The following is a 71,669-nucleotide window of genomic DNA, read 5'->3' on the forward strand; positions in this document are numbered from 1 at the left end:
CAGTTTCCACTGGGGAGATGCAATAGTGCTGTGTGGACCATGATGAAGACCACGTGGCACTTAATGCCCTTTAAAAGTAGGAAATCTTGTGCATATTTTCCAACACTTAAAATTTTTAAAAGGATGAATCCCATTTAAAAAAAATCATGTTAAATGGAGGAGGCTGCATGTGAAACACGGGAGCAGGGAGCAGCTCACTCTACTGTTGGAGCCAGGCTCATGGCTGGGCAGGGCTCGCCTTGCCTTGTGTCTCCCATACTTAGGGGTGAGAGAGTAAGGTTGGGACAGGGTCTCACTATGTAGCTCTGGCTGGCCTTGAACTCACAGAGATCACCCTGCCTCTGCCTCCTGAGTACTGGGATTAAAAGTATTTGCCACTCTGCCCAGTAAAATGTTCTTAAAAACAGCCCAGCTCCGTTTAGATCCTGCTCTTCCCAGGGGCACATTCCCCTCTGAGGCTTCTTCGTCTGTGACTCACCACCTGGACTTCAGCCCTCACTCATCACAATGTGGCTCCTGAGAATTTCTTCATGGGCCCCATGTGGTCTGCAGACTGATGCCGGAAGTTGCTCCGGGGGCAGCCCAGCCAAGCTATGCTACAAGTGTGAGCACACGCACTATCGCGCCAGAAGACTGGGGGGGGGGGGCACACATTCTCTTTAAAGCGTTCTTGAGATGCGGTCTCCAGAGAGTCCACATCTGCGGGCTGAAGAGATGGAACCCAGATGTTCCCATGGGCCACGGCGACCTGGAAACTATTAATTGGAGGGCAGATGAGACAGGAGGCTGCGTGAGCTTGCCTCTAGCAGCAGCTGTTTTTATGTTCCGCTGACAGTCTAAGCAGTCCACACTGAGATGTGGGGCGGGGGCAGCCAGCAGCACCTGGAGGGGAACCAGACCCGGCATGCTTGCGGCTGAGTGAGCAAGACCCCAGCCACCAGCCTGGTCTACACAAATGCACAGGATCTCCAGGACAGGGAGGAAAATGTGTCTTTAGGGACATCTGAGTTGGTTCCAGTAACCAGTGTGAACTCTGAAGCCATAAGGGTTACTGTGGCCATTAATGTTCCTGGGGCACACTGATGGGGGAGGGAGGCGATACCAGAAGCTTTAAGGTCCTGTGATGGAGTTCTACATCTCTGACAAGGCTGGAGAAGGCATGAGTCTTTTTGCTCCCGTTGGAGTGTCATGGGGAGGCGATGACAGATGTGCCAGTTGACTGGCTGGGCTGGAGCCTGGAGCTCTGGTCTCCAAATCGGTTCACCCTTATACCCGTATACAAATAAAGACATGTGTCCTGTTACTTCCTCACTTCCTCACATGGCTTCCCAGGACCCTGGTGGAGAGGGAAGTGTCCTGGCAGGGACTGGCTTCTTTCCTGCATCTGGTTGCATGGAGAGGAGCTGAGGAAGTTGCAGGCAAAGGGCAGAGAACCCAAACAAGGGGTCAGAAGGCAGGGAGAGCCAGAGCCTCAGATCATCCCCACTGGCTCGGGCCGGAAGGTGACATCCAGAATCTAGAAAACGGAGACCAGAGGAAGTAAAACAGAATCTCAGAAAATCAGGGGCCTCCCTTGGAAATGCTTAGAAGTGAGGTCACCTGGGCCTCAGCATACGGGCCCCTCCATATGCTCCCCCCAACCCCCTAGGCAGCCCAGTATAGCAGTGGGCAACCCCTCTGGGACTCAGCAGCAACCAAACTGCTTAGCACACAGAGGGCGCACCAGCCACCATGGGGTCTGTATCCTTAACGTATCCAGGGTAGGTGGGCACGTACAAGATGAGACTACAAAGACCTCAACATGATCCTGAGAACATGGGACGTCTCACCCACACTTGATAGGCGGGGAACACCGTGGGAGGCATTTCTGGAGAAGTCAGGGGGGACCAGAGCAGGGCCTCCTTCTGAGGAGAGACCTCCAAAGCCCTGCACGTCATACCATAATGGGGTCTACACTGAGTTGTGTCTGGGAAACAGGCAATACCCACACGGCTTTCATGTCTGTGTGTGATTGACAGAGTCTGCACTGAGAGCCGTGCTCAGGAGGCCTGCATGCAGGACTGCTCTCTGCTGGAGGGGACGAATCAGATGTGACCAAGGATCCAGAGGTAAGAGTGGCCTTCTCTTTTCCCCTGGTGTTGATTCGACTGTGGTTTCCTGTCAGTTTCACTCGTGGTCTGTCTCGGATTCTGCCACACAGTCACGGTGGCTTCCGTCACTACCGGGATGACAATAGTGCCTGAGCTCTGTCCACTCCGTGCTGAAGCAGGTGGCTGGGCCGTCAGTGTGAGGCTGACTGATGTCCGTCTACTGGTCGGCTCTGTGGTGAAGCCGGTTGCGTAGGCAGTCACCGTTGTGCCGGTAGGCTGTAGAAAAGTGCTTTCACGGTGTGTGGTTACTATTGATCCCACTGGGCTGTAGAGAATTGCTTCCGTGGTGTGTCCTAGTTGATTTTGGAAGGGGCTCATTCTTCAAATGTCACATGCCAGCTGAAGGCGTCCCCGGGGCCTCTGGGACTGATGTGCCCAGAGGAAGCATCTGTAAGTGGAGGGGGCCATTGCTATTGGGCAGGACACCTGCACAGTCCTCCACGCGGTCGTGACACCAAGAGTTCAGGTGGAACTCAAAGCCGCTTCTTGTCTTGTGATTGTGGCCTGCGGGATGTGATCGCTGCTGTGAGACAGAGCTACACCAGGAACCTGGGGACAGGTCTGGCCATCATGGGCGTTCCCCATCACTAGCCTCAGCAGCATCTGAAGCTCCTCGGTGGGCTGCGTGACATGTGTCACATCTATAAAATGCCCTCTCCACAGAGCCTTCTCGACTCGTTTCTTTAGGGAGGCCTAAGAAGGGAGGCTGTCATGGGAGCATGGCTGCTCTGGGAGCACAACGGACCTGACAGCTTTCAACTCTGAGTGGATGTGCTCTGTCCCAGAGGCCTTGGTGGTCACCTGAGGGTGAAGGGACAATGCAGATCCATCAGCAGAACAACTGTCACAGAGCCCTGACATTTGCCAGCCTAGATGGCTGTGTGTGTCCCCCAAGGGCTCAGGGCATTGCTGTGCAAACTCTGCTTTAGTTGTCGATTTTTATTCATCAGAACCACTCAGGGCGGGGAGGTCTTCTGGAAAGGGTATCAGGAACCTTCTCCCTTGGGAGTGTCAGAGCCACCCAGGGCCACTGCTGGGAAATTCATCTACTCGGGGCCCTGACACAGTTCTCCGGTAAATGACCTAGCAGACAGCGCATGCTGAGCTTCCACTAATGTCCCTGGTGACAGAGGCTGCAAGTGGCACAAGTCTGCCATTCACTCTGAGACAATGGCTGTCAAAGATGACAGAGAGACAGCAGGATGGAGAGGCAGCTGCCTGTCAAAGGAAGGGGCGGAGCTACCTTGGGTGGGCATGTGACTATGGGGGAAGGTGGGTTTTGCCACACTCTCTGCGTCTTCTGTTTGGATGTTTTCCTGGTTACGTAACTGGAGAACAGTCCCAGTGGCCTGTGGTACCTGCCAGGTGACTTTCCAGGCCTCTCTGGCACGGTGGAGTGGGTGAAACTGAAAGCCTAGAGCTCCAAGATGAAAGTTGAGTCTGTAATGGGGGAGAAGGGGTCAGAAAGAGCCCAAAGGTAGAGGTGCAGAAGGGCGGAGACTCTGGACTCTGAGTTCATGTGGAAGAAGGTTTGCTTCTAGAGATGGCTCAGATGTCTTTGGCTGAGTGGTGTGATCCGGCCTGGAGGGAAGAGGGTTCCCCTCGGTTTGCTGAGCTGCCTCAGAGCTCCCAGGCTAGGCCCAGAGCTCAACAGGGAGGATGAGTGGGGAGCCCTCTTGAGAGCTGGTTCTGTCCCCAGGGCACCAGGGGCAGCTGGGCTTCTCTTCCAGGGGACAGAGTGGGCCCAAGCTGTCTGCTCAGGTCACACAGACACGCAGATGTAATGCCTCATCTCAGAGACTTTAACCATTCAGTGTAGTCTCAGGGCGGATCCCACTGTGTAGCAGGTCTTTCTAGGCCATCACCTGCAGGGGCTGGGGCAGCAACAGCGGCAGCACCCTCAGCCTGATTTTAAAAGTGATGCTAACCAAGATCACTTGGGTGTGCCTAGCGCAACCCACTTCGAACTGTTTTCTCCTCTGGCCTCACCACTCAGGCCACTGACTTACAAGCCGGCCATGTGGCTCTCCTCCCTCTGAACTGTGAGGCAGGGCTTTGCCACCAGGGGGCAGTGTCGGGGTCTGGGGAGTGCCTGTAACTGGGAACCAGGTAGGTGACCCTCTCTCAGGTGACCTTGGACTCCTCTAGCGGTTGCAGTGAGCTCTGCTCCTGCCCTTCTGAGCTCAGTCACCTGTGAGGGGGCAGTGACAGAGAGGACCGTCTTTTCTGATCACTTTGAAACCTGTCCATGCTTTGCTGCCCCAGGTGGGGCTTGCTCTGAACAGCATGCGTGGGGCCATGAGGAGACGCACGCACGAGTCACTTCCTGTGACCTTTTGAAGCCCCATCTTCCCTTTTGCAGGTTTTCCCCCTCAGGCTGTCTTGGACATGAAAATTCAGGGAAGAACAGGAGTGGGGGAGAGGGGCAAAAGCCTCGGATGGAGCAGCTGCCCTCTCTGTGGTACCCTTCATTTCTGAGCAGCACGCCCCAGACTTAGTTACGTTTTCTACCCCTCTTCTTTGCTTTGGTTCCCCTTCCCCAAATCCAAGATGTTTGCACGAACCCAGGAAACCATCTAGTTAACATAGAGTTAGGAGGGGCGGCCATTGGTTATTACCCTGTTGTGAATAGTCTGGAGACTGGCTGCAATGTTACCAGAACCAAACAACTTGGTCCAGAGCCCAGAACTTCTGCCTTCACACTCATGAGGTTAGCTCTGGCGACTGTGAGCCCCACTGAGCGGCATTTGGCTGAAAAGGAGCACCTGCCCAGAGACTCACATGACTCCAGAGCTTAAGGGCTGAGGAATCAACCGATACCTTCACGATTCCTTTCCCCTTCTCTCTCCCACCTCATCCTTATGTTTGGGATCCACAGGGCCCAGGCACCACCATATACCAGCCCTGGGGACATGTGGTGTGGCCTGTGCTCTCATGCATGTAGGGGTCCATTTCACAAGCCACAGAGGCCCAGGGCTGGTCGGAAGTGTTCTCATCCCACTGGGCAAAGTCACAACTAGTTTTCAGCCAAGTCACACAGCGGCATCTCTCCTGGGAGGTTCATACATCAGCCCCTGGAGATAGCGGGTCCCATCCTGTTCTGATAAGTTCCCTCCAGGGTCTTGCCTACAAAACCCCACAGAATTCTCGATGGCTTAAGGCCCTTGTGATGGAGTGGCCGGATTGCCCACTATAGTTCCAAGATCCTATCTGCTTGCCTACGTCTGTGTCAGAGGCTCAACACCCAGGTGCCCTTGGGGCTCTCTGCACCTGCTTCGGCCACGTGCTCACAGCCATGTTCCTCCCCTGCTTCCCTGCTCCCTCTGTGGGAGAGCCAGACATCGGCAGCCTGCTGTCTGTCTGCAGGAGCCAGTGCTGGGCCGTCCCCTGGCCACAGATCTGAGATGTTTGCTATCAGGAGAGGACATGTCCTGTCCTCTCCTCCTGGCCCTTCACGTGGCCTGGGCTCCTGCCAGGGCGCTGTCAGACAGGTATGAGAGGGAAAAGGGGACCCATCAAATGGGGTTGTCTGTGCCGAGGCCGTCACTCAGCTGGGTGAAGCCGGGAGAGGCCCAGGTGAGCAGCTGAACATTTGAGTGGAGGTATCGGTGCGCCCTCAGTTCTGTGTGTGGAAGGATGGCAGGTGCTGCCCAGGCCCCCCACAGTCTGACCTGCACAGCCACCTCTGCATGTGGTCAGTAACATGTGTTATGTGGGCCTGGCTACCCCCTGCCTGCCTCCTGCCCATGTCATGCCTGCTCCCAAATTGTGTCCTCTTTGTTGTCGCTGTGCTTTGAGTGGCACCTCTCTTTTGGTCTCTGCATCTGCAATGCTGCTTCCGTTGGGGTCCATGGCTCCTGGAAGTCGAGCTCTGGGGAAGCAAAGGAACTGTGGGAAGGTGACATCTGACTAGGCTGTGTTCCAGCAATTAAGGGGAGGCACCGTTTTCGTTTTCCTCCGGACTGCCTTTTGGTTTTCTTGTCGTTTACTTTTTAACCTGTTCCCACTACACAATGTACAGTGTATTCACACGGAGCCGGGGATCCCACACAGCCGTGAGGCATAAGAACAGAATCCAGCAGCAAAACCCACTGCGTTTCCCTGAGGCCACCGGGCCCTGTGCTTGGCATTCTGCTTTTCTTTCACAGCCTAATGCTAAGTGCAGAGAGCCCAAACACGCCATTTCCTCTGTGGTTAGACTTTATCCACGATGACTCCGGGGAGGCAGCCTACTTTACCCCCGAACGTTCCCTTCTCTAGAATTCATCCGGGCTGCTGTCTAAGACCCTAGAGCCGTTTGTCTGTCCTTCTGGGTGGCAGTCCATCCTGTGAGTTCTCTCTGCCCACAGTCTTTCATCCTGGGTCACGGGAGTACGGGAGTCTCTGTGTAAGTGTCCAGAGGTTTCTCCGAGGCCTGTGTGTGTGTGTGTGTGTGTGTGTGTGTGTGTGTGTGTGTGTGTGTGTGTGTGACTTCTGTGGGTGGGGGGTCTGTGTGTGTCCACAGAAGCCACTGCAGAAACTGGTTCAGGGCACCTGTGGCTCCAGGTGTTCTAATTGGCTGTCATTAATGTCTCTGCTTTCTTTTTCTGTCTAGTGGCATCAAAATGGTACTTGTTTTTAAGGTTGACTTCTTGGCTGCGGTTGTAAGCAGACATCTCAAACCGTTCTGTACAGCTTGTGATGGGAAACCCTTTCAGATCCGCTGCCCTTGTTCTTCCTGTCCCTCAGTGTCACTGTGCTCAGCCTGGCTCAGGAGGAACTTCCTGCACCTGTGCTCAGGTGGCCACAGTCTCCGCAACTTGATGATGCTCAGGCCTCTGTGATATGAGGCCTGTCAGGTCCCGTAATATCCTTTTCCCTTGCTGCAGGTACTGCTGTGTGTGTGTCCTGCGGCACATGCCCTAGCTTCCTAAGCGGGGGCAGGAGGGACGTCTGCTGAGGCGACCTGTGTCTCCCTGAGTGTTGGTCCTCCTCTGTCACAGTTGGCTTGCCCACTAGGAGGTCCTTGTGTATTTGTCCACTCTGTCTTCTTGCCTGGAACATGATCTCCTCCCATCCTCCTGCTCAACTCTTGGTCATAAGGCTGACCTGAGATCACACCTCCTCCAGGAGGTCTCCCTGATATGCTGACTCCTCACTCTAGCTTATAGGACACTTATATCGCCCCTCACTGACTGAGCCTCCATTTTGTGAGCATCTAACTGTGTGTGCCAAGACTTACTGAGTGGCAGGCGAGCTCTGGCATCAGGGAGAGCTCTGGGATGCTGGAGCCCAGGGCCATCCTGCCTGAGCCCCGCCATGAAGATGAAGACATTGAAACCCTCTTACCTAGGACAGATGCAGTGCCAGACTCCTGACCGCCAGGTCCTTGCACGCACTATGATAAACGCTGTGCAGAAAGGTGCTTTCACAGAAGGACGATGACAGAGTTTTCACAGAGGGAGAGAATGATCACAGTAAAAACATCCCGGACACACAGGGTCATCTAGTCGTTTCAGGAAAAGGAGCCATGAGACTAAAGTCCGGGAGTCAGTGTTCTTAGCAGTTCTGTGGTGATGTGGTGAGGAGAGGAGCCTGGTCACGGCGGTGATGGTGGTGGTGGTGATGGTGATAGTAATTAAGGTGATGATAACTGTGATGACGGTGATCGGAGTGGTGGTGATGGTGGTGGTGATGATGGTGGTGGTGGTGATGATGGTGGTGATGGTGATGATGGTGATGGTGGTGATGGTGATGGTGGTAGTGGTGGAGGCATTATGATGATGGCGTGGCTGTACTAATGGTGGTAATAATGACAGAGAAGAATAACTGGGCAGCCCCAGTGGGTGGGCACCTGAGCACCTGTGGTGTATCCAGCACTGCGCCTGTGCCAGTCAAAAATGCTCTCCCCTGAGTCTCCACTTCTGGTCTGTGAAGAAACTAAGCCAGGCACATGGCCGCTGATGAGCAGCTCTTGCCCCAGACATCAGACCCCAGGGAGAACATTCCTGAGCTCTCTCACACTATGGGTCTAACGACCCAGTAACTGGTGTCAGAAACCCACAGACCGGCAAGCACATGTGGTCGGATTCATGGACTAGACCGGAGGTTCTCAAGCATGCCTCTGCTGCGTGAGCTATGCCGGAGGCGGAGGGGGCCCCTTGCAACACCACTTAGCCAGGGGTGGCCGTCACTGTCACCGTGGACAATGGCATTCCTAAGTGTCTGGAGCCTGGGCTGGGTCACAGTCTACGGAAGACAGTCTCTTCCCAGATGATGCTCCTTAGGAAAGCTGACTGTTCCCCAGTCACGTAGCTCCAACAGACCAAAGAGCTGCCCACAGGGCAGCCCAGCTGAGGTGGTCACAGCCCCGTGCTGACTCCCCAGCTCCAGCTCTGTACTGAAGGGAGTCGCCTCTTGGACTTCCCACTTGCTTGAAAGCTGTGCCCATTAAGGACGTGAGGAGACATACTATGTGCAGGACATGAGGAGACATACTATGTGGAGGACATGACGAGACACACTGTGTGCAGGATATGAGGAGACATACTATGTGCAGGACATCAGGAGACACACTGTGTGCAGGATATGATGAGACACACTACGTGCAGGACATGAGGAGACAGACACTATATGCAGGACATGATGAGACACACTGTGTACAGGATATGAGGAGACACACTATGTGCAGGACATGAGGTGACAGACACACTATGTGCAGGACATAAGGAGACACACTGGGCAGGATATGAGGAGACACACTGTGTGCAGGACATAAGGAGACAGACACACTATGTGCAGGACATGAGGAGACACACTATGTGCAGAAGAGAGTGGGCCTTCAGAATTCTTAGAGCAGCTCATTCCCAGCCCTTTCCCGAAGCCTGTGTGTTATATCTGCTGTCTTCATGGTGGTGGTGTCTCAGGGCCACATTTGGTTCTGTGGGAACAGTGAGGAGGCTCAGTGAGCCCTGCACTCAGTCACATGTTTGTTACCAGATTCTTACAGGCTCCTTAAAGTCCAGGACTCCAGGACTCTGCAGTGCTATGTAAATTAATATTGAGAAGCTATGTGGCCCTGACTCCAGGCCTCTCTACACCACATGGCTGGGCTGTTTTCCTCATCTACCCCAACTCTAGGCAATGCCTCTACCAGGCCGGGTGTTACTCAACCATACACTCACCCCTGCTTCCCATACTGTAGACTTCCACGTCAAGCCTTCTGAATGTATGAATGAAGCAGTGAATGAATGAATGAACGAACAAACGAACGAACGAATTAATGAATGAATGAGTGAACTCACATCTCACAGGCTCTCACTCACTCATGACCCTGTTGAACAAAGCCAACTGTGTTTTCAGGGCCATGTCCCCCTTGGCTTCTGTACCCAGATGCTGTGCCTGCAACCCCTGGGGTGGGCACTTGGTTATGTTTCCCCAGTGCACTGGACACTGCCTGGACCTGATTTCTTCAATCTTGGTCACCGTGTCATGCCCACAATGGCTCCTGCCATGGTGGAGACCTGAGTCACTTGGTGGCTGTCGGTGGGCCGTGATGTGCTACCTGCATATGGGTGGCCGGCTCGCCCTTCTCAGCCCTGGCCAGCTGAGCTCCCAGCTTTAGGGTTAGATTCCCCTTGGGAGTCTGATGTGTCCCTGCTACTGTCCCCTTGAGGTCCTGTCATGCATGCACCTTGACCCACGGCTTCAGTGTAGGTTTGATCTGTAAGAGGACCAGAACCCTGGGCTGTCAGGTTTGGGAGCCATTTCTCACTCAGTAAGAAGCCAGTGTGTAAGCTATAGTAAAAAAACTATCAAATATCCTGGTGCGGGGTTTGTACCCATCTGGTTGAAAGGCACACTGAGTCTTTGAATCTTAAATGTCTTATGCAGCACAGTAGCTGAGCAGCCGTCTACCCTCCATGTTGTCAGAATCTGCCTTCCCATTGATAACTCCAAACCCTAATTCATTATTTACTCTGTTCTGTCTGGGCTGCTCTCAACTCCAATTAGACAGCCCTCTGGGCAATGTTCTCTTGGGCCCTAACCCTTGGCGTCACATCCCCTTCCCTGCTCTCTCTCGCCTGTACATTCTTCTTCTATCCCATGGTGGCTTCTTCTTCTCTTCCTGTGGTTCTCAGTCCCAGGAACCTAAACCCCACCTGTCTTTTCTCCTCAGCTATTGGCTGTCCACGTCTTTATCACCAGTCAGAATTAACCTGGGTCTCAGGAGCTCCGAGAAGACTCTAGGTTTTGCCCACACTTAGCATTACAGTAGACAGTAAAAGAAAAGGTAGAACTCCAGCAGCAGTCCAGCTAGCGGGCTGGCGAGATGTTCACTGAGTGTGAAGAGAAGCGTGAGGACCTGACTTTGAGACCCCAGCACCACATAAGAAGCCAGGCATGGCTGCTCATGTGTCTGAAGCCTCGGGGCTGAGGAGCAGAATAGAGACCTAAGGTCACTGGAGCTTCCTGGCTGCTAGCCTTCCTCCAGGTTCAGTGAGACACCACGTCTCAGGGGAATAGTGTGGGGGATGAGAGAGCAGGATGACTAGTGTCTTCCTCTAGGTTCCACATACACCACAGGACCATGCACATGCACGCACGTGCACACACAAACATGCACACACATACACACATGCACACGTATGCACACACGTACACACTCACATATATGCACACATACACATATATGTGCACACACACACACATGCTCACACACATGCATATACACACATTCACATGCACACACACATGTGCACACACATACATACAAATGTTCTCCAAGTTGCTCCCCATCCACACATGTGCTTGTCTTGTCTCATCGTTGTGCCGGAGCCCACAGCAGCCTTCCAGACAACCATCTTCTTCTTATTTGAGAGATGAGAAGACCAAGCCCAGCTGTATAAAGTAACTCCCCTGGAGGGTCCCCAGTAATAAGGAATGGAGTCAGGGTTAAACTTGCCTTCCTAGCTAGCCTGCCACCTCTCAAGTGGTCCTTCCCACAGCAGGCAGAGGCCTGAACGGCCGGCGTGAGACATTCACCCTGCCTCTGGCTCATCTAGTTGTGCAATAGGCAGGCAGGTGAGCAGAATTATCATGGGGCTCCCAGACCTAGTGACTGGAAAGGACTGAGCCACACCTCTAAGGCAGAAGATTTCTCCTTCAGTAGCTGGTGCAGGTAGCTAAGATTTGCTCATCAGTGCATCCCGGGGCTGGTTTCCATGTGTGTGGACATGCTCAGGTGAGAAGTCAGCACCAAGGGCCAGAGGCTCCCATCCTGACGCAAGTCATACTAGAGTACCAAGGCTTGGCAGCCGATGCTGGGTCTGGCGAACAGGAAGTATAGGGTCAGCGTTCACAGCTGAGAACAGGGTGCTGTGGGAGGATCTAAGGGTCAGAGCGAGGAGACTTGGGGCCAGTGATAAAGCTGGGGGCCTCCAGATGAGCCTTTGTGGGTCTGAGCACGGTGAGCACAAAACAGTTGTGGCTCAGAGACCACAGTACTGGATGTTTTAGGCCTGGCCAGGAGCAGAGGGCCACACAGGCCCAAGGGGCAGGCAGTAGGACACCGGATAGAAGGCCTAACTGTACATCCAGCTGTAATCCCAGAATGGTGCCTTTGTGTCTGCAGACCTCTACCATCCCTTCCATGACGGCAGACTGGCCAGGGCTACAGTGGGAGACGGGGATGAACACTCACGGAAACACTTCCCCGAGATGCTCGGCGTCAGGAGAGATGCACAGGAAGGAGCCCAAATGGACCGTGTTGCAGAGTGGACACAAGGGGAGAGTAGAGTGTGGGTGTGGGTGGCGCAAGGTGACAGCTCGGCGCATGTGGCTGAGGCTGGGCCACTGCTGCCCCTCCTGCGGTGGCGACAGGCAGACTGAGTCTGCCACTTGCCAGTGGCTCTTCCAGCACATCACAAGTCACCTTTTCCATAGATTAACTGCTTCCAGCCCAGGTTATAAAGTTCCTTCCAGTGAAGTTAACTTGTGTACAACTCACTCTAAATCTTACGTCCTGGAACCCTGCCTGACACTAGTCCTCTGGACTGTCCCTGGAGGGAGGCTATCCCAAGAGAGTTTAAAGACATTTTCTCATCCTCTGCACAGAGAGATAGAGAGATGAGGTGAATGCTCCCCCCAACCCCTACTGCAGCACAAATCGACTTCCCTTCCATTCTCCTGAGTCAACAAAGATGGTTGATGGGGGGACGGAGAGCGAATGGGTGCCTGCTCAGGTGGATGGGTCATTCGCTCCATAAATGGATCAACTGACTGATGAATCAGTAGGGGAATTGTTATATTAGTGTGTAGGGGTGTGGCAGTGTGGGTGGGCAGAGTGACAAGTCTGTAAAGGAGGAGCCACTGATTGACAGGTAAAGTAGTCAATCAAGTGAGTGGATGGGTGGATGGTCAAGGAGTAGGTGGATGGGTGAGTGAAGGGGTGGATGGATGGATGGATGGATGGATGGATGGATGGATGGACAGATGGGTAGATGGACAGACATAGATAAATGGATGATGGATAGATGAAGGAGTGAAGGGGTGGGTAGATGAATGGGTGAATGGATGGACAGACAGACAGGTGGATAGATGGACAGACATATGGGTGGGTGGATGGTCGATGAAAAGATAGATGGGTGGATGGATGGACAGACAGACAGGTGAATGGATGAATGGACACAGTGGATAAAAGAGTGAAGGGGTGTGTGGACAGGTGGATGGACTGATGGGTAGACAGATGGGTGGATGGGTGAGTGGATGGATGGATGGGTGAATGTGTGGATGGAAGGATGGATGGATGGATGGATGGATGGATGGATGGATGATGGGTGGATGGATGAGTGGATGGGTGGGTAGATGGGTGGATGGGTGGTTAATAGAGAGATGGATGAATGAATGACTGGTGATGGATGGACTTATTCGCTGATGGGCAATGATGGTCCGTTATCCATGTATGTTGAGGATCTTTCTCCTTGGCCCTCTGTGCTGACCACATCTTTTTCCTTTAAAGCATCAAGAGGATGTGCCCTGTATTTCCCAACCTAAATACTTCCTCCTCTTTAAGTCCCTTGATTCTCCAAAGAGACCAGTGCAAAATAATCAGCCTTAAAGGAAGACCACAGTATCACGTCAATGTGGGTGCATGAAGTCAATGTGGGTGCGTGAATTCCTGGAGTCTAGAGGCTGAGGGTCACAAGGCAGGAAGGGCCATGGGTTTGTGACTAAGGATGGCTACTTTGAATTTTGGTTTTCGTCCTGAAGCAGTTGGACTGAGGGGACAGGTGGCCCAGGCCGAGGAGGAGACTTGGGAGGAGGAGCTCATCGACATCAGGGAAGTCCCAGGTTCCTTCCCACGTTTCCCAGGAAGCTCTAACACACATCCCTCCATGAACTAAAGCTTCTCAGTGCTGAATCCTACTGGACCATGGGCTAGAAATTGTCTGACTGAGACACCACTCAGAATGACCGGTTGGCCCTGGGTGCCATTCAGACGTTGCTAGAGGCAGCTTCATGATTCGGCCCTGCCCTTTTGGCTCCCGAGATGAAATCCATACTTTCTTCCCTCCCTCCCTGTATCTCTCCTTTAGCCCCTCCCCTTTCTTCCTAGTATTCCTTCCTGGTGCTGCCTCCTTGTCTCACGTAGGGTCTGGGGCTTCTAAACTGTCTTCTGCATAGTTTTGCAACCACTCAACATTTCTGCCCAGCACTTGGCTAGGTTTGATCCCCACCCTCTTAGTTCACAGTCTGCTCAAGGATGCATGCAAGACAACGTGATGGGGATATTTGTGACCCCAACCCTTGGTAGGCTTAGGTTAGACGACTGTGAGTTCAGGGCCAGCCTGGACTACATAGTGAGATTCTGGCTCAAAATGAGAGAGAGAGACTCTTGCTCTCTTGCTCTTGCCCTCTTCCCCTTTATCCCTTCTCTCCCCATTCCCCTTCCCCCTTCCTTCCATGGCTGCCCTGTACTCCTCTCCTCTTCTACTCTTCTTCTCTCATTAAACCTTTCCACATGGAAAAAATGAGAGAGAGAGAGAGAGAGAGAGAGAGAGAGAGAGAGAGAGAGAGAGAGAGAGAGAACATTCAGAACTTGTTGCTTTCCCCCTGGCTGCCCCTGCATCTAGCCACTGAAAGCTGATACGCCATCCTCCTAATGCCCATGGCCATTCACCCCACAGCCTGGCCCCTGCTCTCTCTGTGACCCGGTGTGTCTAGCAAACACCCTGCCCAATGCTGCACCAGGGCCTGTACACATACACTCACGACTGGGACTTTCACCTCTGAAGGTTCTGCGGCTCTAGGGGCTGAAGAGTGGCATCTGGGACCCATATGAAGGTTTTCACAGTAACGGAAGAACCGTCAGGAATGACCTGTGGGCTTTTGACCTCTACACAGTCAAGGGTAGCAGTGAGACACCCGCAGTAGACTGGAAGGCCCTGGGTCTTCAGCATACCCCTCTAACTATGGGGGGGATGAGGTGGCAACATTAGCCTGCTTGTGAGGGACGTAGCTGTTCACTTCTAGAAATGACATGTCCATTTCTGCACACACAGAAACACCAAGGAGATAGGGGAGAAGCTTCTGCTTGTTAGCATTTAGTATGGTGCAGGACTCAGACCCTAGTTTCTAACAGAATTCTTTCTCCAATAGAGGTCTGACAAGGGTGTTCTGAAAGCCTACTTGGAGTCCCTGCATGCTCGGGACAACAGACTTTGTCCTGTGATGTACAGGTGGCACCCGGTGGGAGCCTCAGAGCCTGCACTCAGCCAGCCCAGAGGCCCCTGAGAGGAAGCCATAGCGCTCTGAGCACAGGACGCATCTAACTGTGAGAGGAAGACAGCCCCGGCAGGGTCTGGTTTTGATGAGCCGCAGCCTCGGGCTGTCCACTTCACAGGGAAGGCCCCTTCCTGCACAGATCTCTCCCTGCGACAGCAATTTCCCTTCCACTGCAGTTCTGGAAACTCTGATGAGGTTCATCAGCTTGGAGGCCACTGGTGATCTCCTGCCAGCTACGCCAGACCCCAGATGTGGGTGGGGGTGTCCCGGCCTCACAGGCACGTGTTCCCGACCACGTAGTTGCATAGGTGCTGATGGTCCACACACTCAGAGGAAAGGAAGGGGACAGTTCACACAAGATGGGAAAACGATGACTATGGTGTGGCTCACTGTTGGGGCTATTTACCGCAAGGGTCATGTCTGATGGACTGAGGTGACCAGGATGGACCCGGAGCCCGAGTGGCATGTCCAGCTTTATCTCTCAGCATCTCATGCTCCCCGACACTAGAGCATCATCTCTCCAAAAGAGGCCCGGCTCCATGGCCACCAGTAAGCAGCCAGCCCTGTTAGCCGCCATCCCGTCAGCCCAGGTATCTAGACCGCAGGCATCAGTTGAAGGGAGCAGGCATGAATAGCTGTGGACTGTTGACACAGCCCTGAGTGGGTAGACGGGGGACAAGGCATTAGTCACCCGGAATGACTGGTGTGTTTTCAGTTCCACTCAGACCCCAGCTCCCCACTGCTGAGTCAGGGAACCTAAGAGGCGTGAGTCACGGATTGGTGGACAGTGAGGCTGGTCCCGCCCACCTGGCCACACCTACTTCCCACCAGCATGTTCCATGTCTGTCCATCTGTCTGTCTGTTTACCCTGGAGGCAACAGATGTGGCCTGTCAAGGCATGTGGCTTGCCTGGCTGCCTAACCTGTCTGTGGAAACCTCTCTGAGGGACTGGGGCTCTGAGGAAGGAACGGAGAAAGAAAAGAAGATGAAGCTGATCTGCCCAGAATTTCTAACGCCCGCCCTGCCCACAGCTGCCAGGACAGTCTAAACCTCAGCCACTTGGCAAGTCCTGTCTCTGGAGAGGATTTCGCATACAGCACGCTGTGAGTCTGAGGTGCCCCCAGTGTGTTGCAAGCTCAGTCCTCAGTTGGTGATGCTGGTGACAGGTGACTAGATAGGATCCACTGAGAGCTCACAGTTGATTGACAAGTGTGGGGGTGGGGCCTATTTGAAGAAATAGGTCACTGTAGGTCCTCCCTCCCTCCCTCTCCCTTCTTCCCACCAAGAGGCCAACAGCCCTGCTCCACTGTGGATACCTTGCCAGGATACTCTGCCTCATCCATGCCTAAAGGGGTGGAGCAAAGCAACATGAACTGAACCCTCTGAACGTGTGAACCAAAACAAATCTTTCTTCTTTCTTACGTTGGCTTCTCTCAGTGACAAACACTAAGATAAGGGGCAGCCATTCTGTGAGGAGAAACCAAGAGCCTGCTCAGTCAGAAGCCTTGGTTTGAGATGTCCCAGAGGTACATGTAAAAATAGATTGCCTCTGTAAATCTCTGTGTCCCCACAGTCCATTCCAGAACTTTCTGGTGGAGTTTACACATGTGTGTGTGTGTCTGTGTGTGTGTGTGTGTGTGTGTGTGTGTGTGTGTGTGTGTGTACACATGCGTGCATGCATGTGAGACCCATCGTAGGATTGCCAAGGACAAGCTCTGGGCTGTCTCCATGTATATATCTCAGGGCTGGTTGGGAGGTACACGCGTGACCAGCCTCTCCTCAGGCTTCAAGCCACACCTTGCCTCTAACACCCATGGCTTGCAGGAACACGTTGTTTTGCCAGCCTCGGTCACAGGTAGATGGAAATCTGAGTGCATGGCTCCAGTGTTTTCCTGTGACTCATGCAGCACTGAGCAGAGCTGCAGCTGAATGCTTCTGGCCCCATGACTAATGAGAAGCGCTTTCACAGCACTGCCAGCAGTGGACACCAACAGGCCTTTGAGCATCCTGAGCCCACAGCCCAGGTGGGACCTAGAGAAAGCCCATGTGCCAACCCAGGAGCACTATGCGGGTGGGAGGAAGGTTGATTTCCCCTAGCTCCCATCCCAGCTGTCCTGGGTGCGTGACAGACACTGGAGACTAAGCAGCTTGGACACCTGGGCTGTAGTCATTCTCGGGGCCTCTTCGGGATGGCAATGTCCTTCACTCCATGGCTGCAGATGTGGGAGAGGAGGCTGTCCTATGGGTCCCTTCCATACGTCACAGTCCCCTTGATGGGGCTCTGCTCCATGGCTCTGTCACCTTCTAGGGACCCATTTTCTCACACCACCCCCTTGGGATCAGGCTTCACCATGCACACTTGGGGGACACAATGGTCCAATGTGAACCACATTCTCCTGCTTATTCCCACATCCATTCATTTGTCTGTCTGTTTACTCATTCATTCATGGATTCCTAGCTTATAGACAGCATTCATTTGTCATTCATTCATTCATTCATGTATTTCTAGCTCACGGATCAACACTGCTCTGGGACACAGGTTCCCAAAACAAGCTCCCAGCAGGCCCCATGCACCCACCATCAGGAGCCGAGCAGTCCGTGCACACTCGCTAGCACACACTTGTGGGTAGATGAAAGTCAGGCAGAGAATACTGAAAGATTCCCCAAGATAGAAGTCAGAGCACAGAGGGAGGCCTCCATAGCTGGGGTGGGCCTTCAAAGTCTGCATTGAGAACTAGAATACTGACAGGCTTCGAAGTGAGCATTTTGGATTGGGGGGTATAGATAAAGGGCAGGAAGTTGGGATGAGACGGGGGAGCTTGCATAGGCAGCAGAGCGCCTGATAGTGGGGAGGGTGCATGCTATAGTTTTGAGGGGTTCACAACTCTCTGGACACACTGGGCTCCATGTAGAGGAGCACTGGGTTCGAAACCCCAGGGTTCCCTCCCTGATCCCTGTCACCACCTTGAAGAAAGGGCCTCTGGGGTCCTAAGAGAGCAGCTGCCTCAAAGGTCCTGTTCTCCTCTTGTGTCCATGGCGAGACAAGGCCCAAGCATGGTTTCCACTGGGAGACACTGTGGTATGCTAATAGACACCACAGATAGCCAATTGTCCCAGGTTTCTTAGGGAAGGTGGGGGTCTACCCTGGAAGAGCCTTGGAAAGAATATAAGATCCCATCTACGGTCGTCACCTAACCTCCACGTCCCGAGGACCTCTTTGTTTCCCTACTAGGAGTTCCTGTGGGCAAGGCTGGCAGCTGCAGCTCCCCTGAGCCAGGCTGAGTGGAGGAAGGCAAGACCCGGACACCCTTGTTTGTTCAGCTTTCCACACTAGGAAAATGTAACGAGCCATAGACAGGGCGTGGACACACTCATTCAGATGGACCTATTCCCATGCTGGTCCTGGGCAGGAGAGAGAGACTCAGACTGACACTCGAGGGAGGTGACCTCTGGAAGGTCGCAGAGCCCACCCCACCCTCCTCAGTTGGCTCCAGCCTGCAGAAAGTGTTCCCTCGACCTGACTAGGAGTGTAGTGTTCCTGCAGGCCAGCGCCAGCGTATGTGAACCGCTGCGTCCAGATCTCTCTGTTCTCAAAGCCAAAGCCCCAGCCCACCAGCCTTACCTGCTCCTCGGGGCAAGCCCTGCTGTGTCATGACAGCCTCCGGCAAACACGACCTGGAGAGGGGCACTTGCTCTGTCTCCCGGGATTGGGGAGGGCACACTAGCTTTCTAGTACACGGGAAATTGTCAGAGGAGAAGAGAGGCAGGTCAGGAACTGAAATGGGGATGGGGGCAGGAGGAGGAGGCAGACAACTTGGACCAAGGACAGAGGCCTGGTTCAATGGGCCCAGATTGTTCCTAGGGAAGGGGAGCTGGGGAGCTGGGGAGCAGTGGGTGGAGACCATGAACGCATGGGGACCTCTTGAGATTGTGACCCTTAGAGCCAGAAGCCAACCCCCCCCCATGGGACTGGGACTGTGAAGTGCGTGTGATGGAGGCCTCTGGCTTCTTAGGCAGACTTTGCAGACAAGATCTCAGGACTCCCTCCCCACCCCCCTAACTGCGTGCCAACCCTGTTACACCCAGACCTTACTCTTTGAGAGGTCATAGGGTTAACGGGGCCTTTGCTGGAGCCTCGAGGTTCCTAGAACTCATTCAGTTTCCCTTTGCCTTCTTTACGGAGCCCACAGTGTGAGAGAGGAGGGGACCCCAGGGCCAGGCCTGTTCTTGGCAGCATCAGCTAATGAAGGAGCTAGGTCTGAAAGCTCAGGGGATAAACCCCACTCCAACCTGTCTGCCTGACCCCATTAGACTTGAGTTGCCTGACCTGGGAAGGAAATTAGGACCTCCCCCATCACCAATGCCCCCTCCTGGTATTGGCACCTTGCCCTCGTGGCGGTCACTTCTTCTTCATCAAAGCTTCTACTCTAGAAGCCTCCAGAATTCTGTACTGCTGGCTGGACACTGGACTTGTGGTTGGAAAAACCAGGTTCAGACTTTGCCTGCCTGGTCGTGACAGCCTGTCTGTCCAATCATGCTGTGTGGACTGTCAGAGATACCACCCCTCATCCTCTTTCTTGGAAGCTTCTAGAACAGGCACATACAGCCATGATGTGCTCTAATGGGGTCCTCCCTCCACACCGACACTGGCTGCCAACAGAAAGCTCTCTGAAGCTGCAGGAGTGGCTCTGAGTTGTAGTGTATCCCCTCCCCCACGTGTAGCTTCATCTTCTGCAGGGTAGCGTACAGTCCCTGGTGTGGTGAGATCACAGCCCAGCTTGTTCTCTGGTCGTGCTCTTACCAGGGGGTAAGGTATGCCTTCTGGCCTAGCTCAGAGCCCAGTAGGAGGCGGGTTGGACACACACTCCCAGGCCCCAAGCAGCCACGCTCACAGCAAACACCCTCTCGGGAAACGCTGCTGCTACTGCTGCCTGGTACTGCCCACTGCCTCTGCAGATGCTTAGCAAGGACAAGTAGGGAGCTGCTGGCCCCCGCAGGAGCTCCCTAAGGACCCAGGTTGCTCTGGGTCTCCAGAGCTGATTCTCATGTGCTCAGATTCTCTTTCTAATGACTTTTGGGAGCCGTTTAAGAGTTTCCTGAAGAATCCTTGGAGAAAGTCATCCTGGGGTGTGAGCAGAGGCCTGGACGGGAGTAAAGCCATCTATTTATGGCCACTTATCTTATCTGAGGCCGGCTATGACAGTAAACCTAAAGGAATCCATACTGTCTCTATGCGCAGCAGTGCCTCCCACACCATGACCGAGTTCACAGGGTCAGTGCCAGCAGCCACAAACATCTGCAGAAGGGAACTGACAAGAGGGGAATGGAGGGGCCAGCAAGGGTGTGCTAGGGGCCATTTTGACTCACGGCGACTGAGTCACTGATCACCCCAGGGAGCCATGAGCCGCCGTGACCAGCATGTTCCCACACTCCTCCATGAAGCTCTGGGATGTGCAGAGCGAGGTTCAGATATTGTTTCTGGTCTCTGTGGCATCTTCAGCATCAGGAGTATAGAGACCAGGCCGTGGAGATGGCTCTCTGTGTAAGGCGCTTGCTGTGAAAGCCGGAGACCTGACTGAGTCTGATCCCCAGAGCTCATTTAAGACTCAGGTATGGCAGTGTGCATCTGTGGTTGGAAAACAGGCAGATGATGTGGGCTTGCTGGCCAGCCAGCCTAGCCAAAACAACAACCCCAGGTTAGTGAGACATGTGTGTTTGAGATGTGTGTTTCAAAATGTCCACCCAGACAACAAACAACCAAACAAAACACAGAGATGGCTAAAGCAGGGCATCTGAAGGCAACCTCTGTCTGTCACATATTCACATGTGGGCGCACATGCAGTGTACATGTGGATGCACACACATGGGCACACATGCAGGCACACATGCATGCACACACACAGAATGTGGGAGTCAAGCAACCAGTAGGAAGGTGGCAGCCTAAAGCACTCTCACTGCTGGCACCTTGTCCCTCCCCAGAAGCATCCGTAGCTAGAGGCTGTAAACTAAGGACTGGTTCCCAGACTCTGCCCCTCTAAGATGAAAACCACAAGTTACCGAGGACCGGAAGGCTCCCCATCCCAGCATGTGCCCTAGTCAGGATTTGAGTGTTAGCTCTGTTCCTCTGCCTCAGATTCTGAGTTCTGGGCCCCTGAAACCACACTCATGGTCCACGACAGAGCCAGATGGTTTAGAAGCCCCCAGCACTCCTCACACTGGAAGGTAGCGGGAGCCATGTTGAGCACAGAGCTGTCCGTGACAGCATTGCTGAGTGAACGCAACTGGGCACCGGTGCCTCCTGGTCCTTCTCTGGTTCAGGGCATGCCTGGCACCCAGGCAGGCCTCACTGGAGGATATCTGCATGTCTAGGAAATGGGAGGGCATGCACACACTCACACGTGCACACAGGCTTGCATGCCGTGCCCATCCTCACATGTATACAACACCTATGCTCACACATGCGGTAGACCCCTTACACTCCCATATACACTTGTTTCCCATACACACATGTACAAACTCCTATAGCCAGCTTCCCTGCAGAACCCCAACACATAGAACCTGGATCCTGTCATGGCCTTAAGGAGGCATCTGAGGACATGCAGTGTGAGCCTCCTGCCCAGTCGCTGGCATTACTAGTTGCTGTGTCCCACGCATGCGCTCTGCATTTGGTGTGCCCCACCCTGCCCGGGAGGCACTGCTGACTGGGGGCTTAAGAGACTCACAGATCTGCCCATACCCCTGCCTGTACCCTCAGTGGAGCCAACTACCACATGCCCCATTCACCAGGTCTGTAGACAATGGGTGTCTCTAGGGCGTGACACCCAGCGTTGCTCAGCGGCTGTGAGCCCCAACACCACCACGCCACGTAGACAGAGACACCCAGGGTTGGCTTTTCTAAGTAGAGTTGAGTGGGTTCTGCTTTAAGACACTTCCATTCCATCTCTACCTCAACCAGAGCTCAGGGAGGTGAGGCAGTGAACACTGGAACATCTGTATTTAGCTGTGACTCTCGGAGCGTAAAACCCTCCTTCCAAAAGCATACAACCCAGTGGATATATTCAGAGCTGTCTAGCCACCCTACCGTCTCGTTCCAGAGTGCCCCTCCATCCTGAGGAAGGATCCCTGTAGCCCTCCCTGCACCCATGGACTCTCCCCACCCAGCAGCTGCTAAGCTCCCCTGGGTCTCCATACATTTGTCTCTTGTGACATCTTATGTAACAGAACCAGGCAGCATGTGGTCTTGTGGGCCTGGCTTCTTTCACTCAGCGAGCTTCAAAGTGTTGTGGCATGAGTCAGCTCCGTGTCTGCTCTCATGGCTGAGCGATGGCGTTGTGTGAGAGACCACACTGTGGAAGTTCTGACCAGTTCCCACTGTTGTTATTAGGAGTAGGACTCTTGTGTGGGAGTTTCGGTGTGGGTGGAAGTTTCCATTTTTCCTGGGTGCAGTCACTGGCCCCATGGCTACTCTAGTTCCACATGCTGAGGGACGGCCAGAGTGGTACAGTAAGTGACCCAGAAGTTGGCTACTCCTGCCGGCAGCACCGAGTCCCGGCAGCGCCCACCAGGCGCCCCCTAAGGAGAAGTGTCCACTCGGGTCTGTATTGACTACGTTTCTGGTTGCTGTGACAAAATCCCTGGAATAGCCTCCCTCGGAAGCAAAGGTTTATTCTGGCTCGTGGTTCAAGGAAGGGTAGGGTCGGCTGCGGTAAGGAAGTCATGGAGCAGCGCGTGGCAGCCGGCCACGTAGCATCTGCAGTCAGGAAGCTGGAGCAGACAGGGAATACAGCCAAATAGAAAACCTCAAGGCCCATGGGGGCTGGAGACTTGGCTGGGTGGTTAAGAGCAGTTTCTATGGCAGAGGACCCAGGTTCGATTCCCAGCATCCACAAGGTGGCTCACAACTGTCTGCAACTCGGGTCCCTCCTTGGATGCCCTCCTGACCTCTGAGAGCACCAGGCACATATGTGGTGTACACACATACATGCAGGCCAAACACTCTTGCAAGCAAGCAAGTAAATAGACAGACAGATAGACAAGTAAATATAAGAAACCAAAACTTCCAAGGCCCACTCCTGGTGACCCTCTACCTCCAGCAAGGGTCTACCTCCTGAAGGTTCTCTAACTTCCCAAAACTACACCACCAACTGGGGACCAAATATTCACACACACAAGCCTGCGGGGTTCATTCCGTGTTCACACCACAGCAGTGAGATCCTCTGCCAGGCTTCTAAGGAGGCAGAGGCAGGTAGGTCTCTGTAAGATTGTGGCCAGCCTGGTCTGCGTGATGGTTCCAACTACTAGAGCTACATAGCAAAACTCTGTCTAAATAAAAGAAAGGGGGGGAGAGGAGGGGGAAGGGAGGAGAGGAGGAAGAGGAGAAAGGGAAGAGGAGGAGGAAGAAGAGAAGGAGGAGGAAGAAGAGGAGGAGGAGGAAGAAGAGGAGGAGGAAAGGGTTAGTTATGTATTCTAGGCTCAACCCTTGTCAGACAATTTGCAGTGTTTCTTCCCGTTCTGTGCACTTCTCGTCCACTTTCCTGATGTCATCATTTGACCCAAAGGATTTTGCTCTGGGAAGCCATATTTGTCTTGTTGCCATGTGTGGCATTGAGCCCATAAAGAAAAGACTGTTGCTAAATCAAGGTCACAAAGATTCACTCCTGATTTCTTTCTAAGTCCGTTAGGGTTTAGCCCTTGAATTCAGGCCTTCAGCCCGTTCTGAATTACCTTCTGTGAATGTCGTGAGGTAGGAGCCCCGCTTCATTCTGCCACCCATGGAGCCCCAGTTGACCTTCTGCTGGGGCTTTGCCCTCTGTCTTCTCAAACCACCATACTGCACATGAGGGTTGATTTCTGGACTCTCGATCCCCTTCCACACCCTCTCCCAAACCAACACACACAAACACAACACACACAACACACAAACACAACACAAACACAAACACAACACACACACAACACACACACAAACACAACACACACAAACACAACACATATACACACACAAACAACACACACACATAAAAACAACACATACACACACACACACACACACACACACGCACACACACACTTCTTTTGTATATTTACAGCTAACTTTGAGGTTGGGGCGGGGGGTGTGTCTCCAGCTCTGTGCATCTTTGTCAATACTGTTTTGGCTTCCCCAGTTCCCTTTCATTTCTGTAGAATTCCAGACCAAACCAGCAATTTGGGCAAGAAGGCCAGCAGGATTGTGACAGGGAAGCTGTATAGCCCTGGGTGCTTTAGGAGTTCTTAGGGACCTAGAGACGTCTACCAAAAATGAGTTCAAATTCCAAGACCAGGTCTTAGATCTTCCAGGCCCAACCACCGGAACATACCAGTAAAGCCTGAGAATATGCGAACAGTCTGCCCGCCCTGTCCTAGCAGACTCTGTGAGGTGTAGAGTTCACAGTGAATTTAGGAGCCCCGGACACAGACCCTCTTCCCCTCAGCTCTTCAGACACTGTCTCAAGTGCCACCTCTAAAGTCTGTAGGCTGCACCTCTCAGATCTCCTACCTTGGGGCCGGGGCCCCTCCCTGAACCCATGTCACATCCACGTCCGAGCCAGGCTGGTGCCAAGGCACTCCTTGGCTGTGACAACTTTGACATCAATGATGCAAGAAAGGGGTGTCCCACCTTGCCCCCCACACCCTGCAGACACACATCCAGTCCCTCTTTGGTCCCCTTTTCATCGTTCTGCTGCTGGGGTCCTCTGGAGTCTCTCAGGTTTCCTGTCCTTGTAGGAACTTTGCAGAGACCCAGACTGGCCTCCACCTATCAGAAGGAGGGAATTCTGCTAAATGCAGTAGAGGGGGAGGGCTATATAGCAGGTGTTGGCAGTTAGAGTGGCAGGACATGGTGTAGACCTCGGTGCCCACCTCCTGGGCCATAGCCCTGAATATGTCCTGAGGCTCCCACCGTACTCCAGGCCTTGGGAGAAGCAGCCTTTCAGAAACCAGCCCTGCCTTGGATTGTTTGCCCTCTTGGAATATTCCCTGAAGAGCTTATCATTGGGGTGACCACCCTCTCCCCTGGAGTCACCTCTTGGTCACCTCTGTAGCTACAGTGTGAGGCATGGACTCCAGGCCATCCTCAGGGGCTAGAATAGAACCCAGAAGCCCTTGCACTATGATCCTCCCTCCTCTCAGCCAGTACCTGAACTCAGGGGCGTCACAGGTAACTGGAGCCCCCAAGGGGGCAGCATCCCAAGGAGCCCCAAGGTGGGATTCAAGAACAAGTGGTGGTATATACTGGAACCAGTCTGAGCCTGCCTCCCCCAGACACCTGAAGCGCTCGATAGGAGTTCCTAGCCCAGGAGCACTGCCACAGTCTCAGGGCCGTCACTGTGTCACCGCACCCACTCACCTCACCGCACACCACTGCGTGTCTCTATGCAACACTGGCCAGCCCCTTGCTGGAGGTGGCCGGGGATTGATGTACTGACTTAGGAATCCACCATCGGCCTCAGGGAGGGGACCGTGGGATGAGGCCCAGCCTGTGGGGAGCCCTCAGCCGGCCCCTTGATTTGCGGCCATTCTCCATCTTGTCTCTAACCATAATTTCTGCCCTCCTTCCCAGCCCCCAGGCAAAGTCGGCCAAACCAGAGAGGGGGCAGGAGTCACAGCAGCGTTCAACCTTGGCACTCCCCGCTGACTAACTCCTCTCTCAACAGTCCTCAGAGACAGAGACAAGGCTTTCTAGAGGGGAAACTGAGTCTGTGGCAAGCCACAAGGCCAGGACAGGAAGAAGCCTGTGGTGCTTTCCTTTCTCAGGGTCCTTTGGTCCACCCCATCCCACAGTGGTGTAGTTTCTGTCAGGCTCGGGCTCAGGCCGGAGAGGCAACAGGTAGGACAGAAGGAGAGCCAGAGATACAGAAGCGCCCGAGGAGAATCACTCCTGGTTTCATTCAGTGTCCCTTTGCTGATGGTGGTGGCAGAGGCGGTGTTGGTGGCCTGAGGTGGCCTCCACTTACTGAGTAGTGGGGCTGAAATAAAAGTCCTTTCATTTGGCCACTTCTAGGGACAGAGCTGAGGCTCACAAACCACCCCCTAGAAGGGCAAGGCTTGCATGCGGCCTGACTGGTAGGCCAGCCACACTTCCGTGCCTCCTGTTGACTGCTCTGTGACCAGGATCACCGTTTCACCACAGAAAGGCGCGGTGTTCTCCATGTCACGAAGGGCTTAGAAATATGCGGGTCAGGCCTGCGGAAGTACCCGGCATACAGGAGATGCCTTTTAAATGTGAGGCAGCAGCTACGTCACCATCATCATCACCATCACCACCATCACCACCACCATCACTATCACCATCATCATCATCACTCCCATTTCTCATTGTCCCCTGTGGACACACTGAGTCCTGGAAACTGGCTTCAAGGATGGCTGCCTCTTTTGGTACAGGAAGAAAGAGGCCCAGAGCATCAGCAGCTGACCGGTGGCCACTGAGCTGTGAGCCGAGGTAGGCTAGCCTGGCCCCTCGCGTGGGTCTCTGGAGCTCCAGCATCCCCAGTCCCTCCCAGCCGGAGGAAGGCTCAGGGGTGGGGTGTGGGAGGAGGGGCTCACTGTCTTCTTGGCATTCTGCTACCATCAGTAAAACCACGGAGAGAATCTCAGGAATAAACAAGTTGCATTTCTGACGGAGGATGGGAAGTGACTCATGGGAAAGAGAGGCTCCAAGTGCGCTGTCCCGTTAGGTACGAAGCGAGTCAGGTTTCTGCAGCACAGCCAAGAATGCTGTGGCTTGGTACGAGGGGATGACACCATCTTCGGGGAAGCTGGCGTGGGGGCCCGAGGCCTGGGAGCGCTCTGTGGGAACTCTGACCCTCCCTCCCTCCCTCCCTCAGCGTGTGCCCAGTGCCAAGCTCCACCCCACTGGCACCCACAGCTGTGCTGGGCACCTCTGCAAATGGGCACAGCCTGGCAGCTGGTGCTGGCCGTGAGCAAGGTGGCTGCAGGTGCTTCTGGGAATTGGGTCCTAGTTTGGTTCTGAATCTGAGGTCATTTCATTGAGGCAGGCCTTCCTGTGTCCTTATGATGGTCAGGGACCATGTTTGCTAGGACTTGACAGCACTGTTTGAAGGAGTAGGGTAAGTCCTGATGCACGGGCCCAGGCTGAGGTAGGACTGACTAGAGCATGCTGGGAGCACAACTGGATCACCTCGGTGTAAGCTCAGCACCACCCAGCCCTCTATGAGCTGCAAAGCACAGCCATCAAGGCCATGTAGAAGCCTGGAGGTTTGCCTCTCGTCTAACCTCAGGGGAGGAAGGTAAAGGCCCCAGGGTGCCCCTGAACCTGGGGTCTAGCCTGTACCTATAGCCCTTTCTGCCTGTACTCAGAGACACTGAGCTGCATTTCCAGCCAATATCATCCTGACTGCAGCCACCTGTGGTACCTGCAATTCATGTCCCTGGTGTGGGATACACCCCATCAGTCAGGTCATACACCCAGTCAGGCCATACCCCCAGTCAGGCCCTACACCCAGTCAGGCCATACAGTCAGTCAGTCAGGCCATACACCCCGTCAGTTAGGCCATACACCTCATCAGGCCATATAGCCCGTCAGTCAGGTCCTACATTCCATCAGTCAGGCCATACCCCCAGTCAGGCCATACACCCAGTCAGGCCATACACCCCATCAGTCAGGCCATACACCCCATCAGTCAGGTCATACACACCCCATCAGTGAGGCCATACACCTCATCAGGCCATACACCCTGTCAGTCAGGTCCTACACCCCGTCAGTCAGGCCATACATCCCGTCAGTCAGGCCATACACCCCATCAGTCAGGTCATACACACCCCGTCAGTGAGGCCATACACCTCATCAGGCCATACACCCTGTCAGTCAGGTCCTACACCTCGTCAGTCAGGCAATACACCCCATCAGTCAGGCCATACATCCCGTCAGTCAGGCCATACATCCCGTCAGTCAGGCCATACACCCCGTCAGTCAGGCCATACACCCCGTCAGTCAGGCCATACACCCCGTCAGTCAGGCCATACATCCCGTCAATCAGGCCATACACCTCATCAGGCCATATACCCCGTCAGTCAGGTCCTACATCCCGTCAGTCAGGCCATACACCCCGTCAGTCAGGCCATATACCCCGTCAGTCAGGTCCTACATCCCGTCAGTCAGGCCATACACCCCGTCAGTCAGGCCATATACCCAGTCAGTCAGGTCATACACCCTGTCAGTCAGGTCATACACCCCGTCAGTTAGGCCATACACCCCGTCAGTCAGGTCCTACACCCCGTCAGTCAAGTCATACACCCCATCAGTCAGGTCATACACCCCGTCAGTCAAGTCATACACCCCATCAGTCAGGTCATACACCCCATCAGTCAGGTCATACACCCCGTCAGTCAAGTCATACACCCCATCAGTCAGGTCATACACCCTGTCAGTCAGGCCATACACCCCATCAGTCAGGCCATACACCCAATCAGTCAGGCCATACACCCAGTCAGTCAGGTCATACACCCCATCAGTCAAGCCATCACCCTGTCAGTCAGGCCATACACCCTGTCAGGCCAATGGCTGCTGCTTGGCCTTTGGTGTGAACTTGGCAACAAGGTCTCAGCTGAGCACCTGTCTGCACCGGCCATAGTGCTGACTTTGTGGGTAAAACAACCATCCCATGTCCAGCCCACCCCCACTCTTAGCCTCCAGGAAACCCATTCTTAGCACCCACCCCAGAGCTCCAACACCCTCTCAGAGCATCACTAGTCCTGGGGACCTGCACTCCACCTCTGAGCCTAGCAGACCCACAGCTGAGAGAATGCTCTAGAGCTGTGGGCCGTGGAGGAAGCAGGTCCCCACTGAGTCTCAGTAAACATAAGAGGCATTCCTTCCACTCGATGGATGCAGAGAGAGCAAGACATCAAAGGACCCAGCCTGTGTCCCATCTGTGAGGGAGGATCATCTGTCTGTCCTCTGAGGTGGGCATCACAACCTCTCAACAAGTCTGTCTTGTTTCGGAGGATCTCGGGAGAAGAGAAAGACTGGCGAGGACACTGAGTGCTTCCTACACTGAGCATGAGCTAGAATACGATGTTGGAGGAGCAGGATGAGAAAGGAGACACCATAGTGAGTGTGTGTGTGTGTGTGTGTGTGTGTGTGTGTGTGTGCCTGCGTGTGTGTACGTATGTGAGTGTGTTCGTGTGCATATGTGTGTGCATGTGCATGTGTGCATGCGTGTATGTGTATGAGAGAGAGAGTGGGCACATGCATGTGTATGTGTGTGTGAATGGGCACTCGTGTGCATGTGTGTGAGTGTGTACATACCTGTGTGAGTTGGAGCATGCCTGTGCGTGCACATATATAAAGGGAGGCAGGTAGAAATCTTGAGAAATGTAGCCCTGTGTAACAAATGTCACCCCCTTTCTAAAGACGACGAAGCTCTAAGCTGGCCCTGAGCTTGTCTACATGTGAGGTTTCCTTCCATGCCTGTGACCCCAGCTTCATGTCAGAGGCACGCAAGCTAATTAACCGTGACCCCAGACGTGAGCCGGTGTGCCCTACACTCCCATCACTGAAAGGTGCAGACCATGCCTTCTGCAGTCAGCTGCCTAGTGCACACGGACCGCCACTTCCTCAGCATGGCTAGGTGCAGCCTTCTAGAAAACTCCATTTGGTCTTACACTGTTACAAGGCCTCCTTCTGCCCGAGTTTGCTGCTCTTCACACGCCCCTGCAGGGTTACTTTCTACCAGTGGACCCGTGTGGAGACATCTAATACCCAAGATAGAAACCATATCTGAGGCCTCCAGGAGCAAGGAAGGCCGGGGACAGGCTCCCCTAGGTGTCACCATGAGTAACCACCAGTATGAGGTGCCCGCACCATGATGACAGTCCAGTACGTGGTTCTCAGCCATCAGACTGAACAGAGTCAGAGAACGCTCCAATCCTCGGCTTCCGATGAGCAGACTGAAGGGCTGCAGAGACCGAGGTGCCAATGGTCTGTACCAGCTGGGACTTGGCTGCAGCCCAGGCAGGCCTGCCACCCGACCCTGGGCCAGCACCTTCTGACACTCACTCCGGAAGGTAAAAGGCTCAAAGTGTAGAGTCATGGGAATATAGACCGTTGGCTGCTCACCCATTATAAAGCCCGTGTCCCAGGAAGAGCTGTTGATGTGACCAACCAGTAGACCACCCCTCAACTTCAACCCCTCAGAAAAAGATCCAGGAGTCCAGCCATGGATATAGTCACCAAGGAGGGTGGCAGCCTTGAATGCAGCATCAGACCAGCATGTGTGTGCCTCACAGGCTGCAACAGTGGTCTGGGGGTGTTGGGTGAGTTCTGGGGGTCGGCCCCGAGAATTCGCCTCCCAGGGGCCGATGGATGGAGCCTCGTGGAATAACATCCTTGGCCTTAGCCCTTGCAGTCAAAGCAAAGATCTCGAGATGAGATCATCCTGATTAGAGCAGACTTTCATCCAGTGATAAATGTCCTTATAGAGAACAAGAGAGATTGTGGGCCATCTGCTCCCCTCTGCCTGTGCTCAGGATCTTTCCCTTCAGTAAGAGCAGTGTTGCCACTCGGAGTCAGTAGAAAGTGCTCTCCGCATCCAGGGATGCCAACAGCACCAGGTGGACCCAAGGAACACTGTGTATGCATCCTCGAGACCTGCCCTTTGGTCTGCTCTCCTGAAGCCGAGTATTGGAGCATTCTCTGGCTACATCCAGTGACTACGGTCTGATGGCTGAAAACTGCTTACTAGATTGTCAGCCTGGTGTGGGCACCTCATACGGGTGGCTACTCCATAGCTAGTATATGCCTTTCCAGGGTCAGCCCATCCTTCCCTTTGGTGTTGTTACCAGGCTTCCTTGGACAGAGGCACCTAAAGCCATCAGAGCGAGAGACAGACAGACAGACAGAGAGTGTGACTGTCTGGAACACAGTTGCCTTTCCATGTAGCTGGTCTGATGTGTGTGTGTGTGTGTGTGTGTGTGTGTGTGAGAGAGAGAGAGAGAGAGAGAGAGAGAGAGAGAGAGAGAGAGAGAGGGAGGGAGGAGGGGGAGTATGTCTGGAACACAGTTGCCATCACTGTGTCTCTGACAGATTCTGAAGCCTCAGGGTCTAGACTCAGGTTGTTTCTGAGTGGTGCAGATCCCGCCTGACTCTGTGCTCTGCAGCTCAGTCACGATGCTCCAAGCCCCCAGCCTCTCCTCTCCCTGTCTGTGGCTTAGATGTGTCATCTGTCTCCACCCCTGGTGTGGAGACAATGCTGAAGTCAAATGGGCCTGTGTCCCCTCCGGCAGCTCTAGCAAACGTCCTTCCTGCCTCTGCTTCCTGCTGGCTGCTGGCTGCCCCAGCTGGTCTCATCACTCCATCTGCCTTCATGCTCACATGACCATATCCTCTGCATGGATGCCTCTGATCCTCTAACGAGTAGGGCAGATGTGGTGGATTTGAGCTAACCCTCGTGGAACATGATCTCAATTGAAACTGATCACTCCTGGGCCTTGAGTTTGAGGGGCAAATTCTACAGGTTTGGAGACAAGTCGCAGGTCGTCACCCACAGCCCAGACCTAGGTTCCTCTCCAAATCAGGAGGAAGCAGAACTCCAGCAACAGGCCTAGGCTTAGACCTTCTGATTCCGGCTTTGTCTCCTTCGTGTTGGCCAGCGTCCCAGGCCTGAGACGCACGTGGGCTTCAGTAAGGCACAGGGTATGGCAGATGACGCCGGTCTCACGGTGTGCCATGCCCTGCTGGCATCACAGCCTGCTGCTTTGCCAGTTCCCTGCATCTCCCACCACCCAAGCCGCTCCAGTGAGTTCATCTGGGGCAGCCATCAGGACAGTCCTGGCAAAGCTGTCAAGTGGTCTCCACCACCTCTGCTAATCACAATACCTGCTGTGGGCGAGGGGCTTCCCAAAGCGTTTTCCCAGCCATGGCCTGTGTGGACCATTCTCATCGAGAGAGCGCCGGGGCCCTTACTAGAGAGGGAGGAGACCACTCTCAAGAGCACTTCCTCCTAGGCCTCCCGCCCCCTTACTGGCCCAGACCCACAGAGTTCCTCCCACACCTGGACCAGTTGGCCAGGCTGCAGCCTCCCATTCCTGCCTCCCCCAGGGCAAAAGCAGCTGGGCACTGGCCGCCGTACGTTGGGCATTGCATTCACTGGCCACTGAGGTCAATAATCCTCCAGACTGTGCCCTTCCAGGGTAGGCTGGGTGGACACCTTCCTTCTCATAGGAACCTCAAAAAAGGAAAGTGGAGGACTGGATCTCATGGGCCATGGACAGACGCCCTTTCAAGGCTCTAAGTGGCCCATTGGTTACCTCAGAGTAGTCAGAGTAGTCCCCCCTCCAAGCAGGCAGGGGCTCTAGGGTTGGGCAGTGATGTTCTACCCACAAAGATCTGCCCTGTGTTGGATCCAGTCTGGGGGCAGGGGTGCTCTGATTGACTGGTGATATTTTACCCCCAGCAGCCTGGGGTCTCACCTTGCTCCCGACTCTCCTGTCAGACAGGCTACCACTCTGCCCCATCTGGATGGACAAGGAAAGGCTGTCTCGCTAATAGCAGTGTCTCTAACCCCATCCGGGACATTTTTCTACTCTTCTTAGGACTTGGCAATCTCAAAGGAGCTATAGAGTGCCCAAGTACAATTTAGCTATCATAGAAGGACCCCAGGGGCCCAAGGAGAGGCAAGTGTGGGCTGACCTTTGAACTAGAGGAACCTGCGTCTGCCTGGAACCCACCAGTGCACCTTGACTTGGAGACAAGTGTTTTGCGGATACAAGCAGTGACGAGCAGATGGTGATGTTGTCCCACACAGAGATCGAGGCAGAGCTGGAACGGTATTGTCACAAGTCAGTGACTTCAGGGGGGCATCCTGCCCTGGAACCTCAGGAGGGAACATAGAAGCCACTTCTGGGTTGCAGGCTGTGCTCGTGTGTCTGCTCCACACCCCCAGCTGCCCCAGTGATTCCATTATTTCAGTCAGAACAGAGGTGTGCAGTGAGACACTCCACCTCAGAGACACCACACAGCAGAGGATTGAGAGTATCACCCAGGGTCACGGGTCTCCACTACAGGGTGTCATCTAGCTTGGCTCTGAGCAGCCTGCGTTGCAGCCTGTTTGTGGGGATGGAGCCTCCCCTGTGTGGACTCTGTCTCCACAGCCTCAGTTGGTCCTGGGCATTGGCTCTGGGCATTGGCCCCATATCTCCACTCTCCGAATCAGAGGGGATGTTCTCCCACCCTTAAACACAGTGCGCCTTGTGGGGACAGGCACTGTGTGGGTGCATCAGCGTCTTCACGTGTCACTCTGCCACTCTCTACAAACTGGGGCCCCTCTTTTTATGGGACATTCAAACAACAAAGACATCGAGGCTAAAAATGGCTGTCTGTCTGTTACCCAGCAGATGCAGGATGCACCCTGCATCCTGATCCCCTCTTACAAACCAACCTAGGGACTCCCCTGGAATTCTGTCCAGCAAGTGGAGCTAAGAACCTGGCCCTGGCCTCTATCTCTGTGAAGGAGTTGGGGGTGGGGGGCTAAGACATGAGAGGACCCGACCTTGAAATGGCAGCCACCAGGGAGCCTCAGAGAGCAGTGAGGTACCCTTACATACTACAGGATGATCCCCCGTTCTTCCAATACTGAGGTTGTCTGTAGAAGAGCAGTGTTAGCCAGGGTTGCCATGGAAGGAGGGGTGACCTTCTGTCGTCCCCTCCCCTGGACAGAGCAGGCTCGTGGGCATACAGACATGAGCTGCAGTGAGATAGACCCCAGATGTATGGTCATGTGGGTGGGGGCTGGCAGTGCAGAGGGAGCCGGGGTTCTGGGCCCCAAGACAAGAACTTGGACTCTCTTCTGAGGGTATGGCGGTCTGTGTGGTGTTTAGCAGGAGAATACTGGGATCAGAGCCCAGGACACTGGCCCTGGGGGCAGTCAGCCCTCTCTCCACCCTCAGCCTCGAATACCCACCAGGAAGCCCCTTCCCAGCGTGCAGTCCAGGCCTGTGTGCTAGCAGGGTGACAGTATTCAGGAGGGGTGTGGAACAACGGTGATAAGAGTGAGCCAAGTATAATAAACCAGGCGTCACAGGCCACACCCATGGGGTCCCGTAGGTGCCATCCACCATCAGCAAACTCTGGGTGGTCCACGAGATTTGTGGGGGTGGGCAGCGCTGGAATCTGGATCCAGAGGCCCCAGGGAGTTGGATCTGGACTGCTTACTGAGCACATAAGGAAACTGAGGCCAGGGGCAGGGCACTGGGCTCCAGGCCACAGAGCTCAGAGCGGGTAGATGAGAAGGTGGGGTCTCACAGGGCACAGAATCTGATGGGGGCAGAGCTCTGAGGGGCCATGGAGAGCAAGGGCTTCTGGGGAGGGAACAGTCCTAGGTGAGCCAGGCTGAGCACTCATCCGCAGAGTCCCTTTGTCCCCGCGTGCTGCCTGGTGCCTGTCTCTCAGGACCCAAGGATTGGCTTTGCGTGTAAGACCCAGATAGCAAGCCTCACAGCTCGGCTGGTCACATATGGTCTCTGTTACGTGGTCCATTTTATTATTTTTTTTATAATCTTTTAAAAAGACGTGGAAGTCATGCTGAGCTCTATAGACCAGGCAGGCCTGGCTGAGTCTGTTAACTCTCCCCACCCCACTGCCAACAGCTCTGTGCCTAGTAGGTGTGAGGCAAGGAAGGGAGCCTGCCTGAGGGGCTATGGAAGTCCTGCATATGCTGATGAAGCCCCCACTTGGTGCTGGACACTCTGGGCTGGGGCTTCTCAGCAGCTAGCTAGGACACCCTAGAGACACACCAAGTCCTTGGGCTCCAAATCCAAGACCCCAGGAAAGAGACCACCAAGAGTCCACGACAACCAAGGGCCACATATCAGAAAGCTAAGTCACCGTGAACACAAATAAGCCCTTCCTGTCCCAGGATTAACCATAGGCTGTGTCACAGGACCTAAAATGTCCCTTCCCCGAGGATGAGCTGATAGGTCAGCCTCCCTCAAGCTAGATTAACCACAGCCAGGGAGCATGAGCTTCCAGAGGACGGGAGAGTGAGATTGCTCTGGTCCAGCCTCCTCCTCTGACCTTGAGATGGCTCCAGAAGCCGCAGAGGTCACCCTGTCTCTGCCCAAGAGGGAATGGACGATGCAGAGCCTCCAGTGTATTGCTTCCAGCATCAAGAGCAGCTTACGGGACCTGGGAGCATCAGTTGGGCCAGGATCACGCTGGGGCAGTGTTCTGTCTGCTTCCGTAGCCCGGCTCAGCAGAAGACCCGCGTGGCCCGCCTAGGAGGTTAATGTGTTTAAGGAGGAAATGCTATTTTTTCCTAATGGACTCTGGAGGAGAAAGAGATGGGCTGTGGGAGGGGCCCCTGCTTCTCTCCTCTCCTCTCCTTGGAGACTTACTCTGGGCCTCACTCCAGGACATTCAGCTCTGGTCCCCTGACATCATCTCCTCTCCCACTTCCTTCCACATGCACTTGAATTCCTCACCCAAAGGCAGATGCTCTCGGCCCAAGTCATCTATCGCCGTGTTGGGCCGTAGATGAGCAGTCCGTGAGGTAGGACCAGCCTGGCCCATCTGGGGATAGACTCTGTGTTTTAAGTTTGCCTCGGCAAAGCAGGGCAGATGCCTACTCTGTGTGGAGAGATGAGAAGAGACAGGAGCAGCCAATGGCTTCTGGGTGCACAGGAAGCAAGGATGGGGTTGAGGAGGGGAGGCAGGTGGGAAGGCTGTCTCGTTGGGGCAGGTGACTCAGAGGACACTTGGCAGGGGCAGGGACAACTCAGGTATGCCGGCAGGATAGGAAGGGTGGAAAATTACTTGGGTTTCAGATTCTTGGTGCACCCTCGTCCTCAAACCCCAAATCCCATCCCCCAACCCATGAGTAGGAAGAGCAAATGTTCTACCAACCTTACACTCTACTCAGGCATTACTAATCAACCATGAGCACACTCCACTGAAGCCATGTTCTACCAACCTTACACTCTATGCAGGCATTACTAATCAACCATGAGCACACTCCACTGAAACCATGTTCTAGCAACCCTACACTCTATGCAGACATTACTAATCGACCATGAGCACACTCCACTGAAGCCACTAGTAGAGCGTAGGGATGGACATTCCTGTGGTAGGCCTCCTCCTCCAGCTCCTGGGAGTCAGTGAGGCAAGGATGAGGCAAGAGCTTCCTACACCCTGAAGCGCTGCCTTCGAAATCACTGCCCAGAGCGGAAGCGACACCTGTGTTGACTCCATCAGTCTCCACACCTGACGCTCCTACCTTCCTCTCCAGAGGACAGTGGTTTTCTGTGTTTCTCTTCTGCAGTTTCTGGTAGTCTTGAGGAAGACCGAGGCAGGACCCTGTATACGTACTAAGGGCCAGACCTAGGTAGGATCAGGGCGGCGAATAGGAGTGCAGCCTGCTTCTCTTTACACTGGTGTCTGTATTGGATACGAGCAATTAAATGTGTATAAGGAACGATTCCACTGAACAGCTTAGGGCACGCGTTGCCAGCAGAATCCAAACGTTTGCCCACTCGGCTGAAGAATATGTGGATAGGTAGCAGGCCTGAGGCAGGCTGTCCCTCAGCCCCCTGGAGGGCTGAGAGTGACGGTGACATCAAGGCTAGGCTCAGCAGGCAGCTTCTGTATCTTTACACACCCTGCCATCCTGTGTGCATCCTCTCTCTGGTACACTCTGAGCAACTGGCACGGCCACAGACTCAGCAAGGTGGTGTTCTGTCTTAGGGTCCTCAAAGTCCTGGGTTCTTGATGGTACTCGATCTATCCTCCCTCAGGCCTCCATCCACGCCTCCAGGGGGTGCACAGGACAACCCAGTGACACCTTCATGAGTTTCGCTTCAGTGGCTGGGTGAGCCCTGGTGCTGAGCACACACAGAGGCTCACAGGAGAGCCCCATGCTCCACCCAGAGGGCAGAGGGCAGAGGGTAGAGGAGGGATGGAATCTTAGTTACGTTTTTCTTTCTTTTTTTTTTATTTCTTTTTAAAAAAAACTATCAAGACCAAAAGCAACCTGGAGGAGGAAAGGATTTTGTTTCATCTTAAAACTCTGAGGTCACGCTCCGTCCCTGAGAGAAGTCGGGGCAGAAGCCATGGAGTGCTGCTTGGCGCCTTGGTCCCCCTGGATTGGTCAGTTTACTCTCTTAAACACCTCATGACCACATGCCAAGGGAAAATAACACTGTAGTGGCCTGGGGCCTTCTAAATCAATCACGAATCAAGAAAATACTCCCAGGGACTGGAGAGATGGCTCAGTGGTTAAGAGGCCCTGAGTCCAACTCCCAGCAACCACATGGTGGCTCACAACCTTGTGTGATGGGATCCGATGGCCTCTTCTGGTGTGTCTGAAGATAGGACAGCGTGTGTGTGTGTGTGTGTGTGTGTGTGTGTGTGTGTGTGTGTGTGTGTGTTTGTGTGTGTGTGTATTTTCAATAAATAAAAGACCCCCACAGTTTTGCCTACAGGCCAGTCTGAGAGACCATTTTCTCAGCTGATGTTTCTTCTTCTCAAACAACTCTAGCTCATGAAAAGTTAACAGAAAGGTAACCAACGTAAATGGGGTGGACACCACATGGGCAGCTCTCTGCCCACCCATCCACATGTGCCCTCTAGAGCTCTCTTCGTAAGTGAAGGCTCTGGCTAGAGGTTTGCCACAGCAGGGTTGGCTCCCACAGACCCACTATGGGGTGGAGACCAAGGGAGGACACTGTGCCTGGAAAGCTGGGGCTCCCATCAGTGCGAGAGAGCAGGAGGGCCTCAGTCTTATCCTCAAAGAGGGTCCTGGATGGGGGAGACGGTCTGACCCGAGACTGGCTCAGCTCACTCCTGAGAGTCTACAGGATCCAGAGGGCAGAGTGTGCAGCTGCATGCTTTGCTGCATGGTGACGTCACTCCCCTGCACTCGCAGACTCTGAGCCCACCTCACCTGCTGCAGGTTGAACAGAAGGCAGGTGGAAATATGTCCTGAAATAGGGGAGGGGCCGGACAACCCCACCATGGTCCCTCACAAACTGACGACACCATCAAAGTCACGCCCAGCTAGGCACATGGGTACCTGCCCGCGTGCCTGTGTACAACCACACAAAGCACCTTCACCCTTGGCTGCATCTCTGCTGAGGACACCTGGAGGCCCCCACTCTCTAGAAGCCACGGGCATAGTCCCAGCTCTGGCCTGGAGTCCTTAAGTGTCTCCAAGCAATTCCTAGGGAACTTCCCCATTGTAGGATGCCCAGGTGACAAGCCACAGGATCATCTATCAGTGTCAAAAGCAGGGAAATGGTTCAAGTATGCACTCATGCACACACATATGCACACACGTGCACACATGCACACACACACACACACACACACGTGTGTGTGTGTGTGTGCAGATATTGGTACTATGGTGTCAGAGGGGCACAGGTGCCAACTGAATGACTTCCAGTACCCAAGGCTGGAGCCGTGGGAGCAAGAAAATGACTAACAGTTCAGGGTTATAACCCAAAAGTATAAAATAAATACCCCCAAGTCCATAATGGTCTAAACAAACTCCCGGGTAAATAAATAATAAACTCGGGGCTATAAGTGGTTCCAGACTCTATGAGGAAGCTCATCCCACCAGAAGGGAAGGAGGCTCCTGTGCTGAGTTGGGGCCATGCTGGACAGTAGTGAATGGGAGGGCAGAAGGGTGACTTCAGGCAGTGACAGACTTGGGGTGGGGAGCTTGGCCAGGGCACCAAGACCAGGATCATGGAAGGGCACACTGCTCGTCTGGGCTTGCTATTGTGTGCAGAAGGGCACTCACTCTAGGGTCATCCTCTGGTTAAACCCTGAGAAACGTGAGGGATACACTCCTAACCCTGATTATGAACACCAAGCCACAAGAGAAGGCTAAGAGGTTGTCATGGCGGAGGAGTTCATGACAGGAGGTACGGCTAGGACTCCTCACATCTTCATAGGCCATAGACGGGAAGCAGACAAGAAGTGAGGCCAGACTACAAAACCACAAGGTCCTCCCACAGTGACCCACACTTCCTCAGATGAAGACCGGCCCCACCCCCACCCCACCAAGGTTCTACAATCTCACAAAACGCCGTCACCCTCTGGGGACCAAGTGTTCAAACACATGAGCTGTCTGGAGACAGTTCGTGTCCGTTTTACAATGAATTAAATGTAAAGTGTATCCCTCGCCTCCCCTCCCTCTGCCATCATTTGCTCTCTGTAGTTCACCCAGATTTCAGACTGTATCAGTCAGCTACTGCTGAGTAACAAACAACCACAGAATTCGCAGCAGCACATGGGGAAGGCGTTTGTTTCTCTCACCTTTGGGACAGGCGGTATTGTTGGTTGCACCCAGCTGAGCAGAGGACAGGGATGGCTTGCTTCAGCTTCTCCTCATGAACCTCATTCTTCTCAGTCTAGGGGGATTCAGGGCTTGCTTCTCTCATGGCCGGCTCAGGAGCTCCCAAGGACAATTGTAAACGCAGCCACTGCCCAAGTGAATTCTTGCTGAAAACTCCTTTCTTCCATGCAGGCCTGTGTTGGTGGAGGATACGGGGTGTCCATGGAAGAAACAAGGTGTCCTTGAAGGACATGGGGCATCCTGTCCACTCTGGTGGAACTAAGGTACCTCATGTCCCCTTGACTTCAGGCCCTGTTACACAGCAAGATGGGTTCTTGGGGCTGACCATGCAGTGTCTTAGGCCTGGGTCACCTGCCTGCTTCAGCCACACGGGGACACTCCAGTGTCATGCGCATCCCACAGGGGACCTCACGGATTATGACGGCCTTCTAACACCTTTCTCCTGGCTGGATGCTGGCCAGGCAGCCTTTCACGCTGCTGACGCTGAGCTCTGGAAGGACAGAGGACTGGCTGCACAGGATGACAGACAGTAGAGTTCATCAGCCCGCAGGACCCCTGGGGCCCAATACTTGTTCCACTAGATTCCACATCTGTGTCACAGAGGTGTCTGCCACTGTTTCTCCTGACCTTACCCTTGGCCCGCTCGCCCACTGATCTGCCCCTTGTCCAGCATCGCCCCGATGACTGGCACCTCATTGCCCTGGAAGGAGCACAGGAAAACGGCTCCATCCGTTCCCATTATTCTTGGATTGAAACTCGGTGTGTGAGGTGGAGTTTTGGAAGGCTGAGCTGTGGGCTCTCCACTCAGATTTCTGGCTGCAGTGCCGAACTTAGCAGCCGAGACCGTTAAAAAGGAATTTTTATTCCATTTCTACTTTTCTTTGTTGGTGCCCAGGCTGACATCTTCAGGGCCTAGAAATCTTGGCCCATCCAGTTGGCCTCAGGAAAGCCAGAACAGGCCAGCTTCAGGAGCTGGGCAGAGGGCAGGACATGGGTTCTGGTTTCATCACTTACAGGGTGCCTCCAGAGAGGCTGCGGCCGTGGAGGGTGGGACCCCATTGTGCTTGCCCACTGATCTCTAGGTCAGAGATGTTGAGCTCTGGCAGACCTCTCTGGGACACAGTGCCCCTCCCTGCAGACTTTAGCTTGAACCCTCACATGGGGTCACTTGAAGCCCCGTCTGCTTTTAAGAAGTGACAAGGTAGGTAGCTATATGCCAAGGCCCCATGGCCTCCTGACAGACTCAAGCCGGTCTCAAGCCAGAGCCCACCTTCCTGTCTCCTCTCTGGTGTTTTCCTGCTACCTCAGGAAAATTGATCAGACTGTGACAGGCAGACCAGGCAGGTCCATGGAACCACGGGTGGGTCACAACAGTAGAGGGTAAGCACCATGAGGGTGGCATGGAGTTCCCACCACTGTGGCCGCCAAGCTGCTTCTTAGGGGAGCATCCTGGTTCTCTGAAGGGTGAGTGAGCTCACGAGCTGAGAAACATTGTGATTTTTCCGGGTTCTATGAAAGTAAAACACATTCATCGGAAAATGCAAACGTGTCCACATGTGAACAGGCAGTTTGGCCAAGCTCCGTCCAGATTCGGGGTGTTCTCATCGGGTCTGGCTTATATATCTGTGGAGCAAGCCCCGCTCCCACCCTGGCTACCAGGGGCCTGATCCCCACCCCAGCTTCCAAAGCAGCGTCCAGGGACTCATGGTTCCCATAGCAGTTGTTGGGTTGTGATGTCAGCGGCATAGATGTCCCTCTTGTGTACCTGTGAGGAATAGTTCCTTGCAGAAGAGCCAGCTAGGATGAGGTCATGCGGTTGGGCCCAAGGCCAGTGCCTGGTGTCCTTTTAAAGGGGAAAAGCAGACTGGATACAAGCCCATTCAGAGGGAGTCACGTGAAGACAGGATAAGAGGAAGCCCAGTCCTCCAGTTTCAGAGGAGCTGGCTCTGTCCCTTCCTTACCCTCAGCCCTGCCCCTCTGACCTTTAGCCTGGCCATGGCTTGGGAAGCCCAGAGTAACCTCTGAGCTCAGAATGGGGCTAGAAGCTCATTTTCAATACTTCCTGTGCAGGAGTTCCTGAGTGGCCCAGACACAGAACCCCAGTCTCAGAGGTGCCTTGTGTTTGCTCCGTTCTGTTTTGAGGCAGGATTCCATGTCCCATGCTAGCCTCAAACTTACTATGTAGCTGAGAATGACCTTGAACTCCTGATCTTCCCACCTCCACTTCTAGAGTGTTCCGACATCACTATGTTGTTTTATGTGGTGCTGAGAGTGGAACCCAGGGCTTTGTGCATATTAAACAAGTACGCTGTCAATTCAGGTCAACCCCAGCGTGGCAGAGGGACTTTCTGTCATGTTACAGGCCACGCTGGTGGCTGGCTGGCCTCTGGGGACCCTGAGAATAGTCTTCTCAAGCCTTTCTCCAGCTCCTGGGGACCCAGCAGGGCTCAGTGGTCCCTAACTAAGCCACATCATTCTATCTGTATTCTGCCTTCCCATGGCTTTACCCTGGGTTTTAATCCAAGTCTCTGTTTTCTCCTTAAGTTGCATGACTTGGGGCCACCTGCTCCATCATGACCTCCGTCCTGGTCCCACCTTCACAGACTCTGTTTCCTGAACAGGGTGTGCAAGTCTGCTTGTGTGTGTGTGTGTGTGTGTGTGTGTGTGTGTGTGTGTGTGTGTGTGTGCATACACAAGCAGCGCTCACACACCTCAAGGGCTTTGTGTAGCCCCACACAGAGCATCAAGTACATCTGTAGCCCCGTTTGCAGTATGGGGCAGGCGCGAGCATATGCGGTTCTCTAACCCCATTTTCCATAGCTTCACTTGGAAAGATCTGCAGGCCAGCACAGCTCTAGCCAGGAGGCAGAGGGTTCCAGCAGTGTGGAAAAGCAGTGAGCAGCCATATCTCCCGTTGCCAGAAAATAGAGTCAGATTCCCAGGCCACAAGCAGTGGAGCTTAGCTCCAGGGGAGGAGACTGAAGCCCACAGGACAGCTGGTAGGACACACACATGCACACTGTGCCCGTCAATGCATCACACAAACATATCATATGATACCTATACTATGTGTGCTCTTAACACACAGCATACATGTGTGTGTGAGGTACACACATACACAGTATACACACTGCATACTACACCACACACACACACACATACACACACACACGAATATCCTCCACCATGTTAGAGACGCACAGAGGCACATTCGCATACACAACCCACACAGCTCACACAGTACACACCATGAACACAAACACACATCCATCCACTTTGACTATGACCACAGCCTGTCCCAGCAACCAACAGCCTATCCTAGGCAGCCGTACCACAGGCAAGCCCCACGTCTGCAACAACCCATCTTGCCCAGCGCCATCCTTGAAACAGCGCCACTGTAATTACTGAAGCAGCAGCATCCAGCAGGGTCTCTCCACCCTGACCTTCGAAGCTGTCCCTGGCTGCTCACTGGCAGGCCCTCCGTTCTCTTGCCCCTGTCTTCCACTGAGCGCTCTCATTTCCAACAGGGAAGGAGCTGCCCAGATCCAGTTTTGGCTCAGCCTGCCCATATCCCAGCACTGCCACCAGCTGACCAAGAACATCAGGGAGGGCTTAGTCTTACTATGCCCCTTGTCAGCTCCCCTCTCTGAGCCTGCTCTCCTTTCTGTAAGACAGGAGTTAGGAACTGAGTAGCTTCTGCTCAGAGCTACATAATGAAACCCTGTCTCGAAAAAGAAAGAAAAAAGGAAGGAAGGGAGGGAGGGAGGGGGGAGGGAGGGAGGGAGGGAGGGAGGGAGGGAGGAAGAAAAGTCACTTTGACAGTCCCTGTTGTGACATAAAGGAATCCATGGTTATTCCTAAGGTACCTAGGTCCGGGTCCTGTGACATCCTGCTGAGACAGAGGGAACCCAGTATGTTCGAATGAGAATGACCCCTACAGACTCATACTTGATCAGGAGGTATGGTCTTGTTGGAGGGGATGGATGCCAGCCCCAGTTCGCTCTCCCTCTCTGCTTGGAGCCAATGAGATGTGAGCTCTCAGCTTCTGCTTCAGTGCCTGCTACAATGTCCCCTGCCATGATTTTAGCCCCTGGAACTGTAAGCTCCAAATTAAATGCATATATATATATATATATATATATATCACATCACCTTGGTGTCTCCTTGGTGTCTTGTCACAATAGAAAAATCACTAAAATCACTGTGAAGCTGGGCATGGTGGCTCACACCTTTAATCCCAGTTCTTGGGAGGCAGAGGCAGGTGGATCTCTGTGAGTTTGAGGCCAGCCTGATCTGAGTTCCTGGATAATCAGAGCTACATAATGAAACCCTGTCTTGAAAAAGAAAGAAAAAGGAAGGAAGGAAGAAGAAAGAAAAGTCACTTGGACGTCCCCCTTGTGACATAAAGGAATCCATAGTTGTTCCCATCATCCCCACCGTGATGAAAGGGACTCTGGTGATGGCTCAGGCCTGGGTTTTGACACAGGATCAAGTCCAAGATCATTCAGGCAACCAAAAGTCATCACAGGGTCCTTTGAGCCTAGTGCGCAGTTCCTCCGTTAGACGGAGCCCTAAGGATGCACGTGGGGCCCCCCAGACACTGTAACACTAACTCTGAGGGTGGAGGGAAGGCTCCAAGTCCAGGGATGGGTTAGCCACCAGAAGCCAGGGAGCTGCAACCAGGATCCATTAAGGAGCATCTGAGAGGAAGTGGCTCCCCACGCCTGGAAGGTAGAAGGTCAGTGAACAACCTTGGACCTCCGCGTCCAGCACACTCGTGGAGCAAGTCAGCAGCACCTTCTTCGTTTGTTCCTCTTTTGCAGGAATTCTGGAGACAGAACCAGGGCCTCGTGCATGCCAGGCAAGCCCTTAACTCTCCCCCCCCCCCCGCCCCATACACACATCATATCCCAGGCCTAATGTGTTTCAAGCCCCTGAGTGTGGCAGATTGCTAGAGCAGTCACAGGCACCTGAGGCCATGTGACCTTATAGAAGTGGTGTGAGCCTGCCAGGGTATGGCCTTGCCATTGGTAGATGGAGGCTGGAGATACTGCTCACCACTCACTCTGGGGCCACAGTGGTAAGCGATGGGGAGTGCAGCTTGTCCTTGATGGGACATTGTTGTGGGACAGTCAAAGACTTGGATGACATCTACCTGCTGTGTGTGACGCAGGGCACCTGTTAGTTGTCAGACTACTCTGGGCCATAGTCACTCACCCATAAAAGATGGGTGCTGGGCATGGTGAGCTTTCCACATCCAGCCCCTCCCGGCTTTGGGACGGTTGTAAGGGACTCTGACCACAAAGAGCTAGAATTCCTGGGGTCCCCACATGGCAAAAGTGCCTATAATGTCCCCACTGCTCCCGAGAAAGTCCCTGGAGCTGGTGGCACATGCTTCTGTTTACAGAGCCCAGTGAATTCTGGTGGCCTCACTGGGGTGTAGGGTTGGGATCCAAGCAGCTCTTAGATCCATCCATAGCCCCTCCCAGGACACTCCGCGTGAGTTATCGGGAGCTTCGAGGACCTTCTGCGTGCTCGGGATGACTCTGTGACTGTCTCAGGTCACAGTGGATTCCTGGCTCAGATCTCCCCACTCTGCCTCCCCCCGCCCTCCTCCCCAGATGCACTGGGATGCACATGACCAGGTAATGCAGCTGTCTCCTTTGAGCATGCTCAGTGGGTTCCACAATCGAGAGAACAGACCACCGTTTCTGGGGCTGGAGATGGAACAAGCAGCTGCCAATGGGGACTAAAACTCCCCAGAGGTGGCAGACGTCCATGGCTGCATGTGTAGCTTGTGTATTCGGATCTTAACCTAGACCCGTGGTAAATCTCAGGTAATTTACAAGTTCACAGAAACCTATCCCTGGACCTCCTTATCGTGCACCTTTAGCAAGCAATGAGCAAATGAAAAACTTTGAGACATGGCCGCACTGTATAGCCTAGGCTGACGTCAGTTTCCCTGGTTTGGCTTCTGAGCTCTGGAATGGTAGATAGATGTGTGCCACCTTCTCTAGAAGCAATTTAGTGGGTTGTGGATGTAGCTCAGCTGGAGGAGTGTTTGCCTGGCACACAAAAAGCAAACACACACACACACACACACACACACACACACACACTCACACACACTCTACCACCACCACCACCACAACAACAACAACGACAAGAATCAGGTTTGATTCCAGCACTGTATAAATTGGTCATGGTGACCTGAAATCCCAGAATTCAGAAAGTATAGGCAGGAAGATCAGGAGTTCAAAGCCATCCCCAATACTTAGCATATTTGGGACCAGCTATGGGGCTACGTGAGACCCTGTTTTAAAAGCAGGCAAACAAATAAATTAGTGAAGGTGGCTGCGGAGGGCCCCAGGGAGCAGTGAGGGGTGGCCAGGTCCTCATGTTCCCCTGTATACCTACATCGTGTTGGCAGGCCAGACAGTGTGGCTAAATGCCATTCCAAGGTAGCCCGGTTTCAGAGATGAGTACCTTACCCAGCCTCAGTTTCTCTGAGTGTTCAGTGCCGGCAAGCATCTGGCTGACTTTATATGTGATGTTGTGGAGAGAGACGAGGGCTGCCATGTTCTGTGAGACTCTACCACGGGATGGTTGGCATAGCTCCTCCCGTGGGAAAGGGCTCAGCCACTCCCTATCTGGTGGCAATTCTAGGGGACAGTAACAGCCTCTAAGCATCTTCCCGCCTACCCCTCTTCTTTCTTTGGGTCAGCTTCATATCACAGGGAGCTGTCAAACTCAGCCTGGGCCAACCCACTGTATGCCAGTCCCCGGGCACCTTCCACAGAGAGCCGTTCCCGTCGGCTCTTGCCCACAGCAGGCTTTGTCTAAGGGAAGGGGGCTAGCCCAGCTCCAGTGGGCACTGAGGCAGACGCAGGTTGGCAGGCAGCAGGTCAGGGCAGCAGTCCTGACCGGAGGAAGACCCAACCATTCAGCCCACACTAGGCTCAGTCACAGTCCCTTGAAAGAATTCAGTGAAGGTGGCTGGCTCCCTGTGGTGCTTGTTTGTCTGTCCAAAGCCCAAGTTCTTTTCTCAATAGAGACTCAATGCCAGAAGTGAGCATTCAGAGCCACAAGATCGTTCCTCCTGGGCAATAGCAACCCAGGCAGCCATGAAGCCTCATGCCCCACATCCACCTCCCACTGCCAGCCAGCACAGAGATGGGCGTTTGTAGGGCTGTGACCTGGACTTGCTTGTAGGACATCTGGTGCTCGGTTCTCTGGAATATGAGATTGGTAATGGAAGCTATGCGGCCGTGGTGTGTCTATACATAACAGGGACAGCCCCCAGGTTCCAAAGTTTCCTTGCCAGCCTTGCAGCTGCAGCCATGCAGCCTAGGCCGGCTGACTCTGGTTTCCCTGCCTGTCCAACAAGGACGAGAGCCGTGAGTTCAGGAAATGTAGAAGCAGTTTGCCTCTAACTGGGCATGGACACAGATACAGAATACCTGTTGTCACCTTGTGCACAAGGCTGGTCTCACATCGATTTTCTGGTTTAAATCAGTCTTCTGTGGAGCCCATGACCCTGAACTTCGTCTTTCCAGTGATTAGATTTGCTGCCATGCTCCCTTGACAACCTTGGCTTAAAGAGGCCGACTGGCCATCAATGGGCACCATAGTCAAAGTGAGAGATCACTAGGAGAACCGTGTTGGCTGAGGCCAGAGGCCCATGGAGAAGGCATGGAGAGCTGCATCCAGCTTGGCTTGTCCCCGCTGGGCTTCCGTCCACACTGGGCAGGGACCAGAGTGCTCTGCCCATGATCTTGAGAGGAGTAAGGTTCCTGGTGAATGTGGACAGGGTGTCAGATCTGGGGACTGGTCCACATTCTGGCTACCTGCACCCCAATCTCTACTCCCACCTTTCCTTCTCTGTTCTAAAACAAGCTTGGGACCCTCCTCGGGGGCCAGAAGCTCCCCCAGAGTCAACACAGTTGTTTCTCATGACTGAAGCAGGACCTTGAGTGGTTCCTGAACTTCATGGCTGCAGCTGCCCCTTAGTGCTGCCCTTCCTGGCCAGGGCAGCTGAGATGAGACCCCGAAATTACAGTCCAGAGCCTGGAGCTCCTGTCCACCCCAGCCATATCCCCAATAATAACATTCAAGCTGCCCAACTTGGGCTGAGTCTACCACAAACCCTTGGCTCCTAGGGAGTTGAAGTGGCTCAGGGTTCAGGTGGATCCTTAGGTCTGCTGACCCCAGCCCATATGCACAAGGCTATCCTATATGTTGAGGGTGTGTGCCCAGAGCCTATGGGAACCCAGGGGTTCTGGAGCAGGCTTTCTAAGCGCAGGTAGTGAAAGCCCTCGTTTCTCATGCCCTGTTGACACATGGAGCTGGGTCCCAGTAGTGGGCAGGTCCTGAGGAGATAGCCAGAGAGTATGTCAGCCTGGGCCTGAAGGACACGTGAGCAGTTGCAGCAAGCATAGCCAGGCTGTGGCTGCCAGCATGCCTTCTCAGATGCCTCTAGGCCACTCCAAGTCCTAGCAACCCTCACTAGGACAGAAGCCGGGAAGAGCCTTGGCTGGCTGACTTTTGATGAGGCCCTCATTACCTGGGCCACTTCTAGGACAGAGGTCCCGGAGCTGACAAATGCCTCTCGTGCCCTTCCTCAGCCACTATCAAAACCAATATTTGATCCTGCTTCCCCAACCTGTATTTCTATGAAAGTCATGTGTGAGTGCTTGACAGATCTGTCAGGGTGAGGAAGACCAGCTCTGGGGACATTGTACTGATGTGTCTGGTCACAGGGAACTAGCCTTGGAAGCAGCAGGGTGTGTGTGTGTGTGTGTGTGTGTGTGTGTGTGTGTGTGTGTGAGAGAGAGAGAGAGAGAGAGAGAAGCTTTGGGGTCAAATTTAACCCCGTTTCCCCCTCTGTATGACATCTAGAGTTTATTTTGCTGTGAACAGATACCATGACCAAGGCAACTCCTTTAAGGGACAACATTTAATTGGGTCTGGCTTACAGTTTCGGAGGTTTAGACAATTACCATCATAGCAAGAAACATGGTAGCATGCAGGCAGGCATGGTACTGAAGAAGGAGCTGAGAGTTCTACATCTTGATTCTGCAACAAAGAGAGATTGTCTCTTCCAGGCAGTTAGAAGGGTTTCACACTTCTTCCAACAAGGCCACACCCACTCCAACAAGACCACACCTCCTAATAGTGCCACTCCCTGGGCCAAGCATATTCAAACCACCACATTTCACTCCCCGGCCCCCATAGGCTTGTTCAGACACATGAGTCTATGGGGGCCATAGCAAACTGCAAAATTCACTTAATCCAACTTCAGAAGTCCCATAGTTTATAATAGTCCCCACAATGTTAAAGTCCAAAGGTCAAAGTCACTTCTGAAATTCATTCAATCTCCTAACTGTAATTGCTTATAAAAAAATCAAAATTAGAAACATAACATGGCACAGGATATACATTACTGTTCAAAAAGGTCATAGTGAGGAAATACTGGACCAAAACAAGACAGGAAACCAGGTGGGCAAACTCCAAACTCTGCATCTCCATGTCTGATGTCAAAGTGCTCTTCTGATCTCCAATTTCCTTCCTCTTTGCTGACTACAGCACAATTCTTTCTCCTGGGCTGGTTCCACCCGTTAGCAGCTTTTCTCCGCAGGTATCCCACAGCTCTGGCATCTCTTAACATCTTGGGGTATCCAAGGCAACTTCAACTTTAAAGCTTCTTGTTCCAATGTCTGGGATCCACACATGATCTTCTGGGCTCCTCCAAAGGGCTTGGGTCACTTCTCCAGCTCTGCGCTCTGTAGCCCTCTAAGCTCAGGTTGATCTACTCCACTGCTGTTGCTGCTCTTGGTAGTCATTCATGGTACTGCCATCTCCTATAGGCTGGGGTCTGCATACTACGCTTCACCAATAGCCTCTCATGGGCTCCCTTCATGATGCCAAGCCTGAACTTCTTTTCATGACCTCTTCAGTCTTGGACCATCAACTGCAATTGAGGCTGCAGCTTCACCAGTGGCCTTCCATGGCCTCTCACAGTGCCCATTCTCAGCTGCTCTTCATGATCCCTTCATGTCTTTAAAACTAGTACCACTTGGGTGAATCTTACACATGACCAAGTACAGCTGCAACTCAAGGTACAACCTTGGCTATCGCTAGAACACAGCTTCTTTGTACTCTCAGAAAACACTTCCCAGATTTCACCTCAGTGATGCTGGTCTCTTGTTAGTCACTGCTAATTTCTTAGCTCCAGCTGACCAGCATCAGTTGTCCTGGAAGTCCCTTCTATTCTTGACTTAAAGCCAGAGCCACATGGCTAAAGCTGCCATGTTCTGCTCTTGCTGGGGCTGGAACATGGCCTCCCCACCCCTCCGTTCTATCCACGCTATCACTAGCTTTCTGTTTCCCAGCTCCTTCACTGCCTGAGCTTGGCTGTCCTGGGACTTGCTCTGTAGATTGACCTTGAACTCAGAGATCTGCTTGCCTCTGTCTCCTGGGATTAAAGGTGTGCACCACCTTGCCTGGGCCTAAGCTTTTCAGGGTCACGATTCTTCAAGATCTGGATCAAAAGCCTGTGTCTTCCAGCCTGAAGCTCTTGACCACAGGTGTGCCCTCCAGTTCTGGATTGTGCTTCGTTCCAGCTTAACAGTCCAATGAAAACAAGAACAGGTTGTAGTAATGCCTAGATAAAACTGCCCCTTGTCCGACTGCAAAAGCATAAACAGTACGTTCAGCTGGCTGAGATCTTGCCTAGAAGTTACCACTCCCTTAATCTGTTTGTCTCCTTGAGCACAGGATTCAGTTCCGTTTCACTTCCTGGTGCCCTTTTATTACTTGGACCATACATTTTGTATTTTTCCTTTCTAAGTTTGCTGTGCTCGATCAAAATGCTCTTCAGGTGAATAAACCAGTCTCTTCCGGCTCGGCTGACACCTCGTCAATGCAACTGATTGAAATCTCTTCAGCTTAGCCTCAGGCAGACTTTCGAAACAAGGGCAAAAAGCTGCAGCGTTCTTTACCAAAACACGGCAAGAACAGTCTCTAGGCCACATACTAAAATTCTCCTCGGAAACCCCTTAAGCAAAGCCCCCACAGTTCAAATCACTAGGACAACCCATTAAGCCCCACTTAAAGCATCCTACTGCTTTCCAAACTCCCCAAATCCACATTCCTCCAAACAAAAGTATGGCCAGGCCTATCACAGCAATACCCCAGTCCCTGGTACCAACAGTCTGTCTTCGGGTTTTATTGCCATAAAGAGACACCTTGACCAAAGCAGCTCTTTTAAGGGACAACATTTAATTGGGGCTGGCTTACGGTTTCAGAGGTTCAGTCCATTATCATCATGGCAGAAAGCATGGTGTCATGCAGGAAGACATGGGGCAGGAGAAGGAGCTGAGAGTTCTGCATCTTGATCTGAAGGCAACCAGGAGAGTCTGTCTCTTCCAGGCAGCTAGAGAAAGGGTCTGAAGGCCCACCCCTACTGTGACACACTTCCTCCAACAAGGCCACACCCACCCCAACAAGGCCACACCTCCTAATAGTGCCACTCCCTGGGCCAAGCATATTCAAACCACCAAAATGACCAACTGCACCTTCTGCTGTGCATGCACAGGCCTCTTCAGAGAGCAGCCCCTCCCACCCCACAGTACAGTGCACAAACCAGGTCAGAGCCTCTGACACTGGGAGGGCTGCTTTTCCTGTGTGTGTGTGTGTGTCTAGCTGAAATAGTACTCTGTGTGTGTGTAAATGAGATAGTACATGACTGTTACTGTGTGTGTGTGTGTGTGTGTGTGTGTGTGTGTGTGTGAGAGAGAGAGAGAGAGAGAGAGAGAGAGAGAGAGAGAGAGAGAGAGAGAGAGAGAAAGAGAACATGACTGTTAATGTGTGTTCTTGTGTTGGGGTGTGCCTCTGTCCGTGTGTGTCATCAGTTTACCTTTAGTGAATGACTGGAGCACACATAGTCCATTATCACTTGATCACTGGACATCTGAGCACACATTGTTATGTGATTTCGAGGTTGTGATGCGACCATGTCTTCACACAAACCAGCCGCTTTGCCCAGCATTGACAAAAATATCGCCAAAATCATGTCCATAGTCACCAGGGACGTCATCGCCCAGGCTCCCTGCGGATGGAAATCTCATTTCCGTGGAGTCCTGGGGGGTCAGCAAGGAAACACAAGAAGTACTTCCTGGGGTCATGGCATGTGGGGCCCTAGCCCAGCCCGGGTGCTCCCACCTCTCAGAAAACTTCTTGGCTAGGGACCACAAGCTGTGCGACGTGCAGGGTCAGTGGGATTGTATGGAAGACTGGATCTCATGCTGATAGTTGTGAAACCTTGGAGAAGCTTCTAGAAGTGTTGTGCTGTGGTGTGAGAATGAAGCTGTGGTTTCAGCACAGTGCCTTTTGGTACAGAGCTAGGCCTGGAGGCCCCCACACAGTCCATTACAGCTATGACTTTATGACTTGGGGCAGTGGGGGAGGGTAACACTGAAGGAACACTTGGGGATAGGCCTGTCCCTCTACATCTTCAGGACACAGCTACTGTCCCTGCAGGCACCTGTATTCTCCCTCTCCCTCTCCTCCCTCTCCTTCTCCCTCTCCTCCCTCTCCTTCTCCCTCTCCTCCCTTTCCCCCCTCTCCCTCTCCCTCTCCCTCTCCTCCCTCTCCCTCTCCCTCTCCTCCCTCTCCCTCTCCCTCTCCCTCTCCCTCTCCCTCTCCCTCTCCCTCTCCCTCTCCCTCTCCTCCCTCTCCATCTCCCTCTGCCTCTCTCTCTCCCTCTCTTCCCTCTCCCTCTCTTTCCCCCTCCCCTCCCCCTCCCTCTCTTTCATTCTCTGTCTCTCTGTCTGTCTCTGTCTCTATCTCTGTTTGCCCATCTGTTTATCTGCCTGTCAGTCTCTGTCTCCCTCCCTCCCTGCACAATGGGAATAAAAGCCCCCATTGAGATGCCATAAAGACCCCTGAAAGCTACCAGGGACAGAGCCAGTTATCACCAGTGAGCACTCCTGTCATCTGCAGGTGGACGTCACTCAAAGCCTGAGGAAGGCCTCCCAGTTAGCCATAAGCATAGGCTGGCTCCTGAGCATGGAAACCCACCTGTCCGTCCCTAGCCTTGGTGGAGATGGGTGGGGGGCCCTCAACCACGAAGTGGACTGATCTAATGGCCCTTTCCCACCTGGTGCCCATGGTGTAAGGACCGCCCAGCAGAGGAGAGAGGGGCATGTGTTGATCTCTGGAAATGTGTGAGACACACATGACTGTGGCTCAAGTCAGATCCCTCCCAGGCTGTGTGGAGTTATTTGACTTCCCACTTCTACTTATAGGAGATCTGGAGTCTGTCCTTCAGTCACCCAGTAATGATGAACTCTGTCATAGGCCACAAATGTCACCATCAAGGAGCCACTCAGACAGGAGGTGTGAGCAGGAGCTGGGGGGGGGGCAGGCAGTGAGATCAGAGCCTACTGCATGCAAAGGAAGCAGAAATAGATAGCTTTCTCCTGGAAGTCCCCCTGTCACCCCACTTGGGCTGCAGAGGAGAAACTGAGGCCTGCAGTGGGTGGAGTGACTAAGGTTACCTGTGTACACGGGGAATCAAAGAGCCCTCACTGGCAACCCAGGGGCCTTGCAGCATGAATTCCATTATGCTGGGCTGCCCCCACACTCACCCCTCTGCATCCATAGCAAATCCCTGTGCGTCACAGCATGTGACCCCAGACCCGGGGAGCACAGAGGCAGCATTGTGAGGGCTGGCTAGGCAAGCAGATGGCCCGGAGGTTGGGATTCCCCTGTGCTAAGGGCTCGACCTTGTGTCCTAGGGTTCCCCAGCTGGAAGGTCTGCAGGGCCTTTCCACCTAGTCCGGGGCATCCTAGTCAGGGCCACAAAGTAGGATCCTTGTGGGCCAAGATTCTCCAAGACTATGAGGTCCTTTACCTACAGAATGCTCCACAACTCTAACCCATGCCTCTCCAACACCAGGAGCCCAGCAATAACACTCAGGATAGTCTTGGTCTGCCTCCTTTCTTGTGTTTTCAGTGGTTCATCTGATCTGTGTGGAAGGTAACCTCATCGTGTTCTGATTCACAGTGTGCTGTTGCAAACTTACTCAAACAGTATTGGCTATTGGAATATCAAGTCTTTTTAGGCTTTGTGAAGTAGTTTGCATGTGTGTGTGGGGGGTGCGCACATGTGTTTGTGTGTGTGTGTGTGTGTGTGTGTGTGTGTGTGTGTGTGTGTGTGATGAAGTATGGTGCTGCTGTGTATCCCAGGCTAACCTCAAATGTATGATTCCCCTGCCTCAGCTCCCTGAGTGCTAGGATTACACATGTGAGCCACATCGCCTAGCCTAAGTGTTTGCTCACTTACCCAAGACACTGTTCCCTCTTCTTCTTGCTAATTTTATAAGTATCTAAAAACATAGAGATGCTCATCTTTGGTTGGGAGGAAAATGTAGCAGATATTCTCTTTAACTCTAGCTCATGTTCCTCCCAATATCTGACTATGAAATGTTCAAGCACATAAAACACTTGAAAGAATTTGGCACTAGCCTTCTACATGCCTGACACCTGGATTCCATAATTGACCATAACTGAATGTGATATGTGGTCTCTGGATCCTTTGATGGACCCGGCAATCCTTTGGATGCATTTAAAAGAAGTAGCAGGAACTGTCAGTTTAACTCAGTTGTTAAAGTACTTGCCTAACACACACACTCACACACACACACACACACACACACACATACATACATATACACACTCACACACACACACTCACACACATACATACATACACTCACTCACATACACACTCACACACATATACATTCACACACAAACACACAGACTCATACACATATACACACACACTCACTCACACACATATACACACTCACACACATACACACACTCACACACACACATACATACATACACTCACTCATACACATATACACACACTCACTCACACACATACACACACTCACACACATATACACACACATACACACATACACTCACTCATACACATATACACACACTCACACACATATACACTCACACACAAACACACAAACTCACTCACACACATATACACACTCATATACACACTCATATACACACTCACACACATACATACATACATACACTCACTCACATATACACACTCACACACACACTCACTTACATACACATATATACACACTCACACACATACACACACACACACACACACACACACACACACACACAGACCCATGGTGGCCACACTTGTAACCTCAGAAGTGAGATGAAGACAAAGAGGACCAGAAGTTTAAGGTCATCCTCAGTACAATAGCAAGTTCCAGGCCAGTCTGGGCTACATAAGAAAAATACACACATACACACACTTATATATGTTATATATGTGTTATATGTTATATGTGTGTGTTTTATACATATATGCATGCATGGAGACATCAGCAACAGCGGCAGATTAATAGCACACACTTCTCAACATATCGACATGTCACCAGCTTGGAGGTCGCTGCTGTCATCTATTCTTGGTTTTCTCCAATTCACTGATCTTGCTGAATACTGCAGAGTGGCTCACTTGTGTGAGCTCAACACGTGATGCCTATGACAAGAGGACTGTCAGGAGTTTGTGGCCAGCCTGGGCTACAGAGTGAGATCATTTCTCAAAAGAAAGAGGGACTGCTGAAGAGAGACCTGAGTCAATAAAAATTCTTGTTCAGGAATGAGGACCTGAGCGCCCCACTCAAGCATGAGCCGCAAAGCACACAAGGAAATGCCGGACATTGCGGCATGTGTTATCCTGGTGTTGGGGGTGTGGAGACGGGACAATCACGAGCTTTCGGGACAGACAGCCTCCCACAGCCAGTGAGCCTCAGCTCAATGAGAAAGACTCAGTCTCAGAAAAACAAGAGGTGGATGACACCCAAGGAACAATGCCCAATGCACACACAACCCCTCAGCAGGCATCTGAATGCCCCTGGCGAACTGTGACCAGTGTGAGCCAAGGGAGAAAGCAGCACCACCTCCCCAGAAGTGTCCCCGATGTTAACCGTGGGAAACGCCGCCCATTCGTGTCTGCTTTGGAGTGCGCGGAGCCCTCTGGTACCAGCATCATTTGTTGAAACACTTTCTACCCATTAGGTGGCTTTGGCACTTCCTTTTGAAAAGCCGTTTTCAAGAGGTGAGGGTTGCCCGGAGTTGTCCACCTGTCCATGAGCTTAGTGTCCTCTCTGTCAGCACTGCCCCATACCTGGATCTGAAGTGTCCGTCAGGTCCAGGTGTAAAAGGCCTGGTCCCAGCTCGGCCCCACCAGGAAGAGATACAGCCTTACTAGTGGAGCCTAGAGTGATTGCTTCAGGAGACCTCGCTCTGAGGGGACAGGAGGGCCCTGGTCCTTCTTCTTTCTGGCTTTTGCTTCCTGGGCGTGATCTGGATAGCTGTGCAGCACCACACACTTCCTGCCCTGCACACTTCCTTCTCTGCACACTTCCTTCTCTGCACACTTCCTGCCCTGCACACTTCCTGCCCTGCACACTTCCTGCCCTGCACACTTCCTTCTCTGCACACTTCCTGCCCTGCACACTTCCTTCTCTGCACACTTCCTTCTCTGCACACTTCCTTCTCTGCACACTTCCTGCCCTGCACACTTCCTTCTCTGCACACTTCCTGCCCTGTACACTTCCTGCCCTGCACACTTCCTGCCCTGCACACTTCCTTCTCTGCACACTTCCTTCTCTGCACACTTCCTGCCCTGCACACTTCCTTCTCTGCACACTTCCTGCCCTGCACACTTCCTGCCCTGCACATTTCCTGCCCTGCACACTTCCTTCTCTGCACACTTCCTGCCCTGCACACTTCCTGCCCTGCACACTTCCTGCCCTGCACATTTCCTGCCCTGCACACTTTCTGCTCTGCATGCTGCTGTACCAGCACCAGGGCCTAAAAGTGATGGAGCCACCCAGCCGTGGACTGGAACTGGAGCCGGATTGAATCTATCTTGAGAAGCCTGTGGAAAGACCTTTGTCCTCGTGTGAGGGGTTCTATCTGTGGTCAGGCTTCATGGTATCTTCCTCATGCTGCCCCAGAGACGTGCGGGTAGAGAGACAGATTCTAACTGTTCTGAGGTCCTCAGTGGGGTAGAATGGTTTGGCATCAAAAAAATCACATTCCCACTAAAAGAGGCCGTGGCGACTCTTGTACAGATGAGCAAATCTCCATGAGAAATGCATTTTGTTGCTCTTTCCTGACAGCAACCTGTGGTGACCTTCCTGATTTGTCCCTTGTCCTTAAGAACCCACCCATTCGGCTCAATGGGTGTCCTGCACCTCAGTGCAGAAGGCCCTTCATTCTGTGGCTGCCTTTGTCAGTAGCACTTTCCCAGAATTAAACAGTTTTTGTTGTAGTTTTTCTTTCGAGACAGGGTCTCTCTATTAGTGTAGCTATGGCTGTCCTGGAACTCACTGTATAGAACAGGCTGGCCTTGAACTCACGGAGATCCACCTGTTTTGCTCAAAGCCTAGACCTGTGTCTTCTCCCTCTGCATCCCCCCCAGAACTTGTGGAGACTGGCGTGTGAGGGCTCGGCTAAGGTTTGTTATGTAAATGGGATAAACTGCGGCTTCTGCACCTTAATCACATTAAGAACGAGTTAGATGCTGATCTCTCGAAGTGAGTACTCAAGTTCGCTTTAAAGATGAGAAAATCAAAGCCCTGAAGATCTTAAGCCCAAGGTCCCAAACCTGGTTATCCATGGGGCTGGGATTCGAGAATGCTCTGGCTGTCTCCGAAGCCCAGCCTCGTCTCCCCGAGGAAGCCCAGGAAGAAGGCAGTCCACTCTGGAAGTCTGTGTACTGTGGACAGGAAATCTGGGCGGGCTTCGGAAGGGAACGTGCATGGTAGACTCAAGCAGGCATTTCTGAAGCAGGGCAAGCGGCCCCAGCCACCAGCGGAAGGCCGTGTGAGCCCTCTTTGTGCTGAGGTTGATAAGAGCACATCGACCACCCACTATGCACCAGGCACTGCCGGTCCCAGGGGCACCTTCCTGGGCCTGACACACAGCTAGCTGGCCAGCAGCTGGGCTCTGGCTCTGGTCTCTTGGGTCCAGGGCTCATGTCCTCATCTGGAATTCAGAACAAAACGATGAAGAGTCCAGCTTTCCAAGACACATCGTTATGAAAACACAAGAACACAGCTCTCCCAGGCAGCTCCACTCCGGTGAACTCAGTGGACCTGGCCTGGCGCACACAGACCTGCATTCTTACCCCCAGCCAGAGTCCGTGCAGAAGTCCCCTGTGCCCACAGATGAAAGCATCCCCGTCCCAGCTTAATTCCGGATGAGTATCCTCCCTCTAAATTATGAGAGGAAATTCAATATTATTTTAGGACTTGCCTTTGCATAATAGCCACGGGGAGAAGAACAATCCAGGGCTTATGTCAAACACAAACAAGCTGCTCCCTCAGCTGATGGCCCCAATTCTGCCCAAGAAGGGAGCTGGGCATCGAGGAGCTTATACCTTTCTGGATAGCTCAAGAACCAACAGGTCACACCCCCAGCACATGCTGGTCAGTGTTAGGGATCCTCCTGCTCTTGGCATGGCCCTGACCCTGAGTACAGGATTTGCCCCCTTTAAGGAAGGCAGAGTCAACCTGTGCAGCCCTCTTTCCTGGAGCACCTGGCAGAGTCACTGCTCCGAGGAAGGAGCCGTGGCTGCAGGTGTGGCCCTGGAGGATTTGATGGTGGAAGACTTGCCTGTGGGCGTGGTCTTGGAAGGTGAGGTTGTAGGGGCGTGGCCTCTGCAGGACATCTGCTGTTTCTTATTCTCAGAAGGAGGTCTGAGCAGTTAGTCTTTGCAAGGGGAGTGGCTGGCTTCTAGAAACAGTGTAGCCTTAAGGATCCTCCTGGACCCCCGAAGGAGATGCCAGTCAAGTTCAAGATACACAAGACAAGATCAAGTCAAGTTCCAGAATAACCTAGCCAGGGGTGGTGGCACATGCCTTTAGTCCCAGCACTCAGGAGGCAGGAGCGCAGTTTGAGGCCAGCTTGGTCTACAGAATGAGTTCCAGGACAGTCAGGGCTACACAGAGAAACCCTGACTCAAAAAAACAAAACCCAGAAAATAAGAAACAAATTCACCAGATAGCCCTCACAGCCATTGCAGGGTGTCACTGTCCCCACCAGCCTGGTTCACAGAAGATGAATCAGGCTCACTCTGGCTGCATTGGGGAGACATAAGCCAAAGGGTGAGGAAGTGCAGTCCCAGGGGCCAGAGCCACAGTGAAGCGAGGGCAGTCTGCTTCTCTTTGTTCTTTTTCTCATTACTGTGGGAAACACTCGGCCAAAGCTACTTAAGGGAGAAAGGGTTTCCTTGGCCAAAGCTACTTAAGGGAGAAAGGGTTTCCTTGGGCAAAGCTACTTAAGGGAGAAAGGGTTTCCTTGGGCAAAGCTACTTAAGGGAGAAAGGGTTTCCTTGGCCAAAGCTACTTAAGGGAGAAAGGGTTTCCTTGGCCGCTCACACTGTGAGGGGACCATAAATCATGGTGGGAAAGACTTGATGGCAGGAGCTTGAGGCATCCGGTCACAGGGCACCCACAGTCAGGAAGCATCTGGTCACATGACATCCACAGGCAGGAAGTTGCTGGTCACAGGGCATCCTACAGGCAGGAAACACCTGGTTACAGGGCATCCCCAGTCAGGAAACATCACATGGCACCCACAGGGAGGGAAGCAGATGGTCATATGACATCCACAGTCAGGAAGCAACTGGTCACAGGGCACCCACAGTCAGGAAGTGGCTGGTCACATGACAGCCACAGTCAGGAAGCATCTGGTCACAGGGCACCCACAGTCAGGAAGTGGCTGGTCACATGACACCCACAGTCAGGAAGTGGCTGGTCACATGACATCCACAGTCAGGAAGTGTCTGGTCACATGACATCCACAGTCAGGAAGTGGCTGGTCACATGACATCCACAGTCAGGAAGTGTCTGGTCACAGGGCACCCACAGTCAGGAAGCATCTGGTCACATGACATCCACAGTCAGGAAGCGTCTGGTCACATGACATCCACAGTCAGGAAGCGTCTGGTCACAGGGCACCCACAGTCAGGAAGTGGCTGGTCACATGACAGCCACAGTCAAGAAGTGGCTGGTCACATGACATCCACAGTCAGGAAGTGGCTGGTCACAGGGCACCCACAGACAGGAAGCAGAGAGAGACGAACACTAGTGCTCTGCTCACCTTCTCCTCTTTATTCATTCCGGGACCTCAGCCCAGAGATGGCTCTGCAACATTTATGTCTTCCCAGTCTAGAACCTCCCTCAGAGACGTGCTCAGAGGTATGCCTCCTAGGTGATCCTAGATCCTGTAGATCCTGTGGAGACTGGCCATCGCATTGTTCTATCATGCTCCAAAGCAATGTCTGTCTGCCCCTGCCACCCGGCATCCTGGCACTAGCCAGCCTGGGTAGTATGGCTTTGACCATGTGTCCTCTAAGCTGAGCCTGTTGCTTTTATTGGCGTTGTTTTCCTGTTTCCAAAGCCTACGCTTTCCACAAAGGTTAGAAACAACAACAGAGCCCAAACCAAAGTTCACAATTCCAGGTTCTGCAGCCCAGATGCCCTTGCCCTCAGCTGACCTGGCTACAATGTTTCCACTCCTCCTAGGAGTAAATTTTATTCTTTGTGTTGCCTTTCAATAAAATCAGTTCAGGGCTGGCCACAGTGCTGTGGCAGGGCACTTGCCTGGTGAGGAAGATCCCGGCTTCTATTCCCGGTGTAGGAAAACAATGTAGACACTTGTATCAGCTCTGTATCCCTGGGTGTTAGGAACTATTTACTGTAGGAGAGAAAAAGAAGTTAGGGTGTCAGCCTGTTTGCTGGTCACAGTCTGTTTGTTCAAGCCACTCTGCTCTAGAAGGCCTCCTGTCCCCAGCCACCAATCCTAACCTGCTGTCATGAGGAGTTGAGCGGCTGGTCCCCTCAGCACAAAGCTGTATGGTCCTCAAGGGGAGTTCAGGAAATGGAGCCACTGGCTCTGAACGTTCCAGAGCACGTGGGGTGTGAATGTTCCCCCATCTAGCCCTAATCGGCCTGGAGGTGTTGTCCTCAGTTGTCTACTAAAGAAAAGAATTCATTTCCCCTCGTTTCCTGAAAGGCGGCATGTGCCCATGGTACTGTGGCCTCTGGCCTGCCTTAGTCATGTCCCCTATCCGTGCTGACAGCTGTCTTCAGGACAGTAATGTGTGAGTCCCTGCAACTGCTGCGACAGACTACTGCCCACTGGATCAGTGGCAGCAAAGGCCTTGGGTCCTCCCTTGAGAGAGAGCGGGGGTCCAAGTTTGAGGGCTACATGCCATTTTGGGGTTCCATGGGCATGCCTTTTGGTCTCTTTCCCCCTTTGGTTTCCTTGGTTTGCGACTTCACTGCTCCAGATTTTGCCTCTCTCTGGATGTGTGCCCCTAACATGTGTCACCTGTCCATATTCAGTCACCTTAGCCTAACATGACCCGTCCTGTCACTCTGTCACAATATGTCTCCACACAATGTCATCTTCACAGGTAGCGGTATGGTTGTAGATCTACCTTACAGTGACACTGTCCAGCCCCTCTCCAGCTTCTCCCCAAGGAAAAGGAAAGGAACACCCACGGCCAGACACACTCTATGACACACTGTGTCTGGTTTGGGGACTCAAAGAACCCTAGAGCCCGTCTCTGAAGTGTTCTCTGGGCCATGCTCCTCAGAGAACAGAAATGGCACCTAACTCTTCCCGACAGCAGACCAGCAGAGCACAGTGCCCCTCCCCTCCCCTCCCCTCCCCTCCCCTCCCCTCCCCTCCCCTCCCCTCCCCTCCCCTTGTGTGTCTAGAGCAAGCTCTGCTCAGTGCCCATGCTACATTTCATGGTCCTTCAGGATGGCCCAGTGTGACAAGTCACCTTAGAAGGACCACAGCTTACTCAAACCAAAATGGACAGCTCCACAGGACATAATGAGGGCACTGCTGCTCTCCTTCATTCATGGAGATGCCATGGCTTGCCCAGGGTCACACCTTTAAAAGCCTTAGCTGCAAGCAAGGTATCCTAACTCTGTCCTACCTCTGAGTTTACCCTTCCTGTGGACTTTTGTGCCTGCAGACCCAGAGACCCAAAACCCACAGAAGGAGACACCTATTCTGTAGGTCTGTCTTTCTGATGCCATGGCTCCACGGGACACACTGCCCAGGGTCACTGAAGGCACCCCTGGACACAGCCAACGGTGCTGTCCCTGGACAGCCTACTTCTTAACACGTGGCTCCCTACAGCTCCTGGCACACACGTCTGCACAGCGCATTCTTCAGTCTCCTGGTTAAAATAAACAAAAAGGGAAAACCATTGCCTGGGTCTGGTGTCAGCTCATCCAAACCAGCTCATCCAAACAGCCCTTAAGTCCAGCCCCAGGAGGCCCTTGCGCCAGAGGAGTGCTCTCTGCACTTGTACAGCGTCTGGATATTCCTCATGGCTTCCCTAGAGCTTTAGTGAGGCCAGCTGACTAAATATTCAAGCTATCCTTGTCACCCAAGGAGCAGATAAGTTCCCCAAAGACAGTCACCACCACACCTCACCGATGGCCTGGCAGACACGCTGACGATGTGTGGCAGGAATGATTCTATCTGCCCTTGAACCACATGCTCTAAAGACATTACTGACCCTTAGTGCCCGGATGCAGAGTGTCCTTCATCCTGTGTAGGACAGCAGTTAACAAGGGGTGAGCTGTGCTTGTACAAGGTGTGTCTGGCTCAGGGGTCCTCAGCAGCTCTCAAAGGAATATTCTCTCATTTCCCCACTTAAGAGTTCAACATATCAAGACTTCAAAAAGACAGGGTAACTGGCCCAAGACCCTTACTGGGTCATAGTAGCAATACCAGTGACCAGTCCTTGTAGTGACAATCCTGGGATTTAGATTTCTTTAACGCACACACATGCATGCACACACGCATGCATGCATGCACGGGGGGGCGGGAGAGAGAGGGGGGCGGTTCTAAGAATGTGCTTTCTTTTTTCTTTTTCTTTGGAGCTGGGGACCGAACCCAGGGCCTTGCGCTTGGTAGGAAATCGCTCTACCACTGAGCTAAATCCCCAACCCCAAGAATGTGCTTTCATTTGAATCCCGTGTGTGGGTTATGGGGCTGCTTCGGACTGTCCGCAGCAGCTGACTGTGATCTGCCTCAAGCTCTAGCAGAGGCGTGGTTTTGCCGGGTGCAGGTCGTTTCTGTGATTGTGTGAGATTTGGAATTCTGGGAACTTCTCAGGGATATATAAATGCTAGGGCCCCGACAGACAGAGACAGTGGTTGTTGGTCGTTCAGGAGGTTGGTTGTGATTTGTTTGGTAGCTGTGGTTAAAGAAGAAAGAAAAGGAAAAACAATAGATTCAGGGATTTTCCTAGTTTCTCTCTCCCTCCTGGCCTCTCCAGTGTCTAGTGTCAGGGGTGAAACCGTAAGGAAAGGAAAGGGTGGGAAAAAGAAGAAGCCACAAAGTAGCAAAGAGCAGCTACAAGTCCTGACTGCAGAGCCAGAGTGATGCTTGCTCTCCCTGGCAGGTAACCCGTTCCTTCCCTCCCCGCACAGCCAGTCTCTCCATCCCTTGAATTCACTCCCACAATAAGACAGCAGCAGTTGGGGCACAGCACACCAGTGACACCAGTGATGGGTGTTTGCCTCCAGTTCTGAGAGCCTGCAAACCCCACTGGGGATGAGCCTGCGGAAGTGGCCGTGGGGAGTGAAGTAAGCATGGGCACGGACAGCAGCCAACAGGAACAAAGTGTCAGAATTGCCATGAAGACAGGGTGCTGAGCTACCCCTACAGGGCTGACAGGGTGACATGCAGAGGCCATTTTGGGGGTTTTGGCCTAAAAGCATGTAAAGCCCCTTCAGAGAACAAACAAACCCTGTCTGTGCCCCTCACCTCATGGCGTCTCTTCTCCCCAAGGCCTCAGTTTCTATGTCTGGTATGAAAAGCCTAGAGCAAGCTGTGTCCCTGGGGCTTCTGGCACTGCTGTCCTCACAGCTCTACCCATGATGTGCAAACTCTAGGTTAAGCACAGGGGGCTTCCTGGAGGTGCAGGCTTCCTGAGAAGGTTTCAAAGGAGAGAAAGAGCTTCCAGTGTCTGAGATGAGAGCATTGCAGGTTGGGGAGGGAGAGTGGTGTGGTGGATGGGGGGGGGGGGTGCCATCTGTCCTCACACCCAGGCCTCTTCAGTGGAACAGACAGTAGGGCCCACTACCCAGGGTCCAGCAGAGGAGGCAGGACTTACAGGCCCCAGCATGAGCAGGCGAGCTGTGTGGATCTTGAAGAATAAGAGTTTGCCTGGCTGGCAGATGGGAAATTTTTCTAAAAAAAGAAAGATCAGATATATAGTCAGCGATGGGTAAGGGACATACAGAAGCTCATGCAGCTTGAGTTGGGGTGAGGGAGAGAGGCCCTGAGATTGCTACAGTGTAAGTCCCTCCTGTGAGGGCCAGGAAGCCACGTGGCACTTCTGAGGATAATGTGGCACTACAGTCTACAGTTTAGAAGAAGGCTTGCCCGGGGAGTCCACGGACATTTCTGCAAATGTGTGATTGACAGTGACCCTCAATCAAGCAGGTTGGTGGCACGATGGCTGTGTACTTGTGGGGAGAGGTCTCATGCTCTGAGCCTCCTGTCTACCACAGTGACGATGACTCTGTGGGACAGGCCACATGGTGAGGACAGACTTGGTACTGAAACCGGCTCTGAAGTGGGACGGCTGATGACATCATTAGACTTCTTACGATAATGCACAGAAATGCAGACCAGTGGGAGAGAAAAACGAGTTACCCACAAAAGCCACCGAAGGAGCATGGGTGACGACTCAGTGAGTGAGGCACTTACTGAATAAGCTGAGAGCTTGAGTTTGCATATCCCTCCCTCCCCCACCCCACCCCCACCCCCGTACCCACATGAGAATGCCAGCACTGTGCAGATCTCCTCAGCCTCAGAGACTGGAGACTCCCTGCAGCTCACCAGGCAGACTGTCTAATTTAACTGGCAAGTTCTAGGTTCAGGGAAAGGCCTTGCCTAGAATTAAGATTAAAAGTATCAGAGGACACCCAGTGACAGCCTCTGGCCTACACACACACACACACACACACACACACACACACACACACACACACACACTCACACATGAGAATGTATCCTGGGCTTCTCTTGATTACTCAGAACACACTATCCTTAATCCCTGTGGAGATGGGGTTGGGAAAACCGGTGTGGAGAGGCAAGACAGTGTTGGCATTTGAACCCTGAATCTCTTACTCTCCCCACCCCCTTGGCATTGAGATAAGACAAGTTCTTGGTCCAGGTTTTTTCAAGAAGCCCACCAGGAGCCAGAGCTTATATCATTATCACAGTGGGGTCCGCACACCGTAACGAAGGCTCGGCTTGGTCCCCATGGGTTTCCTTCTGCCTGTTTTTTTTTTTCTTTTTTTTTTTTTTTTTTACACTTCTGTTCATGTATTCATTCAACAAACACAAGATCTTCTACATGGCGATCATGCTCCAGGCCTATGCCACTGGCTGGACTGGGGCCATCAACCTTCACTGTGGCACAGAAGGAAGTCTGCTGACTGCTGTCCTGTCCGTGTAAAGTCAGAAGGGACCATTGTTCAGGCCGCAGCAGCAGGTGGCAAAACGGAAACCCGGTTTTTCTTTAGTGTCGCCAAAGGGAAGAGGTGCTGGCTTGAGTCTGGCTGGCCTGGGGAGGCTAAGTTATCTGGAGAGAGAGAGAGAGAGAGAGAGAGAGAGAGAGAGAGAGAGAGAGAGAGATCCCAGGAACTTTGCCATATTTTTTTTCCCCTAAAAGAATGTTGGAAGTCTCAGTGGCCAGGTACGGAAAAGACAGAGCCTGGGCACACTGAGGCCATTCAGGGTGTTGACGCAGACCCAGGTGGCAGAGGACGGCGCTGTTCACCACAGACCCTCAAAGAGCCAGTTGTCTGCACACCCAGTGGGCACCCTGCAGATGGACGAAATACCGCTCAAAGTGCCTTTCACACAGACCTTTCTCACAAACCTTCCCAGGCACCCCGAGGGGTGATGGACCAGGATGTGTAGATCCACAGAATTACAGGGAAAAGAAAACCCAGGCGTGATGATTTGGACGGAGGGACATCTAAGACCCCTTCACGAGCTGGGTTGGGATACAGAGGAGGAGAGGAGGCCTCAGGCTGCTGTCCCTCTTTTCCCTGCCCAAGAAACTGCCACTCCTTGGACCCAGCCTGGTGCCTCAGCCCGGCCTCACTCTGGTTGTGACTCATGAAAGGACCCATTCATGCCCTGGCTGCTGGCTTGGGTTACTGCAGCCGCTGCTCTCTGCTGCCTCTGTTTTCTTTTCATTAGAAGAACTCCAGTCCTGAAGGTCCGCACTTGGCTGAGTCGGGATGCTCCAGAATGGGTGTCTGGACGCAAGAGCCACCCACAGGCCCCAGTTCATTCACCGGATGGCAGATAGAGAAACTGAGGCCCCACAGAGTGTAGGGATGGTCTGGGTTTAAGTCGCCAGCTTCTGTGGTACCTCAGACACTCAGGATGCTCAGGGGCAGCCAGGAGGCAGGCTCTGACGAGATGAATTTAAAACCCAAGGGCTCTGGCTTCTTTTGAAATGCCCAGGGCCTCTCGGGACCCAGCCTCCTATGCTACACACAGGAACAGTGTCTCCTAGGGCTGGGAGAAGAGAGGGCCTAGCACAGGCCTGGATCCTGCAAGATAGCCTCAGCCACTCCTGGGGACAATTTTCCAGGGGTCCACACAGGTGTTCAAGACCTTCCCACCCCTGTGGAGAGAGGGGAGCAAGAACATCAGGCGGTGCCCATGAGAAGCCCTGTGGGAAGTAAGAGGGAGGGCTTCCTGGAGGAGGAGGTGTCAGCATAGAAGTAAGAGGGAGGGCTTCCTGGAGGAGGAGGTGTCAGCATAGAAGCCTTTAGAGTTGCGGTGGAAAGACTGCTGGGCCTCACACACAGAAGACCTTCTGCTATCGAGGGTCAGCGAGCATGACCAGCCATGTGCTAAGCGAATGTGGGCAGTGTGTGCATTGTCCCTGTGCGAGGCGTTCTCAGAAAGGACATCTTTGCCCGCCCCCTCTTAAAAAAAATAAAACAAAACGGGACCACTTGGAAGGGAGGCAGAAAAGTCTCGCTCAGGGTTCTGAGTCATGCGCCACCGTCTGCCTGGAATGTCTCCTGGCCCAGCAGCTATTCACTGAGCCCTCAACCCGCCCTGGGCCTGACCAGCCCAGTTTCCCAATACAGATGAGATCAGGATGGTATGACCATAGACCCCTCCTTTCTCTCTCCCTCCCCATCCCTCACCCCTCCTTCTTCCCTTCCCTCCGTCCTTCCTCCCTCCCCATTCTCTCCTCCTTCCCCTCTCCCTGCCCCCACTCAAGGTCCAACAGGCCCCTTATAATACGAGGCATTTAGAGATGAGCTGCACTGAGGTCTGTTCATTCCTGTTTGACTTCCTTCCTCTACCCCAGAGCCTGTATGCTGTCTTCTGACGCCAGGGGAAAACTTGACTCTACTCTGACCAGACATCAGAAGCAGGGCAGCCTCGGGGATCACAGAAGTTGGCACCCCATGACTTCAGGAGGTCCACATGTTTTCCCTGCCTTGGACAGCAGTTGCTATGTACGGCTGATCTTGACCCCAGGGCCCCTCCTGTGGCAGGGCATGTGAGGACAGAGACACAGAGGCCTCTCTCTGGCAGTTCTGTCTTCCTGACCAGGGGATGTCGAGATGGCTGCGAACCCAGAAGAGCAAGTGGACACTCAGAGAGGTTGCTGACTCCCCCCAAGGACACACAGCTGGCAGGAAGTAGGGTCTGGGAGGTGGAGAGGCAGAGCCAGGGCCTCTAGTAAACTCTTTGGATGGCTACAGACCTGAACTTCTAAACTGGCCAGTGGGATCCACAGACACTGGCTGTGCTCTCTCTACTTCCCACCCCCACCCCCTGTACAGGTGATCCTCTCAGCACTGACACAGTGGCCATTGTCAGAGGCCCCTAGTTTGTCAGAGCACTCTGATGAGGGACCCTCCAAGTCCACTTGCCTCCAGAGACCACAAGGCCCAGGACAGAGAGTAGATCCACCACTACCCTTTGGGCTTCTCTGCTACCTGAGGTGCTGAGCTGTCTAGGGCTGAGGAGCTTACTTGACCCAGACCCTAGGGCCCAGGCTGTCTCCAGTCTCCCCCGGCCTCAGTGAGGAGGCCAGCCCTGCAAAGTGGTGTAATGGCTGTGTCCAGTGTGTCCCACCAGCTCCCATGCGCCTGTCTGGGTCGGCTTAGCTTTCCTGCTTCGGTTTCTCTGCTCGAGCAACTGGCTTTGGAAATGCCCAGAGGAATCCAAGGATTGTTCAGGTCTCCGGTTGTGGCTGGTCTATGGGGTGGAGCACCACTTATGTCACTTACTGGAGTGTCCTGATGCCCTAAGTGTGTCTGTTGCAAGCATGGGGGCCAGGGTGAGAACTGGCCTTCGAAGTGTGTGTGTGTGTCTGTCTGTCTGTCTGCGGCACACGCGCATGCGCAAGTGCATGTATATGGGCGGATGGATGCCTTGTGACCCCCGGCTAAGGTAGCTGGGGTCAAGCTTGCTGGAGTGTGACAGTGAGGTCCTGGAATCCGCCAGAGGCTTCTGCCCCTCCCACCCTGCTCTGTGCTGGTGTGTGGTTTATTTCTGCATCAGGCAGAAGTTAAAGCGATGACTCAGGAACACTGCTGGCTCCCTGGATGCCCCAGAGCCAGGAAGCCTCTGCCAGAGGTGGCCAATGCTGGCCTTGAGTGCTGGGTTGAGAAGGGGCTTGGTCAGGGCCAGAGACCTGGCCTCCCCCAGTGTGGCTAGATAAATCAAGTCAGCCTCTCTGGCTGGGCCACGATTTCCCCTAGAGAATGGATGCTCGGAACTTCCCACTCCTTCGTGCTAGGGTGAAAGGCAGGAGAAGAGAGGCCAGGGCTACCAAGGAGCCTCTTCTCTGTCCCCTAGGCATATGTGTGTTAGCAGCTCCTCCCAGGGCAAACAGGTCATACAGTCAGGAGCTGTGGCCTTTGCTCAGGGGTGAAAGGAGAAGGTAAGGCACATAAGTCCACACTTGAGGACCCTGTCACCCAGGAAAGCCACACGACAGCTTTCTCATACTCATACGCTTGACATCTTGAATGGGAGGAGGCCTTGCCCCCGCCATCCTGTGCACACTGAGCCCTCACAATATCATTATGGCCCAACTCTGCCTGAACATCACTGGTCAGTCACGGCTAGCTATGGAAGAGGATGTAGGCCTCCTCCAGTCAGAGGACGGACAGCACAGGAGCCTGGAGAGGGGCAGCAGCTTGCAGAGGAGAGGAGGCCTGCCTTGCTATGACCTCCTGAACAGTAGAACAGGGTTGTGGGCCTCACACCCGCCCGGCTCAGGAAACACAGGACCCGTCCACTGTTAAGGCTTTGGCAACGGGCGTGGCACCAGTGATCTCGGTTACCATATCTGTAGCCTGGGCAGTGCCCACAGGCACACGGCTGGAGAAACATGTGTCCAAATACTACATGCACGCACACATATGCACACATCTATGTATGTGTGCATGCATGTACATGTATATGTGTGCGCAGGTGCACACACCCAAGCACGTATATCCATAAACTCAACTGTTATATTTTGAAATCCCGACCTTTCTTAAAGTCAAAACAGACAGCAAAGGGAAAAGAAGGTAATGTCTTCCAAGATCTCCCGGGCGAGGGGACCCCAGCAGTAGGGACCGGGAGACCTGGCTGTTGGGGTATTCCTACACTCTCAGTGAGTTTCTCAGACCCTTCCTGGCTGTTTTCTGAGGAGCAAGTGATTCTGGGTCCCCAGGCCCAGAATGATACTGCAGCAATGTGATCGGAGTTCCAGAGCTGGGGTACAGGGCAGGGCGGGGGCCTCTCAGACCTGATTCCATCACATTTGCCTCCCCGCTCTGGCTCGACGTCACGTGCGGCGCTCAGCAGTCTCAGGAAGATCAGCTTTGCCCTGCAGCCCACTGCAGTCCAGAGCAAGTCACAGCTGAGTTGTTCAGTATAGGCCTTGGGACCTGACCAAGGCCAGGAGTTTCCCAGGAAGCAGCCTGGGAGCCTGAGTCCAGCCTTGCTTTGCATGATAAAGGTGTTTCCCCCGAGTGAAACCGGAACTTCTGAGTGGCAGCTAGACCTACTGAGGGGGGGGAGGAAGGGGGCAGCTGCTGAAGGACTCATTCTGACAGGGTCTCTTTCTGTTAAGGGCCCTCACCTGATGGTTTTCTATTGAGAAGCCCACACGGCCATGGTCAGTGATCCAGTTCATTAAATGTGGAGAATGGGCTCCCTGGTCCTCTCCCTACAGACCTGGGTCTGTGAGCTCACGTTGTGTATGTGTGTGCATGGAGACCAGAGGTGGGCCTCAGGTGCTGTCTGCTTTGTTATGGGAGACTGGTTGCTCTGGAGCGTACCAAGTAAGCTAGGCTGCTGGGCTGCTTACTCCAGGGATCTGCCTGGCTCTGCTTCCCCAGTGCTGGGATTTCACACACACCTCACACCTTGCTTTTTAACCCAGTCTCTGGGACATCGAACTCTGGTCCTCATGCTGAGCTCTAGGTCTTAACATAACCTCTTCCGGGTTTGTGGCCTCAGGTAGATTCCTGATCTTTGAGGCTTGAGTTCGTATGTTAGATGTAGCACTGCCATCTCTCGGGACCTAGATGGTTCCTTCCCACCCTGTTTTTGTGTGCTCAGCCCCAGGCTGGATGATGGCCCAGTAGGAAGCCACCAAGGTTGGTGACTTCGAGCTCTGTGATCATGACAAAAGCCCCCGGACATCTACACCCACCACAGTACCTTGTGTCAGACTTATGTACTAGGGGAAAGGGAGGCTTTACCTGAAATTTCCCCTAAACAGGTGCCAGCTATGACCCGGGCCCTAACCTTCCAGGCCAGAAGCCAGAGGAAGAGGTTTAGCTGCTTTTGGTGGCCCAGGGACTGGGAGGAGCGAGGGAGGGATAGAGCTGCGACTGGAAGCCACACGGTGGAATGGTGGCAGCTGTTTCCGAAGTTATGCCGAAGCCAGGCTTTCCGCCCAGCGGCGTGCCAGCTGTAGGACTGGCCAAGGAGCGTGTTGTGGGGGGAGAGGGTTGGTGACCGGGGAGAGAGTTTCCCACCAGGCCGGCGTGGCTAGGTGGATCCCATGAAACCAACACCTAGGAAAAGCCGTGCTAAAAATAGCCGGGGCGGGGCGGGGGGCAAGCGTGTAACCCAAGCCGGGGCGCTGCTGTCGGGCTGTGCGTCCGGCCTCCGCGCGAGCGCTGCCCGCGGACCGGCCCGGGAGGCGGCCCTCTGCTCGCACCCCGCCCCAGGCGCAGCGCGGCGGCTCGGTGCCCGGCGGGCGGGCGGGCGGGCTGGCGGCCGGGGCGCTGCGGGCGGGGATGAGCGCTGGGGCTACGCGGGCCGGGCGCGGGCGCCCCGCGCGTCCCGGGAACTGGAGCTACGCGCGGCCGGGACGGAGGTGAGTGCGCGTCGCTGGGGTGTTCGGGGACGGGCGCGGTCACCGCGCTGCGCTCCAAGCGCACGGCCGACCTCGGGTTGCGACTCACGGTGGGATGAGCTGCAGGCGCCGAGCACCGACCTCGGGGCGGCCTGGCCGGGCCCCCGAGAGAGCTGTTGGAGATGTCGCCCGCCCGTTGCGAACGCAGAGCAAGCGTCGCCAGAGCCGGGGGAGTCGGAGCCTCGGGACTGCGGGAGGTGACCCGGTAGCTCATTCATTGCGACTTGGAGCCGTTCGTCTGCTACTCCACAGCTGCCCACTCTTAGGGACACCCTAAGGTCCCATTCCGTGGGCGGGATGGGGTCCTGCTAGCAGACTTGAGGGTCGCCACGCTGTTGCTTCCGCCAGGAGGCCCATCGCGCCCCCACCCACCCTGTACTTTGGGGCAGCTCCGCTGGAGTAGTCCACGGAGTTAAGCTAAGCAGACCGCGGAGACACTGCGCCCCTCGTGGCGATGGCGGGAAGGGGAGGGTATCGGGATTCAACCGGACTTCCAGTGGCGGTCCAGACCCTGTCCTGCACCCGGGACCCCGGGGTGGAGGCAGAGATGCCCACAGGAGACGGCGGAAGCGGGGCAGCTGGGCTGCTGGGTGGGGGCTCGGGCTTCAGATGAGACAGTGGACCGCTTTTCTGCCGGCTCCTCTGAGCCGACTGTGTGGGGACTATGCCACGTGTTACTACTGCATTTAATCTTCGGTCGTGAGATGGGTGGAACCCCGTGCCTTAGATGAAGAGAGTGAGGGTCAGAGTGGCCTGTGTTGCACAGACGGAAAGCAGCAGAGGTGCTGACAGAACCGACCCACGCTGCCAGTTGACTCTGGGCCA

General features: G+C 53.6%; 1 protein-coding gene across 1 annotated transcript in view; it reads left to right on the top strand.

Annotated features, from left to right (window-relative positions):
- Positions 1–70,581: 70,581 nt before the first annotated feature.
- Positions 70,582–71,669, top strand: part of Zfp469 (zinc finger protein 469) — a 41,675-nt gene continuing 40,587 nt past the window's right edge. Inside the window, exon 1 of the mRNA NM_001401088.2 lies at positions 70,582–70,805. The gene's annotated coding sequence lies outside the window, so the exon portion shown is untranslated. The remainder of the gene's footprint in view (positions 70,806–71,669) is intronic.

This window comes from Rattus norvegicus, chromosome 19, assembly GCF_021556685.1.
Source record: "Rattus norvegicus strain SHRSP/BbbUtx chromosome 19, alternate assembly SHRSP_T2T, whole genome shotgun sequence".
Lineage (NCBI taxonomy): Eukaryota > Metazoa > Chordata > Mammalia > Rodentia > Muridae > Rattus > Rattus norvegicus.